Raw genomic sequence first — 72,089 nt, forward strand, 5'->3', positions numbered from 1 at the left:
ATGGGCATATCGGTAACACAGTGCCACACCTGATTATAATTTCTGGCATGGCAACTCACGCATTTGTGTCAGCAGCCACCTGCTATCATATGCTTTTTCTGGCAGATCTATCATGTCTGCCTCTATCAAGCAGGAAGGATCCATGGTGGTGTAAGGCTTCAATGATGACCTCATTCTCTGCATCACTGGATGGCGGCTTGCATGACAGTGAACAAGAGTCCACTGCCCAAGATGCAGCCTGCAAAATTTAACTTGGATTGCCATCATTAGTGTATTTTAAAGTGGCAGAAGCATGCTTTGAACAAATACTCTGAACAGCGGTAAGTGAAGAAACTCTACAACTCATCTAAATATGATGCAAATGCTGTGAGTTTAAAGAAACAAGACAAATGATACAGGATTTGAATCCAGCTTGCAGGTATTATTTATTTTAGCTTTATATAGAATAACTATAGATGAATAATACGTTGTACATGAAATGCATGTGCTAAAGTGCATGATAAATGCTCCATATCTTACCTGTAGTTCATGTGAGTTGAGGTTGCAAAGATGTTGCTGTTGTAGACTCACCTGTTGTCCTCAATAATAACATTAGCAAGGATGTTGCATCATATTACAGGCTTTACAGTATTATAACCAAAAGGAATAACATAAATACTGTTGACAGATGTATGACATATGCTGAATAATAAACTCTCACAATCATACCTCATCACAGTAAACAGTACTTCTTAATGGCGTACTTTGTGTCCTGACTAAATGTTTGCAGTCTCCCAAGCATGACCTCCTGTCATTGTCCGTATGTCCCCTTTCTGAGACATTGACATGGTATGGCATGCTGATGGTGTGTAAGTCACAGATGTGAAAATGTATCATGTCTTTAAAATTGTATAACTGTTGATGAATGGAAGAAAAAGCCATGTGTAGCCTTGTTTTGTATTTTTGAAAATTATTTTTTTTGTCTTTGCAATTTGTGTGCTGCTTGGCAAATATCACAGCTGAAGGAAAAAGAGAAAGAATAATTTCTGTAGTATTCATTAGCACAAACACTCCTGGAACTGTTGTGCTGTATTTATACGGAGTGAGTGAGTGATGTGACCCTGGCATATACCTCCTCTGTGACACAAGCTGTAAATCCCATGACTTTGGACCAATAACAGAGTTCAATGGGGCTCAAATGCATACTGCATGAAGGGGATGTTGAAATTATTTCTCAAGATTTAGGACTTACTTTCATCGCAACTTCATATGCTGTTTTTTCTGTTTCTTACCTTCTGTAGTTACTCACTGCTGAGTGTTGTGCAATCAAGCTTACCTGCTGAAAGATAAAAGTGAAAAATAGAATTTGGCCAGCCTTCTGTAGCACAAACAGGTTTAATGGAGATGAGCGGATGTCAGAAATTTTGACTGTACTGAGTGGAGAATATCCATTTGTCATGTGACTGTCTCTGTGGCACAAGGTGTAAGTACAATAAATTTAGAGACAAAACACAGGTGATCCAGAGTTCAAATCCAGTTAACACTTACTTTTAGAAAGGGTGTCAGAATGCAGTTTCCCATAACACTTTGATTAGGAAGGTAACACTATATACAAATGGATATTATTAGCAGGCTGATTGCAAGAAATGTATCAGTAATGCTTTTATACCTACACTTTTCTACATAGCATATCTTATTAATGACTTACTTATGAAACCCAGTTGATTTTGTGTAATTGATTAAGCATGGCAATTACAATAATTAATTAAAAATGCAATTACATATCTATATCTATGATGAGTACAATACTTTAGTTAACATCAACTTGACTCCTCACATAGCCCAACTATGTGTTTAAGACAGTATGTGTTGTGAGGTATGTATGTATCATACCCAAACCTGTATTATTCAGCTCATGAAAGTCTATCCATCTGAAATATATTTACAAACAGTAATACTGCATGTTACATGGCAATGCACTTCCCAGGACTTCTTAACATCACACACATACAGGCCTATTTGAAGTATAACTGCATTCATACTGAATGCGGTATATCTGAAACTATTATGGTTGCAAATCAGCTGTAACACTGAGGAGTAATAACCTCACTTGAATGTTATGTATTCTTTATTCCATAGGTTTGATTCCCACCTTGTATAAATTACTTTTTTACAGTGTGCAGGCCCCAACAAATTATGTCCCAGATCATCATATTTAACCTTCCAAAGACCAAGACTTACAAGTCTAGCCATTACGCATATCAGTGTTCATCAATTGAAAAAGTGTGAATAGTTTGAGCATCACACATGGCAATTCATACTGTCATGTTTCACACCTTCATTGTTAATTGTTGGAATCCCTGCCTCATCGTCTGGCAATGGATCTCTCTGTTTTCCATCATGCAAATGAAGATTCCATGGTTGTGCATCTCTGCACACTGGCTGTTAAATACGAGATTGGAATTTGGTGCCAATTCAAACATAAAGTTGTTGCTTGACTTCTGAAGACATTGCTGGTGTGGAAGATAATGGTGCTAAATTTAGAGCACAGAGGTGAGTTGTTGAGATGTCCAGAATTTTTGTGGCACTCCTTGTGAAGCACTATAGCCATAGGCTGGTGTAGGTGGACCATACTGGATCTCAGTATTAGGCTGAGGTTTGGAACTGCCTAGCCCAGGCTGTCACCAGTGCAACTGGTATCCCACTCACTGGGGAGAATTGTTGTCACCACTATAGTGGCCTGAAAAATGTGCAAGAAGGACCTCATTATTTGATGGGAGGATGAGTTTAAAACTTCTGACACTCCTCAGTTGTGTAATTATACTGACCCAACAGTATTTAATTACATAGATTGTAGTAGACATCCAAGACTAGTATTCATTATGCTTTCATGTCTCTTCCTCTCTTCTTCTCTATTGTACAGCTGCTGAAGACATTGCAGGGAATAGAATGGTTAAATCTCTTCAGAGATGTATGGGTTTGTATGCATCAGGTCTTACTATAAGCCTAATAAATATGCAATACAGTAATAGTGAAATAAATAGTTGTGTTTATGAGCAGTGCAATTGATTAATGGTACAACGGAGTAAGACCTTCTCATCATACCTGGATGTAGCAAAGGTGCATAGACTGGGTAATCATAAAAATGTATATGTATTTAAATTATATAGTTATGCGACATGCCATGGATCTAATTCTCTCTCTCGCTTTTTTGTCTCACACCACCCCTTCTCTCTCATTTTTTTATGTTTTATTTTTGAATATTTTATGTGACTTAAAATGCTCTGTTGTCATACATTTCTGCTTACAAAAATGACATGCAGAACAGAGAGATAGACCTGTCACTGCAGATAGGCCGACCATCCCTCCACAGGTTGCAGCACTGACACCCAATACTTCAGGATCTCAACCTGTTAGCATGGCCTCCACAACTCCTGCCCTACCTGCTCCATCAGCATCAGGTAGCTCTGCCCTGGCTACTGGTGCACTGGCACTATCCAGGAGTAGTAATAGTGGATGTGGCCATTTTGTCACTAGGAAAGAGTTGACAGGGCTGGTGGGGGATATCATAGAAAGAGGCCTTGGTGCCCAAATCAGCTATGTAGAAGAGGTGCTTTGTCATATTACAAAGAAGATACCATGTCAAGCACTGACACAGGAAAGTGAGACAGGAGACTGTGATAACAGTTCTGAGGTGATGACTAGATTATCACTGTTCTCAGGCTGATGTGGCTATGCCTCCAATGTCCCCTACCTATCCCCAATACTGGTGCCCCCCAACCTTTTGTGTCCATCACCATTGCTGTCTAGCTTGTAGGTCCTGTATGTCTGCACCTGCTTCTGCACCTACCCTACCTGACTCTCACATTCCTAAGCACCTTCTCCAACATTCCTCTCTTTTTGAAAGTAAAAAAAAAAATGGGCACCTGTCTCACAATAAAATAAAGACCCATACATAGCTCTCCACTTTACCTGTGTGTCTTCTTGACAGACTTGCCTTGGTACAATTGGCTCTACAACATTCTGTTGTTGTTATTTATACTAGGTGTGGACTTTTTGGCATGTTTTTCAAAAAAAACTGTGATTTCTGGGAAATTAGTGGCAAATCATTAAAGATTGACATTAGAAAATAATGACATGCATTTGAGTTTCAGACTTAATAACCTTAATAGAATTCATGCTAACACAAAACCTGTTATTCTATTAACTGTCTAAGTTTGGAAGAGATATATTGAAAAACTGTCCCTATTTTTAGGTTCATAGGTTCATAAGTAGGTACTAGGCTATTGACCCTAGGGCCTATATAAGCCTAGCCAAATGGTAACCTGGCTTTTGCCACCAAAGAAAATTATTTTCCTGTGCCCCTATCAGAGCCACAGAAGTGATCCCTGGGGTGAATTTCCTATCTCCCATCCAATCATCAAGATTTTTCTTGAAGAGTGCTAAAGAGGCGCTTTGTTTGATATAGATAGGTAGTTTGTGCCAGAGTATGGGAAGTCTCTGAGACAGGAATCTATCCCTCCAGCATGTTCTGTTTATTGTGGTGACAAGGATTAGGTCCCTAGAACGTGTAGCTCGGAGGGATCGGGATTTCTTTATGTGGAGTATGTCCAACAGTTCTGGGTTTGATGTAGCTTTGTATGTTAGGCAGAGATCGCCTCTGAGTAGGCGACATGTGACAGAGTAAAGCTGGAGTTTTTTGAGATGGTCTGCATAGGGCATCTGTTTGAGGCCAGTAATCCTCCTTGTGAGGTATCTCTGTGGCCTTTCCCATTGTTGTAGATGTCTTGTGAGGTACATACCAAAAGGGGCATCGTATTCTATAATGGGTCTAATGAGTGATGAGTAGAGGGGACCAATGACCTCTTTTTTCCTGGATGAGAAACCTTTTGTGATGGAGTGTGCCACATTGAAGGATTTCCTGACTACTGTGGTGATGTGATTATCAAAGGAGAGACTACTGTCCACCTGTGTCCTAAGGTCTCTTATCACACTTTTGGCGTTAAGTAGACTACCGCCTATGTGGTAGTTCATGGGAACAGAGTTTTTACCAAAAGGGATGACAATGCACTTTTTGGCATTGAGCTTAAGGCCATGGCTTTGGCACTAGGCATCTGTCTCAGTGAGGCCCTTTTGTAGGATGTCCACATCGTTAGGAATTTTGATTATGGCTCCTAGTTTGCAGTAATCCTCAAACTTTGTTAGCCAAAGATCTTCTGTGTTAGCCTGTACTTAAAAGAAGTAGATACCAAACAGGAGAGGACCTAGGACTGAACCCTGTGGTACTCCACTTGTCACTGGTCTGAAGTTGGATTTAGAGTCTGCTGCTTTCACAGTGTGGGTTCTGTCAGTGAGCTAGTTGGCAACCCATTTTGTGACATAGGGATTTATACCTAGTTTAGTGAGTTTGTCTAGAATTCTAGAGTGGGCGATGGTGTCAAAAGCCTTGGCAAGATCTAGATAGGCTGTGTGCACCACCTTACCCTCATCTACAGCTTTGTTGACTGCTTCAAAGAAGTCTATCAGGTTTAGGAGACATGATCTGCCTTTTACAAACCCGAACAGGGCAGGGTCCAGAGTTTGGAGATTACCAATGTCATTGTTTATAAATTCCATGATGATACTCTCCATAACCTTGCAGACCAGGCTTATCAGGCTAATGGGGTGGTAGTTCCCGGGGTCTGTGGTGGCTCCCCCTTTGTGGAGAGAGATAACCATTGCTGTGCACCATTCAGTGGGCACAAAGCATGAGGTGAGGCTATGATTGAACATGGTACTTAGGTAGGGTGCCAGTTCATTCTGTAGTTCATGTAGAACGCAGCCTGGGATGTTGTCAGGTCCCATGGATGCTGTCTTCTTGGCTTTGGAGATTGTGTGTTTTTTACCTATGCAGCCATGATTACAGGTACTTTGCATTCTTACGGTATAGAGATGGGCCCTTTAGGGGATGAGAGAGGGGTAATGTTACCATTGAACCTATCAGCCAGGATGTTGGCAATATCAGCTGGTTCTGTATATTTAGTGCCATTGTGCTGTAACGCAGAGCAGATCTGAGTGTTGCCATTGAGATTCTTGACATAGCTATAGAATGATTTGTGCTTGTTTTTAGAATCAGTGGCGATTTTGTTTTTGTAACTAGCTCTGGAGGATTTTATGAGGGATCTCAGCTTCTTATTGAGGCTGACCACAGAGGTCCTCCAGTCATGGGATTTTACTCTTTTTTGCATCAGTTTCTTTCTTCTGTTGTAGAGTATGTTTATAGCAGGGGACCACCAGACTGGCTTCCTTTTTTTGGAGGATACCATTTTGGTTCTGTTAGGGATTGCACGATCCATGCACTCGTGTAAGTGCTTATAAAGTGCAATAGTATAGGATTCAGCAGTTGTATCTCTATTGTCCGTCAGCATGGGTGTCGTGAAGTTTGCCACTTCTGTCTTAAGAAGCGTGAAGTTGGTTTTGGAGAATTTTTTTACGGTGGTTTCCCTAATGGGAGTTGGGGTTGGGATGTGGATGTCTAGGGTGATTTGCTTGTGGTCGGATCTGACCAATGAGGAATTGACCTCTTGTGTGAAACACCAGTTGCCCATGTTGGTAATGACCAGGTCTAGGATATTGCTGCCCCTGGTGGGGGTGTGGATAAGTTGATCCAAGGCATTGGAATTTATGAATTCTAGAAAACGTTGAGCACAAGAGTTGGTACATGAGTAGATTTCCCAGTTAATGGGGGGTAGTTGAAATCGCCCATTATTAGGGTGTTAGGTTGTACCCTAATATTTTCCAGTGTATCAAGAAATGAGGAGTAGGAATCTTGGGGCATGGTGTGGGATCTGTAGCAAGCTACAGTTTGCATTGCGGTCTTGCCCAGAGTTAGTTGCACTTGGATAATTTCAGATGCGTTATGCTGAGCAACTATCCTGGATGTGTGGATATCCTTAATGTGTATGGACATGCCTCTGCCTTTAGTGCTTTGGTCCAGGTTAGGTAGCCGAAAGGTGTGGTATGAATTATAGCCTGGTAATGCAGGGGTGCTCTCTGGAGCTTTGAACCAGGTCTCTGTCACTGCGCAGATGTCGATGTTCTCCATTTTAAGGAGTGCCTCTAGTAAGTGCATTTTGAGGTTTAGACTTCTAGCATTAAGTAGCATTACCCTCAGATTTTGCTTGCTTGTACCTATTACGGTGGTGAATTTGTCATTTGAATCTTGCCTAAAAATGCACTATAGGGGTGGCAAGAGCCTTAGCCAATATCCAGAATCCCAAGTGTGACAGGTGCAGGCCATCTCTGGCAAAGCATTCTGGTTTTTTGATCATGTCATCCCAGGCAGACAGATACTATATCCCCTTAGAATGACACCAGAAGCTTAGCCAATTGTTGAAGTCAATCATTTTGTCCTTGTACTGTGGTATCATTCTGGGTGATGGCAGGATGCTACTCAGGGCAAGGGTCATACCTGTCTGGGCTACAAGAGACGAAAGCTCCTCCATGTCTGTTTTCAATTAGTCCAGGGAGGTATATCTCAGGTCATTCACACCACATGGACAATGACAGAGTCATATTTGTACTTGCTGTGGAGTGACCTGAGTGCATGCATTATGTGGCAGATCCTGGCACCTGACAGACAGCTGACAGTAACTTTCTCCTTGTTTAGCCTGGTGAGGGGAACATCAGTGTGCCTGACTATAGAGTCACCTATGATTAGAGTGCTGGGTATGTTGTTATGCCTTATGGGCTGTGGATGAGTGGCACAATGAGTTTGTGGGCTATGTGTCATTTGGGTTGTATTTGGGGGAGGAGGTTGCTTGCATTTCTGCTTTGGAGGTCCCTGTTGCTTGGGTAGATTTTTTTGAGAGCCTCCACAAATGTAGGTGTGTGTTTTGTGTTTCTATGTGCGTGTTTTGATGGTGTAGGTTTTGAGGGACTATGTGATGAGTGTGGTGTGGTGCAAGTGTTTGCCTTCTCCTCTTGACTGTCTAGTCCAGTCTTGGTTGAAGAGAGCTTTGCTTCCAGTTTGGTTATATAAGTGCATCTCTCACAGGTTGTAGTGTTGGGTGGTAGGAGGAGAGGGTTGTCTGTGTACATGAGGCAATTGCTGCCTTACCCCAAGATGCCCAGATTCATCAGGGAGACTGGAGAAAATGCCGGGAGCTGACCCTTAGACATGCCTGGATAGGTGCTTATTTATTAAGTACTAAAAACTGTTTTCCTCTCGACAAGTGAGGAAAGTTGAGTGCTTTAGTAATTCATAGTTTATTTAGTGCTTACAATGAACAAGTGCTGAGCTCTAAGAAACAGATTTGAGTTCTGAAACTAGAAAACTGGCTAGTTCTAAGAAACAAAATTAAGCTATAAGGCTACCTTCCAACACAGACAGGCTTGGGGGCTCAGAAGCTTACAAAAGCTTAAAAACCTCAGCTATCTGCACTATTTTTTTAAAAAAAATACAGTATTTAAATTGATTTTAACTGTGTGTTGCAGGAATATTAACAGAACTGGAAGTTAGTCAGTGTTTGCTGAATTTTGTTATTTGCTAGTAATTACAGGTGTGGGGGTAGCCACATTCTTTGATTTCCTGTCCTTGCCTATTTAAGTGGTACAGTGTGAAATATTTTCTGCTTAAAAACCTCAGCTTTGGCCGGCTAAGAACTTGCTGTATTCAACTGGACGTATAAGAGAATTTAAGTACCTTTATCTGCACTTTTGTTTCAAAAAAATACAGTATTTAAATTGATTTTAACTGTGTGTTGCAGGAATATTAACTGAACTGGAAGTTAGTCAGTGTTTGCTGAATTTTGTTATTTGCTAGTAATTACAGGTGTGGGGGTAGCCACATTCTTTGATTTCCTGTCCTTGCTTATTTAAATGGTACAGTGTGAAATATTTTCTGCTTAAAAACCTCAGCTTTGGCCGGCTAAGAACTTGCTGTATTCAACTGGACGTATAAGAGAATTTAAGTACCTTTATCTGCACTTTTTTTTCAAAAAAATACAGTATTTAAATTGATTTTAACTGTGTGTTGCAGGAATATTAACTGAACTGGAAGTTTTGACTCTGCTCTTCAGTTAGTCCCACCCACCTTCCCTGTTTTTGTTTTGGTGTTAATCTTAGTGGCCTTGAAACTGCCCGCCCCTCTTGTAAATTTGTGTTTGGATACTCCTTCTGGGCCCATCTCATTTGCTCACTCAACTGAGTGCAGTGAGATCATATTCTGATTTTAAGCACTCCTACTGTGTACAAAGAGAGCATCTGGGAAACAGAAAAAAAAATTAAGCTTGTTTCCTGCCTTTTCTGTTAAGTGGTATAGACTATTTGTAGGCTTCTGAGCCCCCAAGCCCTTCTGTGTTGGAGAGAAGCCTCCTAGCTTAGTTTTTTTTTTCTTATAACTAGCCAGTTTTCTAGTTTCAGCACTCAAATCTGTTTCTTTGATCTCAGCACTTGTTCAGAAAAAAAAATTCATCTGCTTTTACTGTACTTGTGTTTCTACCTACTTTATTTTACTTTTGCATCATCTTAAAAGTACTCAATTGTATTTATTACTGCTTGGTGTAACTCATTCTAAGCCTTGGTTTAAACACTTGTGCTTTGGACCAGTTGTTTTGCACTGAGAGGGTTTGTGGTCTGCACTGTAGTGGCAGAACAGGTAGCTTACATCCTTCTAGGTTGGGAACTGCTGATTGAGGGCTCAGTGTCTGTTATTCTAAAAGTGTATTAATTCTGGTTTAAGCACTTGGGCTTTCAGGCCAGTTATTTTACATTAAGAAGGTTCGTGGTCTGCACTCTTGTGGGAGAAGAGGCTGGAATCTGCCGTTCTGAGCTGTGAATTTCTGGTTAAAGGTTTATAGTGCCTGAATATTTGAAATTTATCTTACTGAAATTGGTACACCTTGTTTGCTGTAGCATAGACTAGATCCAGGCCTGCTGAATCTAGCTTTGTTTATATGCTTGTTGTTTGTTTGCTTGTTATTTCCCTGGAACACTAATTCCACCTAATATGCGGCTTCTCAGTGCTTCTGTGGATCACTAGTGATATCTGCATTGCTTACTGTACTTATTTCCTTGTTTCACTTGAAAGAAAGTTACTGTTTGTCATTTTTGCATTTAAGTTACCTGTAACACATTGCACTTAAGTTACCTGGCACTTGCTCGCTAAAGCAATTATATAAGTCAGCACTAAAAATTAAAAGCACTACACCCTCACTCCCCACTGGCCCTTGTTTTCAATTATTAAGGAATTCCCAATATTATTCTAGCATGTCCAAAGGTCAGTTGTCAATCTCCTCTCCGGTCCAGCTGGTGAATCTGGGAATCTTGAGGCAATGTTACAACTGCCTGATGTACACAGACAACCCTCTCCTCCTCCCAACAAATTCCAACACATGTGAGAGATGCAACCATATAGCCAAACTGGAGGCTAAGCTCTCTCAACTCAGTACTGGCATAACCAGTCAGGAGGAGAAGGAAACCACACTCACTACAATTCCATTCTCACATAGACCTACCACGACAGCAAACCAAACACATAATCACACAAAAACATACTTGGAGGCTCTAAATAAAGATCTGCCTAAGCAGCAGAGACCTCCAAAGCAGACACCCTAGCAACCGCTACCCCAAAACAAAACACGTGCAACACATATCTCAGAAAGCCAGTGTGCCAAACAGTCACAGCCCTTAAGACTAAATAACACACCTGATACACTTGTAATAGGTGACTCTATCATCAGGCACACTGAAGTCCCGCTCACCAGGATGAACAAAGAGAGGGTCACAGTGAGCAGCCTGTCGGGCGCTAGGATCCGCCACATAACACAAGCACTCAGGTCACTCCAAGGCAAGTACAAATATGACTCAGTCATTGTCCATGCTGGTGTGAATGACCTGAGACGTACCTCCCTGGACTACATGAAAAGAGACATAAAGGAGCTCTCTGAGCATGCAGCCCAGGCCGGTATGACCCTGACCTTGAGTAGCATCTTACCCTCACCAAGAATGATGCCACAATATGAAGACAAGATGATCAATTTCAACAATTGGCTTAAGTACTGGTGTCATTCAAAGGGGATCCAATGCCTGTCAGCTTGGGATGATATGCTCGACAAGCCACGATGCTTCGCTAGGGACGGCTTGCACCTGTCACCCCTGGGCTTTCGGATATTGGCAAAGGCTCTTGCTACCCCCATAGTGCCTTTTTTAGGCAAGGCTCAAAAGACAAACCCACCTCCATAGGTATCACAAGGGATAAGAAACTAAGAGTAATGCTACTCAACGCCAGAAGTCTAAACCTCAAGGTGCATGCACTCGAAACTCTCCTTAGCATGGAGAACATTGATATCTGTGCAGTAACAGAAACCTGGTTCAGGGCTCCTGAGAGCACCTCAGCACTACCAGGTTATACCTCATACCATGCTTTTCAGCCCCAAAACTTGGACCGAACCACAAAAGGAGGGGAGTATCGATATTCATCAAAGATACCCACACCTCCAGGTTGGTGGCAAAGCACGAAGCATCAGAGACTATCCATGTGCAACTAACAGTGGGTAAAACTGCCTTCCAGTTTATAGCCTGCTACAGACCACCCTCCCAAATGCAGGAACCACACTCGGCCTTTCTGAGAACACTGGAAAATATGAAGGTCTCTCCAAACACCATTATATTGGGCGACTTCAACTACCCAAACATAGACTGGGAGCATTACTGTAGCTCCAACACCCTAGCCCAAAGGTTCCTATAATTTATAAACTCAAATGCTATGGAACAACTTGTTACCACTCACACAAGAGGGGAAAACATACTGGACCTGATCATCACCAACATGGGGACTCTATGCTCCAGACCAGAAGTATATCCCTCACTGGTAAGATCAGACCATAAACTAATCTCACTGGATATTCACATCCCGACCCCACCCCCTGCCCAGAAAACCACAGTGAAAAACTTCTCTAAAGTAAATTTCACACTCCTCAAAACCGAGGTGGAATCCTTCAAAGCCCCCGGGCCTGTGGAAAATACGGCCCAGACAGCAGAATCCTTTATAAACGCATTCTATGAACACCTTCAGGAATGCATGGACCATGCAATCCCAAATAAAACCAAGACCCAATCCTCCAAAGGCAGACGTCCTGTCTGGTGGACCCCAGCCATAAACAAACTATACAATAGAAGGAGGAAGCTACTAAATGAAAGAGCAAAATCCCAAAAAGGGAAGACATCACTGATCAGTATTAGCAAAAAACTACTGGCAGTCATAAAATTGTCTAAGGCCAGCTTCGAAAGAAAAATTGCACAGGACACTAAGGATAATCACAAGGCTTTCTTTAGTTATGTTAGGAACCTGGGTGGTAATTCCTAGATATGCTCAGAATTAGTCCAAAATGACAAAAAATACACTGAACCCACAGACATTGCCAACATCCTAGCTCACAGGTTCAGCGCAAACTCCGCCCCACCTCCCCACCAAAAGGGCAAATATCTATCCCAGCAGAGTGCTGCCCCCCTGACATCTCAGATACTCAGGTAAGAGCCGCCCTCTCCAAAGCAAAAAAACACAGCATCAATGGGACCAGACGGTGTCCCGGGCTGCGTCCTACATGAACTCCAAGAAGAGCTAAACCCAAACATAAAACTACTGTTCAATCTCAGTCTTACTACAGGATATGTGCCCAAAGAGTGGCGTACAGCAACAGTGGTCCCTCTCCATAAAGGTGGTGCCTCAACGGATCCTGGAAACTATCGCCGCATAAGCCTGACTAGCTTGGTCTGCAAAGCTATGGAAAGGATCATCATGGACCTCATAAATAAAGATATTGGGGACCTACAGACACTGGATCCTACCCAGTTCGGCTTTGTTAAGGGCAGATCCTGCCTCTTAAACCTGGTTGATTTCTTTGAAACAGTCACCAAGGCCATTGATGACAGGAAGGTGGTCCACACAGCCTATCTGGACCCCGCAAAAGCCTTCGATATAATATCCCACTCTGGAATTATAGATAAGCTCACCAACTTAAATATAAACCCCTATGCAACTAGATGGATTGCAAACTGGCTCAAGGACAGAACCCACATGGTTAGAATTGCTGGAGCCATGTCAGACTCCAAACCAGTTACAAGTGGTGTCCCACAAGGCTCAGTCCTGGGACCTCTCTTGTTTGGTATATATTTCCCGGAGGTACAGGCCAACATGGAAGGACTGTGGCTGACCAAGTTCACAGATGACTGCAAACTGGGTGCCATAATCGACTCTCCAGCCGACACAAACATCCCCCAAAAGGGCCTCATAGAAACAGACAACTGGTGCCAGAGCCATGGCCTCAAGCTAAATGCCAAAAAGTGTATAGCAATCCCCTTTGGCAAAAACAAAGTGCCCACAAATTACCACATAGGTGGTAATCCATTAAGTACAGAAGAAGTAATTAGGGACCTGGGGACCCAAGTTGATAGCAATCTCTCATTTGACAACCACATGGCCAAAGTGGTTAGAAAAACATTTTATATAGCCCACCTAATCATGAAGGGATTCATATCTAGATCAGGGGAGGTCATCGTGCCTCTTTACTCATCCCTCATCAGGCCCATAATTGAGTACAATGCCCCTTTTGGGATGTACCTTACCAGACACCTGCAGCAACTGGAAAGACCCCAAAAGTACCTCACCAAGAGGATCAAAGGGCTCAAACGGATGCCATATGCTGCCCGGTTAAAGAAACTCCAGCTCTACTCAGTGGCATACCGCCTGTTCAGAGGCGATCTGTGCCTGACGTATAAAGCCATGTCCAACCCGGAATTAATGGACATGCTGTACCGCAGAAAATCCAAATCCGATCGAGCTACGCGCTTGAGAGACTTGAACCTCGGTACTGAAATAAATAGGACATGCTGGAGAGACAGATTCATTACCCAGAGGCTCCCTTCACTCTGGAATAAAATCCCAGTCCAGGTTAGGCAGAGTCCCTCATTGACTCTCTTCAAGAGGAATCTTGATGAGTGGATGGGAGATCGTAGGTTTACCCCGGGTATCACTTCTGTGTCACTGTTAGACAGAGGCACAGTATACAAACCTCGAAAAAGGGCATAGCAAAATAAATTTAAAATGGGTGGCAAAAGCCAACACATTCTGGCTAGGCTTATAAATGCCCTAGGGCAGATAGCCTAGTATGAACCTATGAACCTATGAATAGTCTTGGATACAGCAAATCTGTACCTGGACTAGACAACTTATAGGAAAGGCAGGAAACAATCTTAAAAAAAAACAATTGTAATGTGGAAAGGGGAAAGGAGGAGCACAATCTAACTGGGTTGGCCTCAAATGTTCTCCTTGGAATAGGTAGAATGAGGTAGTGACACTAGACTGGGAGAAGTGTTCCAGATCAAATTTACAGTAGGGCCGGGCAACTGCAAAGCCACCAAGTATAAAAACAGGATACCAAGAGGGAGGAAGGGTAGGAAAAGAAAATCAGAACAAACAAACCCAACCAGGTGCTTAACAATTGTAGAAAATTCTACTTAATACCTCACACACAGTGAGTAAAATAAAAGTTCTATAAATAACTCAGAAATAAGCAAAAAACAGGATACTTAATGTTATATATCACAGATTTGTTAGTTCAGAGCCCTTCCTCCGATTAGCACAGTGTGAAATGGAAGAAACAGTTACAAGTTAACTTCTTCAGTAACAAAGTTGAAACCTGAAACAACTTTAAAAAAGGCTTGAAAGAACCAATGAGGTGCTTACTCCAAGGCCTAGTCCAGGCAACCCCAGTCAGCCAATGACCACAAACAATTCACTCTTACTGAAATGCTATACTGGCTTTGGCTAAGCTATGATGGCCTGGGACATGTGTTCAGACACACAGCCTCTACTACAAACAACTAGGCCCAAAATACAAGCCTGAATATCGACAATGTTACACTACCAAGACTACTTGGGTAGAAAAAACTGCAGAAATGTTTAAACAGATAAAGTTTCAAGGAGATTCTAGAGAATGCTTTTAAATGCAAACTGCAAAATGCAAGCAAGTTATATGATACACTCCTAACAGTAAATCAGAACAAACAAACCCAACCAGATGCTCAACAATTGTAGAAAATTCTAATTAATACTTCACATGCAGTGAGTAAAATAAAAGTGCTATAAGTAACTCAGAAATAAACAAAAAACAGGATACTTAATGTTATATATCACAGATTTATTAGCTCAGAGCCCTTCTTCCGACTTCCTCCGATTAGCTCAGTGTGAAATGGAAGAAACAGTCACAAGTTAACTTCTTAAGTAACAAAGTTGAAACTTTGTCCCACTTTTATTCATGGCTTTATCCAGATTTCTTGCTCTAGGAGGTTGAGAGATATGGGTAGGGTGACAGTCCAACTTCAGCAAATTTCTATCTGCAGTTCTACATTTATGTTTTGAAGAAGTAGATAGCTATGATTTTAGCTATGTTTCTCACCCACTGTCTTCCTGAAATTCCTCTATTCATTCCTCTGTGTCCTCCTCTCTGCTTGGCACCCCCCATTTCACCAGTTTCCTATCAAGGCCTTTTGTGCACATTTAATCTGGTCAAAAAAATAAATAAAATCACACACAACACACATGGCCAGAAATGGCCCATAAGAAAGCTGTCACTTTTTGTCTTCAGCATTTGGGCTGCGTTTGGCATCATGCACCAATGCCGTGTGATGGAGAATGAATTTTCATGCCCTGTGGCAAAACCTGATGAGTTGTTGCCATCATAGGATCATAGGAGATTACTAAGCTATTGACCTGGAGTTCATTTTAAGCCTAGCCATTTCAACCTAATATAATATCATAGAGGTGCAAGTCAATACCCAAGATTCTATTTAGTGATGACTGCCTATGTCCAGGAGGGTTATAGGTGCTATTCCTGGGAAAAATTTATGGTCCCCCATCCACTCATCTAGGTTCCTCTTGAACAGTGTCATAGAGGTGCTCTATTTCACATGAATTGGTAGCCTGTTCCAAAGATGTGGCAGTCGCTGGGAGATAAATCTGTCCCTTCAGCATGTCCTATTTAAGTCACAGGCCATATTTAATCCCCTGGAATGGGTAGCCCTAGACCCATTTGATTTATGGGTATGCAGTAAGTTCATTAGGTCTGGATTTTGGTTTCCTCTGTAGGCCAGGCATAAATCTCCCCTAAGAAGTCTATACAATACAGAGTATAGTGACAGATATTTTAGTCAGTCTATGTAAGGCACATGCTGGAGGCCACTGATCTTCATTTTTAGAAACCTCTGAGGTCTCTGTAATTACTGTAGATGATTATTACAGTACATACTGAATGGGGCGTTATACTTAGTTATGGGATGGATAAGTGCCAGGTATAGGGAGGAGATAGCTTCTTTTTCTCTCAAGGTGATGCCTTTATTAAGTGAGTTACATGGAAAGCTTTCCTTACAATGGTAGACATGTGGTGGTCGAAGTTAAGGTCGCAGTCAACCTGTGATCCCAGGTCCCTTACCACTTCATGAGTACGTAGGGTATTGTTATGAATTTGATAGTGTGACAGGACATTGTTTGTGCCAAAGGGAATGATGATGCATTTATTTTCATTCAGTTTGAGACTATAACTAATACACTAGTTGTTGGTCTATGTGAGTCCAACTTCAGCCTATGTATACCTGGAGTATACTGACATCATTTGGGGATTCAATAATTGCACCTAGTTTGCCTTTAGTTTTGACTTGAACGTCTGAGAAATGTATACCAAGTAGTAAGAGGCCCAGCACTGACCCCTGTAGCACACCACTGGTAACATGTCTGCTGGCTGATGTGGACTCAACTCATCTTACAACAAAGGGGTTTACATTGAAAGATATGTATGTAATATTCCAAATTATCAATAAAAACTGAGGCTGTTCTGTAATATACAGGTTAGTAAAAGCAGTTAAAATGGCAGTGAAAGGTTCATGCAACATTTCTGATTGTAGAAGAGTGAAGACATTTGGGTTTTGTCCTAAAATTCTTTGATATACATGCTGTAGTGATTGCCCCAGTTTAACGATCAACAATAGTGCCTCTGATGGGATACTATGGGTCCAAAAGAGAGCAGCTAATTGGTCCAGAGTGGAGGAGACCGGCGACCGAAGACATTTAAACCAAAAAATAAAAATACTCATAGTAGTCCTGTTATCTTTGAGAAAATGTGCTTAAACATGCTGCTATGTCAGAATATAGAGTAAAATCAGAATTAAGGCATTATTTGGCAACAGCTATTCTAACAGTTCCTTGACTACTGGCTGTAACGAAGCACAACTTCCTCTGTGGAGTGTTGACATAACTCACTTTTCTGTAGATTGCTCTTTGGCCATAGCATTAAGGGGTCAGTTCTAGGTGTATGTCAGATTATTTCCTACTGTGATACTCTACTTCTAAAATATGTTTCATGACCTTCATCTTGATGTTTATCCAGTTATGACCGTTAATGAACAGATTTTGAATACTGTTGCAAAAAAGCACTTGCAAACACATATCATCATCATCATCATCAGCCCCCTTTTTCCCATTTTTCTACATGGGGGCAGGGTATCGTATTAACTGTCGCCAACTCTCTTGATTCAGTGCCACACTCCCGCGTTCTTCAACACTCATGCCTGACTGTCGCAGATCTTCTTTCACACAATCCATCCACCTCTTTACTGGACATCCTCACTTCCTCTTACCTTCTTCCTGTCTGTCCCAAATCTTCCTCACCAGATTTCCTCTGCTTTTCTACATGTGCCCAAACCACTGTAATCTGTTCTTTTTGATCTTTCTTGCAATTGGAGCTACTTTGGCCTCTGCTGTTATGTCATCATTTCTTTGTCTGTCCCACAGAGTGCATCCTACCACCTTTCTCAGTCACTTCATTTCCATCACCTCTAGCTTCTTCATCTGCACTGCCTTTATTGCCCAGGTTTCTGTACCATACAGTAGTACTGGTCATACCACTGTCTTGTACACCTTACTTTTCAGCTTCTTTGGCATTCTTCTGTCAGAGACTACACCTGATACTCTATGCCAGTTGGCTGCATCCCCTCTGATTCTAGCTTTGACCTCTTCATTCAGACTACCCTTCTCCTCAACTAACCCTCCCAGATACTTGAAGCTGTTTACCTGTTCTACTATCTTCCCTTCTATCTCTGTTCTCAGCTTCTTCTGATTTCTGAAATTTGCTGCCATGACCACCATCTTATCTGTGCTTAGTTTCATCCCGTGTGCCTTCAGATTTGCATTCCATTCTCCTCTCCTTTGCTGAAGTTCTAGCTCAGAGTCTGCCTGTACTGCCACATCGTCTGCATACAACAGCGTTGTTGATCTGTCCTCTCCAACCTGTTTGCTAATGTAGTCCATCACCAGTATGAACAGCAGTGGGCTCAGAGCTGAACCCTGATGTACACTCACTCCCACTGGGAACCACTCTATGAGGCCGAACACTGTTCGTACTTGAGTCATTGGGCCCTTGTACATAGCCTGCACTAATTCTACCAATGTTTCTGGGACTTCAGACCACTGCAGTACTGCCCAGATCACCTTTCTTGGGACCTTGTCATAGGACCAAGTCTAGGAATCCCCAGTTGGACTTTCTCCTCATCTCTAGCTTCTTCTCAAGTATCTGTCTCAATGCAAACATCGGGTCAGTTGTGCTGCTACCTGATCTGAATCCAAGCTGCTCACCTCCCATCTTACATTCTGCTACTCTGCATATCCGTTTATCAATCACCCTCTCCAGAACTTTCATGCAATGTGATAGGAGTTTGATGCCAATGTACTGCCTACAGTTGTGGATGTCCCCTTTGTTCTTGTAGACTGCGGCGAGTATGCCTTTCTCTCTACACTGCTATTAGTACCCTCAGGAGCCATTTATCCCCTATCTCACCCAACATCTTTATCATATCTGCTGTGACCTCATCTGAGCCTGCTGCTTTCCCTGACTTCATCTTCGTCTGTGCTGTTCTTAATTCTTCTAGGGTGGGCTCCTCTTCTTCTCTCATTGTAGGCTGTTTTTGGGGCAGAACAGCTTCTGTGGGGTTTTCTTCATTCAGAAGCTGCTGGAAATACTCCTTCCATTTGCCTTTGATGTCCTCTGGACTGGTGAGCACGTTGTTCCTGGCATCCCTTATGAAGGGTGTCTGACTATATTCTTTATCTTTCTTTCTTTGCCTTGCAACCTGATATAGTTTCTTTGTGCCCTTTACTGAGTCACTTTCCAGAAGTTGGTACAGTGCCTCTGATGCCCTATTCTTTGCTATTGCAACTTATTTCTTAGCTTCTTTGTTAGCCAACCAGTAGTCCTTCCTAGCCTGGCTAGTCTTTTCTGTCTCTCACTTCTTCCTGCACTCCTCCTTTCTTTTGATGACTTCTTGGACTTCTGCATTCCACCACCAGCTTTCCTTATGTACCTTATTTCCATACCTGGCTCAACCACATATCTTTTCTGTAGTCCTAACACATGCTGTTTTCAGTTGCTACCATTCTTCTTCAACTCCACCTATTTCCTCCTTGTCTTGGGGTGCTAAAGGCCTGAGTAATTCCTTAAACTGTTGTACTTTCTCTCCTGTCAACTTCCAGGTCTTCAGCCTGGTCTCTGTTGACCTTAGAGCCTTCTCTGACCACTGCTTGCAACTGATTGTGGCAACTAGTGGTTTATGCTGTGGGCCGACTGTTTCACTGGGGATAACTTTGCAATCATGGATTCTACCCTGGTGCCTTTTCCTTACTAGGAGGAAGTCTACCTGAGTTGCATGTTGACTACTCTTGTATGTGATCTTGTGACTGTCTCTTTTTCTGAACCATGTGTTGGCTACTATCAAGCCATTTGCCAGACAGAAGTCTAGAATGGCTTCTCCTTCTTTATTTCTGTTGTCCCACCCATGTGGGCCTAGGCAGTCCTCATAGCCTATTCTGTCTGTCTTGATATCTGCATTCAAATCACCCATTATCAACACCAATTCATGTTGTCCTGCTTTATCTAGTAGGTCCTGCAACTGCTGTCTGAATGCACTCTTTTCCTCACTATCACAACCCTGCTGTGGAGCATAAGTTGAGATTATGAATACTGCTCTATCATTACATTGGAGTTTGACTGCCATGAGTCTGTCATTAATTCTGATGATATGCCTTATTGCCTTCTGAAGCCTCTCTCTCACCACAATTCCAACACCAATTCTAGCCTGCCCTCCACCTGAGTAGTAGACTCTGGATCCCAAGCCAAGTGGCTTTGCTGCACTGCCCTTCCATTTTATCTCGTGGATACATAGGATGTCCAGCCTCCTCCATATCATTATGTCATCCACTTCCAAGCTGCATCCTGTCAGTGAATCTACATTAAGTGTAGCAATTCTCAGTTCATGTTTGTCAGGTTGTTTGGTTTTACATTCAGCTTTCGCTCAACAGAACTATCCCAGGTAACCCAGATTGGGCAACTAGACACTGGCCAGCCAGTACCTTATTGACGCAGGGCTGCTGGGCTTTATGGTGGGCAAACACTGGCCAATAGGGGCACATATACCTTTCCCACCATTGGCATGGGTCCCTGGCATGGGTCAGACTAGGCCGGGTCCTCAACCCACTTATCACTGGTAACTACCCTTGCCCATTTTTGGTGACATTAGTCAACATGACCGAATGACCTAGAGCCATATTTTACACCAAGTGGCTAGTCCTGCCACTGCGCACAGTCTGTGATCCATGTTCTCCTATCTTGAGCATACTGCGCACCACAGTAGATGCCCAAGGCAGTTGGTCTGTACAACTCTTCTCCCTATAGGGCACCATGTGGAGTCTGTGCTGCTGCCCACAGCTCCATTCATTGGTGAGTTTGAGATGGAAACACTCAGCATGATATTCAGACATGAGAGAAATCCCACGGAGAAACAGGTATAACATGCAAACTCCAAACAGACATTGGTTAGAGGTCATCAGGATCGAATCTTGTACCTTGTGCATGGGAGGCAAAGACCTTAACCGCTAAGCCATCCATGCCCATAATGAACAATTATAAAACCACACTTATTCTACTCATGTCTTAATTTTGTTTTGCCTTGATTCCCAGATGCATCAGTTAATGATACAAATTATGACAGATGAAAATGAGGACACACCATAAAGATGTGCATTAGTGATGCATAACACCAACCTTTGATATGTTTCTGTCCATCTGTCTCTAACTCCACCCCTTCCCTTTCACACCCCTGATGCATGTGTGAAAGGGAAGGGGTGGATGCATGTAAATTTCATCTGTTGTCATGTTTGTACTATTACTTTGTTGAAAACTAATACCTACATCTTTCATTGGCTGAATAGGTTATCACTGTTCCTTCAATTGTGTGATTTTGAGGTGTGTGAAGTAGGATTCCTTTGTGCTGTGTTGAGATAATGATCAAGTCTATAAACTTAATTTTGCATCTTGACAAGGATTCTAATCCAGTGGTAGATGAAATTCTTACTGCCTATGTTTATAAGAATCTTTCATGTGTATGTGTTGCCTGTATATCTGTATACACCCATTCTGTTTTTATTAGTTCTAATTTTCAGCATTTGCATGAGGTCTGCCAACAAGCAGGTGTATTATGTGATGAAAACTTTTGTGAGTTTTGCCTTAGTCCACATTACCACCACTAGCTTAGCACAAATAACAATGCCCACTGCTCCATAATAAATCAGACTCAGGGTAATACACTCTGATACAGTTACTCTTCCATATGTAGCAGGTTGCTGGATATTATGCAAAGTGGAAGGGAGGCTACAGCTGAAATAAGAGTAATGAATACTGCTGCCTACTTAAAGCTTTTATTGAACATGTTGTGAGTGCCTCTTACAATGTGTGATTGAAAGTTATTACAGGATGAGCTCCTCTGAGGTGACCTAAGGTAATCAACCTGTCTGTAAATTTTGATTTCTACTGCCAGAGATTTGAATCCTGACTATGTTATACAATAATGTCATTTTTCTCCATGTTAGTAGTACTTGTGTAACTGTGTGCTATACCTGTTAACAAAAAATACCATCCTCATGTCAACATTGTTTCCAATTTTGTACACCTTTTTCAATCAGATGTATGTGGTTGTATTGGTTATTGTCACTCCGGCACCTACTTTATCCCTGTATCAATCACTTAATGGTACAGAGCAGGACACATTCTGAATGTAGAAACAAATAATTCAAACACACCAGACAGGTGTTCATAAATGTGCTATAACACAAACTGTGTGTCTTTCCATCTCTGTGTCCCTCATCACCCCTCTTGTCCATTCACATCATACTGTAACATATTTAGTGGGCTGATGTGTGACATGCTCATCCTACATCATTTGGCTACTGTCCTTGCTGCAAGGAAGCATAATGCCCACACATCACAAGACATACTGCCTTACACATGTAGGATATGTGCTGAGTCATAATAATTATTTCAAAACACATACTACCCTTGTCATGTTTAGCAAATTGCACAGCCAATTTAATTGTGATTTCCCTTGAATCATAACTAATATTTAGTAAGTATAAAAGTTTATTTCAGTGGTATTACTGAGCAATCAACATGTTTAGGATACTCAATTCTGTGTAGTTTTGCAGTCAATAACAAAATTACATATAATAATTGCATTGTGACAGCCTTTTAAAGGTTATCTGCATACTAGATTTGAATGCCACTTCATCTCTGCTTTTTCATTTTGCTCACTGAGCTTATACCTTGTGCCACAGAGCAAGTTAGGTGACAGGTGGATTTTCTCCACTCAGTACTGTCCACAGTGTTTATCGCCACACGTTGTCACTAAGCCTCTTTGCGCTACAGAAGGCTAACCAAATTAAAGTTTTCATTTCTTTCAGCAGTCATCGCTGTTTGCTCACTGCCTAACATTGCGCAAACAGGGAAGGCAAGCACAACAATTCATTTTTTAATTAGGCTTTGACCCTAACTTGTTAAAGGTAGAGTTCAAGATGCCAGGCACAGAGCAAGTACTGCATGACAAATGTTAACATCGTGACATGTTAAACCTTAACATAAAACAAATCAGTTCTATAGTTAATCACAATCAGACCATTTTCCATCTGTTACTTATTTGCGCAAAGATTGGCAGGGAGCACCACTGAGCACTGCTACTTCACATTCCAAGTTCAACACCTCAAAGTAGAATCAAGCATATTTTAATACTTTACCAACATTCACACAGGTGTGTTTATCACCAATGCACTTTAGGAAGATATTTTGAACAAAGGTAAGTATTGTTATTGGATAGTATTACTCCATTATATGGAAAGGGCTTACATTACTCAAGTGAACTGCAGTGAACTGTGCGGTTGACTAAGCACTTCATTCTGGACAGTTAGGTCTACATTGCAGCACTTACACTTGCAAATAATACACAACCACGTAGGACCTTTGTACACATACTTCATCATTATTTAGCCCTAATGATATACAACCACATAGAGTCTTGACACACATACTTCATCTCCTTAGCCCTAATGATATACAACCACATAGAGTCTTGGCACACATACTTCATCATTATTTAGCCTTAATAATATACAACCACTTAGGGCATTGGCACACATATTTCATCATTACTTAGCCCTAATGATATACAACCACATAGAGCCTTGGCACACATACTTCATCATTACTTAGCACTAATGATATACAACCACATAGAGCCTTGGCATACATACTTCATCATTACTTATCACTAATGATATACAACCACATAGAGCCTTGGCATACATACTTTACCATTACTTAGCACTACTGCACTGGAACATGAAGGACTATTTTATATTGGCAGTGCACATTGCCCATGTATGAGCAGACACCAATGCTAATGAAACCTGAACAACTTAGAGAATAATTTTCTAGTGAGAGGCTATGAAAGTCAGATGTTAAAAAACATCCTGGAACCCATTATAGAACTGAAAAGGACTGAAGCACCTTCACTCAACCTCCCCAGTAGAAAAATGTTAAGTAATCCCACAGAGAATAACAAATGCAAAAATAGCTGCATCCTGACATACACTTTGGATTATCACAGTATCAAAAATATTATTGAAGAAAACTGGGACATTGTCACAGAGAACCCTTTTCTGATTAACATCTTAGGTGAAGCCCCATCATTTGTTTATAGGAAGGCCAGGAATATTAGATGTTTTGCTGAATTTAAACCTAGACCATGTGAGAAAAGCACTAAAAGATGTGAAACTAATTGTACATTTTGTATATTTATACAGCAAGGTGATAGTTTTTATTGCCCTTATTTAAAGAAGATCATTAAAACTAGTGCAGGGGTGACTATAACACTAAAAACGTAATTTACAGGGCACAGTGCAATGAATGTGATGCATTCTATGTGGGCAAGACTGTAAATAAACTCAAGCGAAGGATTTCATGTCATCTGTCAGAAATCCGCTCTGGATGTAAAAATAATGCACTAGCCAAACACCTTTCTCTTCATAAAAGACACACAGGTTTTAAGTTCCAGATCCTGGATCGCATAGACATGGGAGATCTTGAAGGAGATATCCCAAATATTCTGGAGAAACATGAACTCATGTGGCAATTAAAGCTGAACTCTTTTAGAAAGCTTGGACTAAACTACTACTGTTCAATTAAAAGTGCACTGGAACTTAGAAAATTGCCACATTGTTTACATGACTAATTGTATTTTATTTTTTTCTACAAATTGGTTTTAAATACCATTTTAAATCATTTGAAATTTAAGTGTGTATTTTGTTTCCATCATCATACATAATTTTTTTTTATTTTTATTTTTTTTCTGGTTCTCTTTTTTCCACTTTATTCAAAATGATGGTAATAACAATACTAACTAATTATACAATTATATAGGTTTTTAGGGTTCTTGTACACAGACATGAAGAAGTCTAGAAGGACGAAAGCGATCTTTGTTAACAATAGGTTATGAAAATAGAAACTGATTTTTACATACAAAATGTATATGTATATATTTATATATAATTTTTGATCGCAAAATGAACTAAGGTTGATATATTTACAGCCATGTAGTATATTGCCTTGTATAAAATCACAGACTTAATAATCTACTTAATAATTTGGTTAAATAAGATGTACCATTAAAGTACATTAGGGCTATATATTATTATGACAGCTACTAGGTAGGGCAGGACCAGCTCGAATGTCACACTGATGGGGGAAGGGATGTGAATTTAACATGTGTACCAATAACACTTTGTTTTACAGCACAATAAACCACTCCCATGCCTGATAAAAAGTATACATATATTTAGAAAGCTTGTGAGGAAATTATTACTCTATTTTTGTTTGACTTGGATCGCTTGTCTGTGTACTTAATAAAGGATTTTTGACTGGAAACAGACTGCCTGCCATGCTTGGATTACTTTTGAATACTTAGTAATGCTGTAGAATTATATATTTTCTATTATTACTTTTTGAGTTAACGAGTTTACGTTCGCTACTTCTACTACTATTGTCTGATCTGATTAATATACAGTGATTAACTAGAAATATATGGACTGAAAATCTTCCACACAGAGAAGTTTCTTACACTGTTTTAGCATTCATTAAGGCTTACATACCATCATCATAACTTGATGAGTCATGAATGCTTCATTGTCCATCCTGCATTTGACAGGTATGTATTTCTCAACTACACAACATCATATAAAACAGGTACAAGTCAAACTTAGTACTGCAATATATATTAACAACAGCATAGCTGATCAAAGTCAGCAGTATGTATTTATTATTAATCAGAAGATTTCACTTACTCCTTCGTATCAACAAATATGGCTTTGCACAAAAACTTCAACAGCACAGTATCGTCTCTGACACAGAATGATAAACTAATCCTATATACATTGCACTGTCACAGTGTAGAAGGCAGATTTCTTTGGTGTCACTTCAGTTAAGTATTGTGTCCTCTAGATTGTGTAATTAGATAAGTAGGTGGTTATAATCTCACAGCAGTCAAATTGTTTGTGTGTGTGTATGTGTGTTGTGTTAACTCACAGCAGTGGAATTGTGTGTATGTGTGTATTGTACAGAATCATGTAAATATGACCTTATCTATTGATTGCCTTTCTGAACTCACAGTCTAGAGAAACTTTTACGCTGCAGGGAGAGTCTACATCAGTGTCAGACCCTTCTCCCAACATCATCTTCTTTGCAACAAAATACTGATGCCATCCTCTATAAAGTGCATTCTCATACCCCTTGCATTAAGTATGCTATCCTCTAGATTGTGTAATTAGATTGTTAGAGGGGTTTAATCTTACAAGAGTTGACTCGTGTTTATGATTGTGGGGCCATAGTGTCATTGGAGGATTAATTCAATAACTGTGCTCATTTGACTCCCACTCGTGAAAAACATTTACATGGTCAGATGCATCCCACATACCATTTTTCTTCTATCCTCAAACACGTACTGTTTGCAACACACTGATGAAGTTATCTTTCAAAAATGCACTCTCACACCAATAAAGTCCAACATCTCCTGTGGTATGTGCATATAACACACTTGCATATAGATTGTGTCAGTAGATAGGTAGGTAGTTTCAATGTAGCAGTGACAGCCTCCTGACTGTCTGTGTATGAATATAAATGGATGCAGGAGTGTCTTACATCTCTTAGTAATGACATTTAGAACACTACAGGCTGTAGAAGTAATTTTTGCACACACACATCTTTGCATAACACAGTTGATGTCATTTGTTCAAAGATGCAGTGTGGCTCATAAGCAGTCAGACTTCTTCTGTGGCGTGTGCCTATAATACATTTGCATGTAGACTGCATCAGTAGATAGGTAGGGAGTTTGAATACATATCAGGGTTGACTGTCTTCTGTGAGTGTCTGTTTCTTTTTGCTGTGCAGATCAGGCTGCAAATACATATATAAGGTATAGTTATACTGTGTGCTTGTGCTGTGCGACAACTTTTTAGTAGAAACATTGATATAATACACAGTGTTGATGCCATCCACTGAAATGTGCAGTGTCGCAGTTCTAAAACAAATATCGAGTGTCACTTGTGTTTCAGCAAACCTTCATTAGCTTGTGATGTTAGGTATACAGTTCAAATCCTGACATCACTGTTTCCAATTAATGTACATGTTTTTAACAGTGCTGTCACCCACATGTGCTATGTTCATGTGTAGATATTTCCTCTTACAATAGTTTATTCTAATTTTCATTTTGAAATGCTTTATTGAAGACTGATACTGTCATTTGATTAGATTGTCCTTCTATACCAGTTGTAACAAAATGCCTGCTGCCTAAGTAAGCATGTGTTCTAATATGGGATTATATCCACATTATACATAATTGTTGTTCTATGAACAAAAAATGTAGAACACAGCACCACAGCAAATCAATACAAAGCAGATGGCAAAGAGCAGTGTAAAATCCAAATAGACTTTTATTCGAACACAGGTGAGCGCGTTCGCGATAAAATCGCTTCTTCAGACTATACAAAAAATCAGCAGCATCTCAAATATTTAAAATGCAATCAATTAAATGTCTACTAATAAAAAAACATTCAACTACGACAGCCATAAAAATTTAAAGGCACAGTTTTCATTTAAGACAGAAACCATAAAAGGCTATTGCCATAAAAACATACATAGCAGTGTACGTATTTAAGAAGCTTTCTTTCTTTCAGAAATGGCTTAAGAGGTACTGATTCATTCAAACCTGCACTTCTATGTGCTGATAATTTAAGAATCCAACTTAATTCTTTCCTTTCTGTAATATTAGTTATATCACCCAACCTAAAACTTTCATAAGTTGCTTCTTCTGCCATAAATTTGACGAATGGTTAGTGCCTTTCTCTAGTATATGTTTAGCTAAGGCAATATAACTATGGTCCTTATTGGCACAATAATAATGGTCTCTAATTCATTCTTTAAGTCGCCTATTAGTTTTTTCTATATAAAATTTTTAACAAGTCACAGACTGTGCTAAATAAACTAAGATTTTAGTGTCACAATTAGCTTTAACTTTAAAAACATAATGATTGCCATTGTCTGGTTGTATAAATGTATTGGATACATCAATGTATTTACAAAAAGTACATTTACCACAGATAGCTGTAGCTGTTAGTTGTTCTAATACGAGGGTGCTTTAGTTTGCTTGTATTAGGGAAACAAAGCTGTCTTTTCAACAACTGTTTTATTTTTATAAACAAAATTTGGAGCTGCACTAACAAACTCATGTAGAATAGGGTCAGAAGACAAAATATGCCAATTTTTTGCAATTATATTTTTTATACCTATGCTGTCAGTCCTAAAAGTCATGTAATAAGCTACATTGCTATAACAATTATTATGGGCAGTCTTTCTTATGTTTTCTTTACGTGAAAAAAATGGGTGTCCACTACTTTGTCTGTCTAACGTAACCTTTTCACATGCTTTACTAACTTCAAAAGGTTTATAACCACGTTCTATAAATTCCATACTAGTGGAACACATAGTTGTTTCAAATTCTTGTTCCTGGTCATGGAGCCTAGAAACTCTTAAAAGTTGACCTCTTACCACATTTTCAGAAATATGTGGTGGATGCATACTATTACGTTCAAGATAACTATGTGTATAACATGGTTTTCTATATCTCTTAGTGTGCAGCTTTCCATCTATGCGCCTATACAGGGTAACATCAAAGAAATCTGTATAAGTGCAAGAATGTTTAAAAGTAAACTTAAGGGAGGGTGTACTTGAATTAATAGCACTTAGAAAATTATTTAAACTTTCAAGGTCTCCTTTTTAAAAAAATATATAAGTCATCAACAAAACCCCAACAGAATTTTACATGCACATTAAATTCTTCAACATTTAAGAAGGGTACATTTTCCCAGTGTGCCATGACCATATTGGCGTAGCTATTGGTACAGGACGTGCCCATAGCTATGCCAGAGGTCTGCAAGTAATATTGCTTCTCAAATAGAAAAACATTATATTCTAGTACCAGCTCTATAAGGTAGCAAATAAACTCTATTTTTTCCATCAGTGAGAGAGCCTTCTTCTTTAAGAAAAATTTTTACATAGGAAAGACCTATTTGGTTAGTTATAAACGTAAAGAGACGTAACATCTAATATTACCATAATCTCTGTACCAGTTTCAGCATAACTCTCAAGAAAAGAGTAAAAATCACTTGAAATGTTCTGTATCATGCAAAACAATAGCATACTTGTCTAAAATAGGTCTTAAATGTCTTTCTACGTATAAAGACGCTAGTTTGGTTAGCCATCTACCTCCAGCTACTATAGGTCTAAAAGCTGGAGTTACAAGATTTTTATGCATTTTCGACAAACCATTCAATGTAGGTGCAACAGGATGTTCTACTATAAGATACTGGAACAGTTCTTTACAAATAACTGTTTCTTCAAAGCAGTTAAGAAGAATCTTAGTGAACCTTTCAATTGACTTTTGTACAGAATAATGTTCTATGCTGGTATATGTATTGTCATCTCTAAGCATAGTATTCATAGTAGTAACATAATACTCTTTATCTAACGCAACAAAGGAATTGCCTTTATTGGCTGGTCGTATTACAATGTCACTATATCTCTGTAAATTTTCAAGTGCTTGTCTCTCATTTTTATTTAAGTTATAAAACTTATTTCGTTTGTACTCACTATTAGTTTCAAAAAGATTATAAATCTGTTGTTCACATACATTTGAAAAAACTTCCAGAGTGGAAGACAATGTTGGACAGAAAGCACTTGTTTTTTATAGTTACATACACTTTCATGTGACACAGAAAAACCAAACTGCTCTTTAAGAGTTATTTTTCATACAAACAATTTCAGCTCTATAATAGTGTCAGGTAAATCAGCCCTTTGAGAAGGAATAAAAGACATACCTTTTTTAAGTAAAGAAAGTTCAGCTTTTGTTAACTGTCTCTGCGATAAATTCCATACCAGTTGTTTTGTTATATTCCACATTTTCTTGAGAGTTTGTGGTTCTCGATCCTGGAAGGAGTTCTTTCTCTTGAATTTCTTTCCTTTGATGTTCACATCTTTGTATTCCTTGCATTGGAATTTGCAAGGTAAAGGGAGACCCAAAAAAACAGAGTCACCAGAAATATTCAATGTTTTAGGCCATACTACCTGTTCTGGAGAAAGAGCAGTTCTTCTAAGTTGCTGCTCATTTGGGGGAGGGACCACCAAAGGTGTGCTGTATGTAGAGGTATTAGCATTAGGTGAAGAAACAGCACATTCCTGCACCACTGTTGAAGCATTAACATTACCATTATTTTGAGTAATAGAGGAAACTTCCTCTGAGTTAATAGCCTTAGAAATTTTAGGTTGTACTGGCTCTTTATGCTGCTCTTTCGGCCAAGCAAACATATTTTGTTGTTGGAAATCAACAATGTCTCTCTGAAGTTGTTTTTCTTTTTTTGAGCTAATAGCTTAGTTTCATACAGGTGTAATTGTTGAATTAACTCACTCATGTGAAGATCAACTTGTGCATCAATATTAAGGCTATACAGTTCTTTTTGTAATTTGTTGATATCTTCACAAATTTGTTGCTCTACAGGCACAAAAAAGTCATTGAGCAACTTAATATAAGAAGAACTTGTCTCTAAATTAGTTCTTTGCCATTTTGCTAAAAGTTCCGGGTAAGTTGTTCCATATGAGGGCATATTCAACACCCTCAGCCCCCTAGGAACAGCTTTCAGAACACAGCAGGCTTCAAAATGCAGTCTCTGACATTGAAGTCTCTTTAACTTATATAGCTGAGTTTCCAAGTGTTTAAACAAATCTTTCATGCGTGCACTTTCATTATGCTCAGTTATTAAACTGTGTGCAGAAACATCCATATTCTCGGTTAACAAAGGATTACCTTGTATATTTATGAAACTTTGTAGTTGCCTCCCTTGACTAGAGTTGCCAATAGAATCAGCCTGTGGCACGGCTTCTGCATTTCCAGTGATACTTTCAGCCATGTCAGTCAGCAACAACACAAGACAGCAAAGAAATATGGTAAAACAAGTCCTGCTGACTGTAAAGCTTCTTCAGACCATACAAAAAATCAGCAGCATCTCAATAATTGTTGTTCTGTAGTCACAGTGACAAAAGCAGGAGGCCATAGGTGTGTTTGGGTATACCTAGCATCAAGCAACGTTTTCTGACACAGTAAAATTAGTTCCTTGTGAAAAGTCGCCCCTTGAAAACCTTTAGTACAGGTCACAGGTGTGCCATATGTGGGAGTCATGGAAACTGGCTGTATAACCTGCAGACACATTATAGATGACGCCTTGTGCATCACAGACCAAGTGACAGTTGATGGAATGATAGACTTTCCTGTTCACATACCTCCTTTTCAGTTCAGCAGACAGGACTTTTACTTTAATATAGATGCAGTACCTCAGGGAAATGTGTTATGGCATAGAACGTTTGCATAGTGATAACTCTTTCCTCTGGTGTATATAGAAACCAGATATGGTCCCCCACATGTTGAAAACTTTCACTGAGGAACTTGTGGAGTATTTTCAAGAAAGAGGCCTGTGAAACCCCTACTGTGCCCCTGTAAATGTCCCTGTAGCTAGTTTATGTAAAGCTACACATCCACTAGGATGGATTCTCCACCTTTCCCATGGAGTTTCAGGTGAGTACAGAAGATGTCCACTATTTACTATATAGAATCCCTGTCCACTCTGTAGCACTCTAGTATTTCAATTATGTATAGTCCATGGTAGGGCAAACATGATGTGAACACCCTACACCTGTCAGGCTGAGGTCTGGCAACAGCAGCAACTTGTGTGAGAGCCTGTTGCACATAGATTTATAATGGCTGCAGCAACCTCTAACATTTTATTTTTAAAGTTCTCCTGTGGCTGTATTCCAGCCTGTGTTGGAATCTGGAGCTATAGTGAGTGTGACATGCTTGCACGCTTGTACATTTCTGAATCCCTCTACAGTGACGTTTTGCTTCTTTAGCATACAGCATTGCTGATTATATGGTGATTAGCATATTCAGCTGCTAACCCTTGTTTTGAAGCCAGCTGTGATATTTACCATTTCCTGAATAACAAATTCTTTAATCATCACTGCTTGTTGCACACACAAACTTAATCCTGGGGATTCAGGAAGAACCCCACCACTGGAGGTAGGAGCTACAGTTAACTCATTCCCTCCAGTGCAGCTCTTTTGAGTGTGCACCTTTAACTCCAAGTGGTTGTGGCTTGAGTCTTTAAAAAATGAAGTTATCACTTTACATTTCTAACAAATACTCATTGACAGAGGACAAATATCAATACAATTGTGTTTGATATCATGTATGCTTCAAAATAAAATATTCTAATACTTTGTATGTAGCATGGTTTTGAAATTATTAATGCAAATAAGAATAAGCAATATATGACACCTAGAGGGAGGCGCAGTAGGAGATAACTGCAGAAACACTTGGAGGCACACTCGGCTGTAATTAAAAATAATAATTTCCACAGTGTGGGGAAATACAATTCAGAGGCATGTTAGCTGAAATGAGGAAAGACTTCAGTATCAGCTAATGTACATGTCTTTGGGTCACCGTTAACTTCCATGAATACAAATCAGTACTTACCAGTAGTAGTTTCCATGGGTGGCCCATGCATCTCTTTGGCACAGGCAACTCCCCATTCACTATCCCAAAACACATGTACATATTAAAACACACACACACACACACACACACACACACACACACACACACACACACACACACACACACACACGCGCGCACACACACACACACACACACACACACACACACACACACACACACACACACACACCTTTTACCTGTCCCCAAGCTGACAGAATGGTCCAGATGTCTTCTCTTATTTTTTTGTCCCTCGTCAGTTATGGCTCTTTATAGTCAGTCAGTAATGCAGACATTAGAGTTTCATTCTTCTTATTCACTGTAAAGGATATCATGAGGCTACAACTGTTGTTCTATTACCTGTTTTGTTAAATGAGTCAGAATAATAGTTTACACATTCTTCCTTCTGTCAAATAGTGTTCCTTCTGGCTTTATTCAGAAGCCTCTTTCCACACAGACATCCACATTGCTCTCAAGTGTCCATAATTTAAATCCTGCTGTTGCCTCTTATACATATCCTGCTCCTCATAACTCATGGACATGTAGGGGTTCATACTTATTATTATTATTATTATTATTATTATTATTATTATTATGTAAAAAATACCCTTGTGCTCATAACTCTTCAGATAATGTAGACAGTTAATACTCCTCTTCTCTCTTTCAAGGGAGCAGAGCTTTTCCCACCTTTTACTTTAACATTTTATTTAAAGACTTAAGTTATATGTAAGGAATGTCCCTGTTGTCTACTGGTAATGCAAGTTGACTCTGCTAAAACAGCTTTCTGTGAATGTCATAATTAGAGGGTTTGAATTTTTGCAAGTGTTATTAAAGCATGACATAAGGAGTATCCCTGGTGTCTACTGATCTCCCTATCACTTTCATGCTGGAAAATGTTCTTTTATTCTCTTTGTACATACTTTTAAGGTAGCACCAGTGTTAGGAAACTTCATCCTCAAGCTTTAGGTTTGAATCTCTCATTCTTCACCTCAGAAATGGCTCAAGAAGGACAATACTTTTATTATGTCAGATAAAAAGGGTAACATTTTGGAACAGTGGATGTGTTACTCATTCATAAAACTACCACCTGTCATTCAACTGCGACTTTCAGTTACTGCTCAGAAATTCATTACTTGGCCTTTGTTGGTGTGCTGTTCATGCAACAATGCAAAAAGTGCACATGTTTAGGCAGGATGAGATATCTTCAGTGGCCAGCACAACATAAAACAGAGGATAATAACTATAAGAAGAGGAACGCTGCAGGAAAGAGCTGGGAAAATACGTTGCTCGTCGGAATCAATAACAGGACTGCTAGTAATGAATCAGAGGAGGTCTTCATTTATTCAGTAAAATCCAAAATACGATGAAAACAGTAAAAACCGTATACAATAAAAGAACACTGAATAACTTTTCACATGTATATACTGAGTTAGATCCAACAACCAGTCTTCCTCAGAACTAAAAACATTTAAAAATAAAGTGCTTAAATACTCTTAAAATCAGCGGTTGAAATATAATTTGAGTACATTTCAACCATATTTAAAGAGACAGTTACTTATTGCTGTTAGAAATCAAAGCAGTTGTTGTCCTAAAGAAATTCCGCTGTCTTGGACTCACAGGCAAACATTTCAATTAAGGTGGTAACCAATCTATCCACCAAATATATCCGTGTCTGCATGTTGGCCCTACATACAGTAGCCACAACTAAGGGGCTATCAACTTGTCAAATGCATATAATAAATTCATATAGTTGATAGATGTTGTGAGAAATGTCTAGATGTTGTGGGAGATGTCCGGATGTTACGAAAAATGACCATTACCCTCGATACTTCTATCAACACTAATGTATAAATGTATACTATGAATGTTGTAATTAATATAATACTACTAATAATAATAATACTATTTGTTACTGAAACACCATAACCTGATCTATATATATATGTGTAAAAAAGTTGATGCTAACTTAAATATTAATAATTTGAAAATTTGAAACATAAAATGGTCAAGATCTATATACCATTATCTATACTTATTCGCTACTATGAACTAGACTATGTATCAAATAATCAAAAATAAACAAAAATAAGCTGAAAAAAACTATATAATATAAAATAACTTAATGTAATATTCAAGTTATCTATTGCCTATTAATACATAAAATATAAGTACATATAAATCTGTATGTATTGTGATGGTATTAAGTAATATAAAACATTTTATTAAATATATTATTAATATTACTTATTATTTCTTTGCAAAAATATGGTTATATAATAATTGACATAATTAACATAATTAACATAATATTAAATATAATATTAAATAGTGACCTCAATATTCCCTCGCAAACATGTGACCTGTACAATCTTTATATTTTGAACATAATGTGAACATAATGTGAAAATAATGTACTGTCCAACTTCTAATTCCCCTTTGATTTGTAACCCTATGTATGGCATTTAATCTTACAATATATATTTATTTATTAATAAGAAAGGGCTTTAAGCTGATAAAATCATTCAGACCAGGACTTCTTGTTGCATCAGTCTTAATTTGCCATACACTTTCTTTCAAAGCCAGTGAGTTTTTCCAATTACCCTCCATGTTGTCTATTCGATCAATAATGGCAAAAATAAAACTGTGTCCTGCACCTTTATCTAAGATGTGTCTAAAAAGAGCATTTTTTGTGTCTTTTCTACGTATTTTATACATATGTTCGTATATTCTCTTCTTAATGGTCCTTTCTGTCTTTCCTATATAAAACATACCACATGTTTTACACTTAGCAACATAAACCACTTGTTTGCTGTTGCAATTGCCATTCAAACATCTAATAACTGTATGGTTGATGTTCTCCAATATAATTTTGTCTGCTTCATTGATATAACAGCAATATCGACATGTTCCGCATTTTCTGCTACCTCCCCTTTGTTTAGTGGCTTTAACATAATTTCTATCTGAGTATTCCAGCAAACGTTTAATGTTGGGTGCCACTTTATAGACAATTTTTGGTGCTGTACCTATCTTGCCATCTAAATTATTAGAGGTAATGACATCCCAATGTCTATGTAATATAGTTTTCACATAATGTACATAGGGCGTGTAAGTAAGTACACATACTCTATTTGACTTCTGATCGAAATTACTAATGTTGTCGCTTCTTCCAAGCCCTTGGGTACCTAATAAAGGTTTGTACTTATTGTCCCATTGAGATGTGACATATTGTGCGATACGTTTGACCATAATTTTGGGATAATCTCTTTCTCCAAACATTTTGCATAGTGTTTTCATGTCGTCCTTCACAATGTCTAGTCTGGATGACATTCTCGCTACTCTAATACATTGTCCTTTGACAATATTTTTAAATGTATAAGGAGGGTGGTTACTACTAAAGGAAATGTAGTCATTAGAATAGGAAGGTTTTCTGTAGATCCTGGATGCAAACCCTGTATCTGTGTGCCAAACATAGGTGTCCAGATAGGCTATACCTTTACAGTCATAGTTGTATGTGAATTTTAAAAATTCAGTGGAACTATTAAGAAAATTAATAAACTCACTTATTTCTCTTTCTGGACCCTTCCATAACACAAACAGGTCATCCAGGTATCTAACGTATAACTCAATCTGGTTATAATATTTACTTTTAAATAGATGTTCAGTTTCCCATTCGCCCCATTGCCACTCCTGATTGCTGTCTAAAATATTCACCCTCAAATGTTATGTAATTATGGTCAAGAACCAAGGACATAAGTTCTGTGACTACACATGTCTTGTCCCAACTAAAGCCCGAATATTTCCTAAGGCTGTTGGTAAAATATTCCAATCCTATTTTTTTGGGGATGCATGTGAATAAGTCTATCACATCTATGGTGATAAAGATGTAATCCTTATTCCATTTATCTGCACTAAGAGAGCTCAAAAAGCTCCAAGAATCCTTCATAATGTGCGGTACGTTGTTGTATATATGTTTGGTCCAAGTATCAATGAGAACACCAATGTTGTATGTTTTGGATCTAGAGCCTGATACAATCGGTCTATAAGGTGGATCTATAACTGATTTGTGAGTTTTCGGTATTCCAATAATCTTTGCAAGTACTGGATGGTCTGTCCTAATAAATGCATATATATCATTGCTAATCCTACTGTCAATCATATATTCCTCAATGATGAGGTCTATTCTTCTATGGCCAATATTTACTTCGTTTAATGAAATCGCCTCATAGTTGCCCGATTCATATAGCCAGTTGTACATTTTAGACTTATAGTCAGTAGTGTAGCAAACCACTATGCCTCCACCTTTATCGGGCTTCATAATGCGTATATCCTTGTTCCCTATGAGTTGTTCCAAACACTTCCTTTCTTTAACAGATAGGTTATCTTGTACTATATTTTCACTTAGTGGTCCTTTCCTTATATCATTTTTAAGCCAATAAACATCCTTGCTGACCATTTGTTCGAAGCAATTAATGTGAGGATGTTGGGGCGGGATGAAGGTACTTTTCTTTCTTAACCGGTTATTTGTAGCTGCAGAGGTGTCAAGCACTTCATCATTGAAATGTAGGGCCAAATTAAGCCTTCTGCAGTACAATTTAATTTCTTTTATGGTATCTGTTACATTAAAACCAGTAGTAGGTATAAATTTCATACCTTTACTCATCAGGCTAATAAACTCATTCTCTATAGGAAAATCAGTGTAATTGTAAACTCTAAATCCATTATGTGTAGTCATAATCTGGTCAGTTTTGTCAGTGTAGGTGTCCGTATCTTGTCCCTTATCCTGCAGTTCTCCATCTGCTAAACCTTTGTTTTCAATAACATCATTGCTACTCAGTGCACTCTTGCTCAATTCCTTAGAATTATTCTCCTGCCTAGTTACAATATTCCCTATGTTTTCTCCTGTATTCTCAATTATCTCCATCTGTTGTAATTGTTCCTTTGCTTGGGGGCTGGAAAAAATCTGTTTCCCCGAAAATTTTCTTCGAATCTAGCACTTCTAGGTCTATCGTTTAAACTAAATATACGGTCCCTTGTCCGTTCCCTGGTTTCAGACTTCCTATCCATGGGCCATATATATGCATGATCATATTCATAGGCATCTAGGTCCCTCTGTATTTTCTTAGTTTTTCTTTCGTGAATGCCCTTTACTTTCTCTTGTACATCACTAAACTGTTTGTAATACAAATCTTTCCATTTAGTAAAATCAGGGTGTTGGACAATAGTGTTGTTCATATCCTCAAGCTCCTTTGTTAAGACACTCATTTTTTCATCATGATATTTGATTAATACATTTATATATGCATAGCCAAAGTTATCAAACAGTTGAGTGAATTCTTTTTTCAATTCTTTGCTATAATTTAGCCCCAAGGGTAGTTTAAAAAATCTAATACCTTTGGGAACCACCTTCAATTCTAAACATCTAGACAAGTAAGAAATGTCAATTTTAGTATTTTTATATGATAATAGCTTCTTTCCAAAATTATAAATCATATCCCTCACTGTACTCTGTCTATAATTGGTTACAGATATATTATCATTTGGTCCCCCATTAGTATTTTGAAAGAATTCATAATTGTCACATAAGAATTTCTCCATTAAGCAGTCAGTAGCATCATGATTCAAACTATTTATACTTGTTTTATTTCTTTGCTTAGCAGGTCTGTCCGCTTTGTCAACCTCAGTTCTACATCGTGGGCTAGACATATGGGGTAAAAGTGTAACAGTACCTTTGCGTTGCTCATAGCATTGTCTTTTAATTGATGCAGTCTTAGCCCTAGCTCCCAACTTGTCCCGGGGGTTGTTATGAAGGCTGAAATCAAACATTGGTTCATTTCCGACTGTGTCACTCTCTTGTTCATGTTGGAAAGAATGTCCATCGCGTCCTAAGAAAGATCGCAAGTTGTCATGAATATTTCTACAGTGCAGATTAGGCATATTGGGCATTTCATTGTCTGTGTTTGTACGTTCCACTACTGAATCCTGTAGTATAGCGGGAAAAACCCGCTCAGGTGTGTCTTGAAAAGAGGCTTCGGTAATAATCTCTTGTACTAATATACAATCAGGGTTTTGCAGGAATTCAGTGCATTGTGCGCCGTCAAGCTTAGTTGTTAACAAACGTGACTTTGAGTGTTTGTCTATTTTGCATCCACCCACAAAAGTGCGGGTGGCTTGGACAGGATGATTCTCACCATCCACTTGTTCATTTTTACGTTCAGACAACAGTTGCATAACCATAGTAGTCAAATAAGAAATATCTTTCTGTAGAGCCGTAACATCAGCCCTTAAATTACCCAAAACTTTGTCCGACTCTAAAACTTCATGAACAGTGTCCGACAATAAAGCAGGTGTATCTCCCGCACTGCCTGCCATGGCGTTACGAAGAACAAGAACACGAACACAAATCCAAACTGCTGTATATCCACCAAAAGGAACGCTGCAGGAAAGAGCTGGGAAAATACGTTGCTCGTCGGAATCAATAACAGGACTGCTAGTAATGAATCAGAGGAGGTCTTCTCGTAAACACGATTTATTCAGTAAAATCCAAAATACGATGAAAACAGTAAAAAAACCGTATACAATAAAAAGAACACTGAATAACTTTTCACATGTATATACTGAGTTAAGCGCTTTCGACTGGATCCAACAACCAGTCTTCCTCAGAACTAAAAAACATTTAAAAATAAAGTGCTTAAATACTCTTAAAATCAGCGGTTGAAAAACCGCGCCAAACTATAATTTGAGTACATTTCAACCATATTTAAAGAGACAGTTACTTATTGCTGTTAGAAATCAAAGCAGTTGTTGTCCTAAAGAAATTCGCTGTCTTGACTCACAGGCAAACATTTCAATTAAGGTGGTAACCAATCTATCCACCAAATATATCCGTGTCTGCATGTTGGCCCTACATACAGTAGCCACAACTAAGGGGCTATCAACTTGTCAAATGCATATAATAAATTCATATAGTTGATAGATGTTGTGAGAAATGTCTAGATGTTGTGGGAGATGTCCGGATGTTACGAAAAATGACCATTACCCTCGATACCCTCGATATATTCGGGCTTTAGTTGGGACAAGACATGTGTAGTCACAGAACTTATGTCCTTGGTTCTTGACCATAATTACATAACATTTGAGGGTGAATATTTTAGACAGCAATCAGGAGTGGCAATTAGTCATGCTCGAATGGGAAACTGAACATCTATTTAAAAGTAAATATTATAACCAGATTGAGTTATACGTTAGATACCTGGATGACCTGTTTGTGTTATGGAAGGGTCCAGAAAGAGAAATAAGTGAGTTTATTAATTTTCTTAATAGTTCCACTGAATTTTTAAAATTCACATACAACTATGACTGTAAAGGTATAGCCTATCTGGACACCTATGTTTGGCACACAGATACAGGGTTTGCATCCAGGATCTACAGAAAACCTTCCTATTCTAATGACTACATTTCCTTTAGTAGTAACCACCCTCCTTATACATTTAAAAATATTGTCAAAGGACAATGTATTAGAGTAGCGAGAATGTCATCCAGACTAGACATTGTGAAGGACGACACAGTTTTATTTTTGCCATTATTGATCGAATAGACAACATGGAGGGTAATTGGAAAAACTCACTGGCTTTGAAAGAAAGTGTATGGCAAATTAAGACTGATGCAACAAGAAGTCCTGGTCTGAATGATTTTATCAGCTTAAAGCCCTTTCTTATTAATAAATAAATATATATTGTAAGATTAAATGCCATACATAGGGTTACAAATCAAAGGGGAATTAGAAGTTGGACAGTACATTATTTTCACATTATGTTCACATTATGTTCAAAATATAAAGATTGTACAGGTCACATGTTTGCGAGGGAATATTGAGGTCACTATTTAATATTATATTTAATATTATGTTAATTATGTTAATTATGTCAATTATTATATAACCATATTTTTGCAAAGAAATACGAATAAGTAATATTAATAATATATTTAATAAAATGTTTTATATTACTTAATACCATCACAATACATACAGATTTATATGTACTTATATTTTATGTATTAATAGGCAATAGATAACTTGAATATTACATTAAGTTATTTTATATTATATAGTTTTTTTCAGCTTATTTTTGTTTATTTTTGATTATTTGATACATAGTCTAGTTCATAGTAGCGAATAAGTATAGATAATGGTATATAGATCTTGACCATTTTATGTTTCAAATTTTCAAATTATTAATATTTAAGTTAGCATCAACTTTTTTACATATATATATAGATCAGGTTATGGTGTTTCAGTAACAAATAGTATTATTATTATTAGTAGTATTATATTAATTACAACATTCATAGTATACATTTATACATTAGTGTTGATAGAAGTATCGAGGGTAATGGTCATTTTTCGTAACATCCGGACATCTCCCACAACATCTAGACATTTCTCACAACATCTATCAACTATATGAATTTATTATATGCATTTGACAAGTTGATAGCCCCTTAGTTGTGGCTACTGTATGTAGGGCCAACATGCAGACACGGATATATTTGGTGGATAGATTGGTTACCACCTTAATTGAAATGTTTGCCTGTGAGTCCGCAGGAAGACAGCGGAATTTCTTTAGGACAACAACTGCTTTGATTTCTAACAGCAATAAGTAACTGTCTCTTTAAATATGGTTGAAATGTACTCAAATTATAGTTTGGCGCGGTTTTTCAACCGCTGATTTTAAGAGTATTTAAGCACTTTATTTTTAAATGTTTTTTAGTTCTGAGGAAGACTGGTTGTTGGATCCAGTCGAAAGCGCTTAACTCAGTATATACATGTGAAAAGTTATTCAGTGTTCTTTTTATTGTATACGGTTTTTTTACTGTTTTCATCGTATTTTGGATTTTACTGTATAAATCGTGTTTACGAGAAGACCTCCTCTGATTCATTACTAGCAGTCCTGTTATTGATTCCGACGAGCAACGTATTTTCCCAGCTCTTTCCTGCAGCGTTCCTTTTGGTGGATATACAGCAGTTTGGATTTGTGTTCGTGTTCTTGTTCTTCGTAACTATAAGAAGAGGAGCACAAATAACACACACATACACCAGTGACACAAAATTGTTATACAGAGTACTGGTTTAGAAATGGGGATGTCAGCACAGCTAAAGTTAGTTCACTTGTGAGTTGCAGAGTATCATTTGCTCAACAAATTTAAGGTTTAAGCAAGCAATGCATTAAATATGTGAGTGCATTATTTGTAATGAGTGAAACTCTTTGTAACTTGAGAGTCATTGGCCAATATTTTTCCATACTTTTCCCCTCCGATCTGCTGGCCACCAAGCCTTCAGCCAATTAGACTTGATCCCTTTTGCTCACTCTGTGCTCCACATTCCAGTCAGGAGGTGAGACACATTTGGAATGACCACTACCACAGTAGTTAGTAGGTATTTGTTTATCTGCTTATATACCTGTCAATCAACAGGCTTGCTGTAACAGGGGATCTCATTGTCCAGGCCAATCTGGCTCACTCATCCAGATGCACACTATGATGACCACAACAGATCCTTGGGCATGGCACTACATAGCACAACCCATCCCTGTCAGCAGGTTGCATCATACTGTGTACATGCTATGGTTGCATTTTTCCATTATGGCCTAATCCTTCTCCCTAGTTGCCAATGTGGGCACAAGTCTCCAATATCATAGAACATTTGTACAGCTTGTCCAAAGCCCACTTTTACTACCTTGATATGTCTGGGGGCACTCCGCCATGATCCTACTACAGCCTGCAGGATGATCTTAGCATGTTGCATGCTTCAAAAATGCTGTGAATGAAACAGTATGTGTAACCTCAGAATACTGTTAATTATCAGATTATGCACACATATGACCAGAAGGGAAGGTGCATTGCCACCACTGTCCAGCAAGAGTGAGGTGAAACAGCAGCAACTGACAGCTGCTGATGCTCTCCAAGGCGGTAATGGGCACAATATCTGGCAGCTCAGGTGAAGCAGCAATATCTAGTCCAGAACCATGGGCCTTGACAAACACATTGAGACAGTGCAGTACCCAAAAATAAACATAAAGCAGGCAGTGTTAATATTAGGCCACACTGTGCATCAGGCATTTCTATACATACTGCACATGAGGGACTGTGGAGTGAATCACAACTGTTATCATGGGACACAATGGTACATGGCAGCTCCCAAACACTAGATGAGGGAGCATGTTACAGGAGGTAGACATGATGGGTACTTGGTGTTATGACCTTCTCTAACTGGATGAGGATGCCACTAAATGAATTTGAGTTGAGGACTCTTTACTGACTTGTACTAGGACTGGGGATCTTCCAGCACTGATAGTGTGTGACTTTAGGATTATGACCTCATGACCTGAATGGAATCCACTGGTTAGGTATCCTGCCAATGAAGTTCAGTGGCACTGTCACCCATAAGGAGGAATGGCAGAGTGTCATACATTTACAGATGCAGGTGAAAACTGTATACCCTGTGATAGTTGCCTACACCGTTACCCTGTATATCTATCTTAACTGAACCAAAGACAACACTGTCACTAGGGGCAGCGATCATGGTACTGATAATCCTCCTCATTTGGATGGAGGTGCAGACAGTGTGTGCCATCACAGACCTTGTAAGATCAGTCCTTATTGTATCCCTGAACTCCATGTCATCATGGAGTTACTGACAGAGCTGGTTGGCATCCTAACAAATCTCATGCAATATAGTAAGCAGCTCCATGCTGTACTGAGCTGCAGCAGATGGTGTCGATGATAGTCAGGTACATCTGCAGACTGATCTTTAGTGCTAACATCTTATCAGGGGGAAAATGTGATGTGCAACATCATCAGACATTCCTGCAAAGCTGTGTTGTGGTAGGTACATCCATGTCAGATGCGCTGTGCTTATCTCATGCGTCAGTTGCAGAGGAAGCATCATTAGTTTTTGGAGTCACAATGACCCCTGCAATTTGGGACTATGAGTACTTACACTATGCAACCTCAGATATGATTGTGGGTGGGGTCATGCTTTTACCCCATACTATATGTAGATGCCCATGCAGGATGAAGACATATGGTGCCATATGGCCATATGATTGTGACTCAGTTTCTTTGTTTCATGATGATTGTCTGCACCTACAAGGGTTCCAACATCAGACTGTTGTCCAGCCTCGTTCCTGGCCAGTGTCTTTTGTAGTAGTAACCTACCCTGCAAATATACAATCAAAGGCTCACTGGAGTATGATGGATTACCTGTGCTGTTGCAAGTATGTTTCTGTGGCGTGTAAGCTAAGGCTGTTCAAGCAAGGCATTTCATATAATCTCAACCAGCTTCAGTTGCCATTCTGATGTTCCTGGCTACCTGATGTTCTTCAAACAAAACACAATCAACATATGCTATAGTTAGCCTACAGTCTATATGAGCAGTTCTGTTGTACAGAAATTTGCTGAATAAGATGATAACCTGGTGCATCATCCATCAAGACACATGGAAGGTAGGCTGACTACATGTATAGATCTGCAGTCATGGGACTGCATACATATTTGCTGAGCTCATCAAATCCAAACATAGTCAACATTTTAAATCATAAAGAGAAGTCTAAGAAGATATCCTTGCTTAAATGAGCAGAAGCATTTTGAAAAAAAAAAGAAGGAATGGAAATCAAACCAGAAGTAGATAAAAATCAGGCAGCAAAAGAAAATATATAAAGTAAAGGATCAGATGAGATAGAAAAAAATTGGAAAGTCCACAAATATAGTGGCAAGTATAGAGATCCTTTGTAACAACCTCATATTGACCAATATGTGACACCAGAATGACTAAGAAGGGGTTAATTGAAATCAAAAGATGAAAGACTAATAATAGTGGACTGCATACATGCTGGTTGACAGAGTCCATAGAGCAAATGAAAGAAACAAACAGATGTAGGATCTACAAAATGCAAACTGGAAATAGTTGCACACCTCATTGCTAGTTATGATGCACTCATGCCTGAGGGTCTATATACTGAAAGACACAATACCATGGCAAGATTGTTGCATTGGAGAGTGTGTAAACACTACAATATGGAATTAGCTGAGAAACATTGGAAACATAAACCACAAAGCATTGCAGAGAATGATGAAGTTCATATTGTGGGATCACCCACTACCAACATTTCAAAGAATAGCTGCAAGAAAACCATATATAGTAGTTCAGGGGAAAAATGACAGAGACTGAAGTGTCTTATGTGCAGAGAGATACAAAGTCATAAAATACCAGGATTCCAAGCATAAATGGCAGCAATGTGTAAAAGATACCCGGACAGTCCCGATAGTAAAAGGAGTGATGGGACTAATCACAAATAATTCACAGTTATGATTAAGTATGCGACCAATACAAGTAAACACATATTTATTTATGTATGTATGTATGTATGTATGTATGTATGCATGTATGTATGCATGCATGTATGTATGTATGTATGCATGTATGTATACATGTATGCATGCATGTATGTATGTATTTATTTAAACTATTTGTTAATTGAGCATTCATCCCAGTGGACTAGTTTCAGCCTCAGCCCAGAATCTGAACGCACATCAAGTAGAAAAAAATATAAAAATAATTTATACAATAAAGCAGCACACTCAGAATAAAGGCATATTTAATATACACTAAAATGATTTTAAAAGCTAGTCAACAGAAACCACTATGTACAGTATTTATGTGAGTTAAAGTTGTGTCATTTTAGGAGTGCGAGAAGAGATGTTATAGTGAAAATGAAAGGCAGTATGCATTGGAGAGTAGGAAGGCTACATTATGTGACCCGAAATAGAGCATTTACAAGAGGCTTGTTCTGTGAAATGTTCTTCAAGTCGTGCCTGAAAAGAGGAGTAAGATTTGAAGGAAGATCTTCCCAGAGCTCTGCTCCAATGATAAAAGAGAGTAGTTAGAGCACCACAGTCTGGTTTTAAGTGTTTGTAAGAGAGGCCCTGAGTGCCTATGAGATCTAAGGTTATATGAATGAGGCTGTCTTAGTAAGCTAGAGGAAAGAGAAGGGCAGGAGTTTTCTATCAGGAGCTGGAAAAAGCTGGGAGTCAAGGAGTAGATTGGCTCATTGCTGAACTGACAGCCAGTTCGATTTGTCTATGTAAGGCAGTGGTGTCCATGCTTTGGGGAAAGGGTAATGAAGTAGCAGATGGAGTCTGAGATTGTTTGGATGGGGGCACAGTTTCTTTTGGAGGCAGATGTTGCAAGTGGTAGGCAGCACTCAAGCTGAGCTAGAAGAATCACTTTGCCAATAGCATTTCTTGTTGGATGGGAGAAGAAACAAGAGATTTTGTTCACACAGAAGAATAGAGAGTTTGTCTTGTTTTTTTTTTGCGTTTTTGAGATGATGGTGGAAGTTAAGTGAGGGATCAAACCAGACTTCTAGATATTTGAAGGTATTAACCTGCTCAATGGTATTAATAAAGTGGTCAAAAATAAAAAGTGAGTTGGGGTTCTTTTGCCTTTTACTGGAGGTTCTGAAGAACATAGTTTTAGATTTTGAGGAATTAAATAATAGCTTTTTGCTGTTGAGCCATTTAACAAGGAAGAGAAAATTGTTTTCTAGATCATGTTGAACTGAGTGGGTTGTGTGCTTGGAGCAGAAGACAATCATGTCATCAACATATAGTAAGACTGGAAGTTGGGAAAGGCCGAATGTAAGCTTATTTATAAAATGGAGTAAAGAATAAAAGCCAGTATGGAGCTATGAGGGAGACCTTTTTGTAAAGGAATGGTTGCTGATATATTATTGTTAAAATTTACTGAGAAATGGCAGTCAAATAGGTAATTCTTGAACGAGGGGATAGCGTCAGGGCTAATTCCAGTGTTAATGAGGTGGTTAAATAGGACTGGGTAGTCAACCAGTCAAAGGCTCTGGTAAGTCTATAATTATGGCTCCAGTAAGGAGGCCTTTGTCCATAGCTAAAGGGTGAGGATTAGTGAATGTCCAAAGTGCAGTGTAAGTGCTGTGGTCAGACCACAAAACATGTTGTTTGGAAGAGAAAAGACAACATTGACTTATATAGTTTGAGATTTGATTATAGGCAATTTTTTCTAAGATTTTCCCAAGGGTTGGATATATGGAGACTGGGTGGTAATCACTGAGTAGCTTGGAGTTGCAATTTTTTCCTTTCTGGGAGATGTATGATTTTTGCTGTTTTCCATATATTGTGCATACAGTTTTGAGTTAAGCAAATGTTGTAGATATGTAGAAGAGGATTAACCCTACATTGGAATATGAACTAGAAAGAGAGGGTGTCTGTCCCAACAGGTCAGTCAAGTTTTAGGTTTAAAAATCTTTGGTTATGATCTTTTTAAAGTAGAAGAGGGGAGTAAAAGGGGGAGTTGAAGGAAAGGTTGAGTGAAGTATGTGGTTGAGAGAGTGAAGTATGTGAGCTGATGGAGGGATGGGTGGAGAAGTGAGTACTAAAGTCTGAGGATGAGCGAGAAAATGAGGAAGAGTGAGATTTGGGAGGAGCTTTATGACCTGCTAACCAGCTGACCTGTGCCCAGAATTGTTTAGGGGAGTTATAAAGGTTTGATTATTGTGTTCTCATATGATGGCTGCTACGATATCTAATTGCTTGTCTGGACAGGAGGGTGTAGTGTTGTCTGATAGCAGGAGCTGGATCAGACTTCCAGGACTACCATGCTGTGTCTCTGAGAGACAGGAGGGATTTGAGATCATAAGTGAGCCATGTGATTTTCTTGGGCTTGTACAGTTTTGTGACTATAGGGAAGAAGAATGTGTCTTGTAGATTACAGAGAAATTGTGTGAAGAGCTGGGACACATTGTTAAGGTCTGAGGAGGAGGGAAATATAGGGTTTAAAACTGAGAATGATATATATGTTTTTAGTTTGGTTATCTTTACTTGCAATTTATATTGGAATGCAATGGGTTTTGGAGGAGACTTTTTGCAATCATGGCTTATAAGACAATAATTATGAAGGTTGGGAGGGTGGAAAGGGATATGAGAAATTAAGTGAGGGATTGTCTGTGATTATTAGATCAAGCAGTGAGTGATGTGATGAGGAAGAATTGGGACCGGCAGATTCAGAGACATGTTATATGTTTAAATACAATGGGAAGTTCAAGTATGCAGTTTTGTGAGAGGCCAAAGAGGTTGAGGTTAACGTCACCAAGAAGAATAACATTTTTCATCCGCTGAACAGAGGAAGTTAATTACTTAAGTAGGTTATCAAACTTTCATATTGAAGCAGGAAGAGTGATCTAGACAGCAACTAAAGGACTTGGAGAGCTAAATGGAGAGTGAATTTGTGTTAGTAACTAATTTGGAAGGGAATCTGAGGAGACATTACTTTAAATAAGATGCTGTATGTTGATGTCTGACATGAAAAGAAAGAAAGTACATTCAACTTGTTTTAATCCTGGCCTGGCATCAAGCAAATAATCATAGCCTGGAAAAAGTGTTGTGCTGATGGATTTTATGTTTTAAGCCAGCATTCTGTGAATATGAATGCAGATGAAGGCTATTTTGGGTATATTGTGAGTGCTGAGAAGAACGCTCTTAGCGAATATCAAAGACTGAAACAATACAGATTTTATGAACTTTAATCATACTGGGATCTGTTTCCACCAGTGCATGTAAAAAACTAAGAATTTGGATAAATTAAACTGAGAGAGGTGGGTTCATCATGGTGTCACCAGTGTCCACGTTTCCTCTTATTCTGATCCCACCAACTTTTCCCCCCACTGAAGGGACACCAAAATCTCATCTGGTTGTGTTATGTACTACTCTCATGTGCCCACCCCCTTGTATAATCCCTCCATTGCTAAGAAATTCACATTTGCCTTTGCCTTCACATGGCATAGCAATATGGTAACCAACTTATGGCATTGATGTAAAATGAGATTGTCTCACCAATGACATTTATGGCATAGACCATTGCCTGCCACACCTAGTCCTGCCAAGGCCAGTCAGCATTCCATTTCCTCCTGTAGGTAACATCCATGTCTCCTGAGTGCTTGTAGCAGGGAGTCATATTCTGGTGGGTGAAATTGGCCAGGCTCTGCTGGCCACCTTGTTCTTCAGACATGTAGACATCTTTGAGCACTTTTCACAAAGCTATTGTCTGTATATTAGTGGGAATGATAGAATGACAGATACAGACAAAGGAGTAACCTAGTAATAGCATACTATACTTGAAGGGAAGCTATGATGGTATACAATTATATATATATATATATATATATATATATATATATATATATATATATATATATATATAGACAGATCCAGGAATGCATACAGGATGTATACTTGCCATATTGGTGCATTTTCACTTCCCAAACACATTATGAAATACAACAATGTACAGGCTAAGGCAAACATTCCAGCTACCAGCATTAGGGGGTACCTTGTGAAATGGAAGTGACATAGCTCTACTCTATTGTCTCTGTAGCTATGAGCCACAAGGATCCCTCTCCAACCTAGGAGGGTGGGGATTTACACTACACAGCCTCAGATTTGGCTGTTGGAGATGTCATGCTTTCATTTTATACAATGTTTGCAAATGTCCATGCTGGTTGGAGACATACAGTTCTCCTGTGTCATATGACTACAGTCTCTTTCCTTCATCATTATTGTAAGCCCCTGTAATGGCATGAGTACATGTGCAGGCATACAGGTGACATACACAATACTGCAGGACACTCTTATAGATTACATAGGGAATAATCACACCATAAATAGTGACAGACATGTAGGAAAGGGTTTTCTTGATATCATGGACCAGAGCCATAGCTGAGTTATCTGTCACACAGTGCTGATCCCCAAAACTGTCACATCCTTACCCTTGAAGTTGAGGGGCAAAATAAAATGCTGTTCTCCACGCTTGTAGTTTTGCTGCTGCACACTTACCTCACACTAAGTGCTTTGACACTTCAACTGAACCATAAATGCAGTACTGGCATTTGTTTATGTAGTCCTGATATGCATGTTGCTTCATAAATCACTATTGGTGCAGCACTCCTACACCACTGCCACTTGCAGATCATGCTCCCTGGTGGCTTGCTCACTAGGTAGGTGACCCATTTGCCCCACCTTTGGTACACTCCTGTTGTGAACTACCTTGTTGCCAATACACTCTGTCTACAATATACACTTGCAGGTGCACATATTCATATTGCTAACCTTTTGTAATGTGAATTCCTATTCAAGGGTGTACCTCCTGAGGAAGGTAACAAAAATCAGCTTAACACACAGTTACAGAGTACTGAGTATCTCCACAGATCTGTCTAGAGGTCTAGAAAGAAGTACACATTTTCCTCCAAATACTGTTGCTTTCACATCCAATATAGCTTCCAAATTCTGTGTGAATTAGCATACAAAATAGAGGCAAGCCTCTACACAATGCAATTTTATAACTGTGTGACTCAAAGACAAATTAGGCCCAGCTGTTTGAATGTCTATGAATTTCTTTGTCTTACTGTTGAACAACATTGACTTAAAGCACAGATTGTTGCCTGCCAGATCATGTTTGCAAATTCATGCTACACACCTACTTGGGAACATGTCTCATTAATCTGCAGCTGCAAGCTGCAAAACGTACCAATCAGAAATCCCATTATAAACATGTTTTATGGTCTACAATTTTATTGTCTACGAATGAGATACCAAGATCTGAGGAGATCTACAAGACTATGACAGCTTCTTGTAGTGCCCACTGGCAAGCACATGCATAGTGTGAGAATGATAGCAAAATTATGTTCTATACCTTTCCTGTCAATGTCAGGGAGTACCTATAGGATCTCTGTAATGGTCTGCTCATGAAAGTCAGTGCCTGGTATGATGACCTGTCTGAGGTATAGGCGTTGCACAATACTTGGTCTATCCCTGTGGGTAACAAGGGCATAGTTTTGTGTAAGCATGTTGTCCTATGCAAAAGAGGCACACACCTGCCTACGGCCATTATCTACATGAAAACAGCAAGCAGATTAGTCTAATGGGACATAGGCGTGAGACTTTGACTTGCATCTGTGGGCTGACATCTTATATTACATCTGCTGCATTTCTCTTCTCTTTCACCAAGAATTGAATGTGATAAGCAATCATGTTACCTACTGCAGAAGGCAGGCTTGACTAGCAGTCAACGAGAATTGTTCTATTTACATCTACTGGCACATTTTAAATATATTCATTCCATTGTCAAGATAAACTCACTTAATGTAAACTTCCCATTATGCCTTCTCACTGCAGGTCTAGATGAAACATTTGCTTAGCAAGCATCACCATCATGGCCTACCCTGCTGAGAGTGCAGTTGAGGAGGATAAGGGTGATGAAACTGGGAGTGTCTTGACCACTCGCTGGCAGGTGGCCTGGCACCGTTGCCTCAGATGGCTCAGCAGTAGCTGGAGCAGGTAGTGGAGGCTTTAGTGGAGATAACAGTAAGCAGACACACCACCTGGATGGAAAGTTTCCTGAAGCAAACAGAAAATTCATTAGCCTCATCAGCCCCAGCAATCAGGGTAGTAGTAGAAGGTGTTTGACCCATATAACCTGCCAGTCTGATCTAACAAATGGTGATAGTTTATAGGGATCTCTCTCTCTCTTTTGGCCAAGGTGGGAGACTGCATGCTTTACTTATATCCTACTCTATTCTCATCCAGTTGTGCACCCCTTTTCTTATGTCAAACGCAATAACCTTTTCATTGTACATTTCTCCAAATCACTATTTTTCTTTGCTGCCTATTTGTCTCTTTTCATCCCATTTTAGGACAAGAAAATGTCCCTCAGTGGAAATAGAGGTAATTCCCAGAGATGAAATAAGAAATCCAAACCAATGCGTAGCTAGACAAAATGATCCTTTAATAACACATAAAAAATCAACATGCACAAAGCACCTCAGACTGAGCACTTTCACTTGCTAACAGTCAGGCATCATCAGTCATATTGGTCCAGTTGAAAATGCATTTAAATAATGAACCAAATACTGACATCATATCCTGCTAGTTTAGCATATTAAAAAAGACTTAATATTTAAATTCTTAGCATAGAAATGTTTTTTTATATAAAAATGCTAACTGTTAAAATACACATAAAAATACTTTGAATAAAGAAAATTAGCTACTATTTCTATATACACAAATATAATACCCTAAAACCACAATTCTTACTACTGAGACACTTGTGAATTAAAATGCATTTTTCAGCTGATGTTGAAATACATAGCATGTATCATATACATATTTCAAAAACATTTTTTGATGTATTTCAAATATTTTGCAAACACTTTAAGCATGCTAAAACACACTTCTTATACACACATACACATTGGGCCCTCATTTTTAATACCCCAGCCATGGAAATGGACTCATTATACACACACACATATATATCTATATCTATCTATATATATATATATATATATATCTATATCTATATCTATATCTATATATATATATATATATATATATATATATATGTATGTATATCTTTGTGATGGACATGTGAACATGCACAGCATAGCCTTGATGTGTACTACTTCAACTTTATTTTTCAGATGTATTGGTCAGTGAGTTTAAATTTTCAGGTCTTACCAGATCTGCTCAATGGAGCATGAGGCAGCTGTATGAATGTTGTGTTGTCCTTCTGTGCATGTGTTTCAATGCATGGATATGACTGCTTACATAGTTGCTGCTCATTTCACGTATTACCCAAGAGCACAGCTACCTGCCTGGAAGTCACGCCCATCTGACTTTGTTTGACTTTAGTTACTTTCTTTGTTCCCTGTGGTATGTCAGCGAGCATCACATACTTTGTGCAGAAGTGCAGTGTAACTTTGTGAATCCCAGCCATAATCTCATGCAGATAAATATAAATAAGTCAATGTGTCTTCCAGATATTTACATTAAATGTTCCATACTCATGACTGTAGCATAGGTTGGCATTTTATTTTTATTTCTTAACCAGGGTAGAGAACTGATCTTCATGGACCTTATTCAGATTCTTCCAAAAGCACTCTCTGATTAAACTTCCTGGGAGCCACATAGTTAGGAAACTGGAGGCTCAGAGAAACAAACCCTGGATCACAGGCAGAGGTTCATTACCAGCTTATAGCCTTAATCTTCTGTGCTAATTGAACAATTTTTATGCCAGTGGTTCTTCTGCTGTTTCATTACATTATAATGGTTGCTTCTCTGTTAATATAAAAAGAGGTAATAATCTTCCAAAAAATTATCTTCTCTCCTTAACCCTTGCCTTTCAATTTGATATCACAGTTTCTCAAAATAATACTTATTTAAGGAAAGTATTAATTGCACTTGAAAAAAATGTGTAAGATTCAAAGAAAGTGAAGACATATATCAAAGGGCTATAAAGGCAAGAAGAGCCATCCCTTATATAATGATAGATATAATTAATGTTGATACAAGTATATTAAAATCTCAGTTTTCTTGGGATCATATAACATCCTTAGTTGTTTCTTGTGCAGAATCAAGAAAAGTCAAACTATGCTTCTATTAATCAAATTTAAGAAAATGTTAACAAGAGGTTATGTCCTTGACCTATAATGACAGGCTATGGTGGGACCAATTCACAAAGCAGGGGAAGTGGCAACAGTCCCATCAGTCCGACCAGTAATCTTTGTAAAATCACTGACAATTAAATGGAGTCAGGCAAAATGATACCACAGGTCTATTTATGTTTGACATGGAACAGTGAGTTTGGTGGGGGATCACAAGCACCCTGTTCTACATGAAGGAGTAATTTGTACTATTCTACAACAGAGAATACTGAACACATCAAAAACATTTAATGCTTATCCATACATAATTTGATGAGTGAATCACTGGTTAAATAATAGACCACAACAAGTCAAGTGGTGTTTACTTGTCTATCCTGCTGGGTTTCTAGTGGTGTCCTACTGGACTCTCTCCTGGGGTCATTTCTTTTTAGACCAGTCTTCTCAGGCATGTAAGTGGAAAATGGGTTATAGATAATGAAATATGCTGATTTTTGTAAAGCAGGTAAGATAATTACTGAATGCTCACCAAGACATGAACTTATTCTTAACGTCAGTAATACAGCATCATGAAGTTTGGTAAATATGGCAAATTATATTCACAAAATAAATGGCCAAATCATAAATCAAAATGATGCAATTATTAAAGGCCAAGTAACAGTGGTAGACAGACAATTTCAATATGAAACAATCCCCCGGATTTACTAATCTTCTGTGCAGGACTAGTCTAGCCCTGCATGGAAGTGGCCGCTTAGGAGCAGGACAGCAGTGCACCATGCATAGTAATGAAGGCACGCTGCCCAAGCTCCCAGGCTTACACGGAGCGTGTACGAGTGCAAGGGGCATGTCTGAAAGCTGAGCTCTCAGAATAAACATGCCTCTGCAATGTTGAACAGCAGAAAGTGGAAATAAAAGAGCGAGACCACTCATAGGTGTCCACATATCCCCACCAACAGTCCCCCATGTGTACAACAGCAACAAGACATAAAAATCAAAAGAAGAAACCTCTTTATTGTTGTCTAAAACTCCAAGTATGGCTAACCATAGGTGTGCAGGTGTGCCCATTGCTTATCTACAGTGAAAGCAGCCTAAAAGGCTGAAGAGGATAACAAGGATGATATATGCAAATGTACCATCTCAGCAATAGTGTAGTGGGCAGAGCGTTCGCCTAACGAGCAGGCATTCCCAGTTCGAGTCCCAGTGTAGCACAATCTATTTTACACAGCAAAGCATGGTATAAGCAATATTTGTAATGCAAAACCCACTAAATAACATACATTTTTATGAACTAGAGTACTGCAGGAAATGCACATGTGAAGAGTCAGTATCATAACGAATAAGGCAGCAGTAAGCAGGTGTAAGCACAGATAAGCAGTAGTAAGCATATGTAAGCACTAGTAAGCGTGTGCAAGTGCGTTTAAGCAGGGTTAAGCACTGCCGACACAGATTAAGGAAAGGAGAAGCTAAGTGGGTGTAAGAAATTGTGACCGGAAGTTAACAGTGCTTACCTCTGTGCAAATCCGCTTACAACTGCTTTAAAGTGCCTTAATCACACTGTATCCAATGGCTTGTGTTCTGCCCAACGACAAAACAAACAGCTTTTGCAAAGCTGGAACCCAGAACCATGCACACCATACACAAAATGTTTTACCACTAAGCCGTGCCAGATATGCATAAATTGTATATTGTCACTTGTCAGAAATATAACCTCAGCCCAGTCATGCAACAATACAGACAATGCATACCTACAGCTAGATGGACGTGTGCTTGAAACTATATAACTATCTAAACAGAAACAACATATCTATAGAAGTAGTTATATATATATATATATATATATATATATATATATATATATATATATATATATATATATATATACATATATATATATATATATATATATATATATATATATATATATATATATATTTATATGAATATCCAGAAATATATACATATATATATATATATATATATATATATATATATATATATATATATATACAAATATATGAACAGATATACATGCAAATGCCGACATCTACACATATATATATGTCAACATCTATATGCCCACATATATACAGCAAGTTACATATATGTACGCAGATATATGTCTCCGTAGGTATATACGGGCATAGTTAGAAATATGTAAGCAAATATATATACCCAGAGAGGTGTATATGGCCAGATATCTGTAGATAGCAATGGTAGATTAACAGAAACATATATGTCCACATGCACTGTTAATGGGCTTGAGAGGCCCCAAACAATATATGTCTCGTACAAATTCGCATACCCCCCACCCAACCAAACACGTCCGCCCTGCAATACACTACCAAGCTCATTGTATTGTATGTGTATCATTTAAACAGGGATTTAAATTAGCCCTCTGTTATGTTTCACATGTTGACATCACATTCCCCTCTCCCCCACCCACTAGGCAGGTCGAGCAGTACAGACTCATCCAACCCAGGCCATCCTTGACCCATACATTCATTACCCATATTTCCACTTCCCCCCACCTGCTGCACACAAGCAGCCATCATCCCTACCCTGGTTACCGGCCCGTAGCTACCACACCACCACACATTGCCCTCCCACCCACCCCCATGGGACCTATCCCGTATGTTGTCCCGACCCAAGTATCCTAGGTCTGGCACACCCCATAGTCCATGCACATAGCCATGGGTACCTTTGTAACTCCGGGTGTAGACGAAAGTTGAATACCCAATGTCTGGGTTGTCCTGCATGGGATGAATGTTCTCCTGGTACTACCAATAGATTTCACGTGTGACTCTGTGTACACTAACGGATTTAGTTGTAGGTATCGCAAAGCATACATGGCACACAAGGTTGACCGGTATGCACACAAAACACAGTATCCAGCAATAACAGTCTACATTACAGGATATGTAGCTAAATATGTAGAGGTATGTGTGTGTATATATACCCATAACTAGATATATACCTCTCCCTCTCTGTAGTACAAATGTATACATACATAGACAGACATATATATAAATACCCACATATAGATATATACATATGCAGACACCCATACATCCACATCGTTAGATATATATATACAGCAATATATATATATATATATTTATATATATATATATATACATATATATATATATATATATATATATATATATATATATATATATATATATATATATACACACAGATATATAGCTATGATATGATACAGCACTTAAGAATGACATATGTTCACAGGCTGTGCCAATGGTGGTGAGGGGCCCAATCAACAAATGTGTAACACATAGCATTACCCCCCCCCCAGCCAGACAGGGGAAACATACAAACACACAAACAATGTAAACAATCCACTGTTCCCCAAACCACAGGCAGGATACAACCGGGGGGTACTATGGACCAGCTAAGTCTAATCTTGGAACAGAGACAGGAGTGTCCCTTACAGGACACCCCAAAAATTGTCTTGTGATTGGAGGCCGTCCGTGCAATGATGCTTCAAGGCGGGGTGTGTATGTACCCGGACTACAAGGGTGGGAAAGCCTGATGACCCATGGGTTGAGACAACATACGAGATGCGTCCCGAGAAGTGGAGAGTGGGCAGTGTGTAATGGTGTGTTTAGACCCGACCTACACCCAGAGTAAGGTTGAGTGCTGTAGAGGAGGTGTGGGGGGGGGCTATGGGTATGAACTTATGGACCGAGGCATGCAGGTGTTGGCTGGATTGGTTTTATTCGGACCACCCTGGGGATGTAAGCAATGGTGTGCTTTGGGCAGAGCTGCTGCCTAACAAGCAGCCACTCCCTGTATGAGTCCCAGTGCAGCACAGTCTATTTTACACGGTAAAGTACAGTATGACCAGATGTGTTGTTGCAAATCCCACTTAATAACACCAAAGAACACATGGTCACAACACCCCACTGTAAGCATGTAAGCTGAACTAATTGGCATCGCAAGGTATTATTGTTGTCCTTACCCCCACCCAAGGGTGTGAGTGTCCAAACCTACCTTTAAATGTTGTGTATATACACAGCTGTTGCTGTAGAAGAAATGGCCAGCTGTGGATCTTCCCGTCAGCCTTTCTGCACATCCCTGGATATTTCCCCTATCGGTCCCTCTGTATGCCCCATTAACACTACTTACCTATCAACCCCTGTTTCATTACTGTTAATGTTCACAGTCACAAGTAGGTGACACCCTCTTTCCCAACTATATTGGCAGAATCTGGAACCCCTACCACGTGTATTACCTCAGCTGTCCCACACAACACATGTAAATAACACATGAAGGAACACCTCAAGCACACTTGGATCAGCACATGCTCACCACCTGGTGAATCCCCCCCCAACTTACACTCTATACCCCTACACCAACTAGTAAAACTGACACCTCCTGTCCTGCTTCACATACAAATCCCAACATCCTGCAAACCTTCCCTATTGCTCCCCTACCACTCATTCAAACCACCTACTATACAGTTACAATGTCCCCCCCCTCTACCTACCTACCTACACCTTCACTATTCTCTTCTACTCTAACACACAGGTATGGCATAACCAAACCTAACCCAAATACCTGAGTGTAACCTATCCAGAACTGTTAAACTGGAATCTCACTTCACCTTAAACTGACCTTTGTCAACAGTCATTCCTGACATGTAAACCTGACCTAAGCATGTATAATACTGACATGTTAATGTAAATTAAGCATGAAGAATGTGGTACGTAGCTACGGTAAGTCTGTTACTCTCTATGAATGTGTACACCTCAGTATTACTTGTAATGTGTCGCTGGGGTTTTCTGTGGAGTTCCACTCCCCGGGCCACCGCTGACAATGGAGAAGCATCCAGTCGGCTTGTCCTGGTCAACAAATGTGAACTAAATACATGAAGTAGCATGGGGGTAAGCAGCAGCAAGTGGGGTTAAGCCTGTTTGGGCAGTGGTAAGTAATGCCCACATCGGTTAAGCAATTTGGAGGCCAACTCAGTGTAAGGTGCTGTAACCAGAGGTCAGCAATGCTGAGCCTCACGCAAACCAGTGCATACCTGCCTACACTTCCTCTACAGTGCCTTAGGCACTCTGTAGCCAACAGCTCTCATCATGCGCATTAACAAAATAATCTGCACTCCCAGGTTCCAACCCCCTGATCATGCACACTGTAGTCTAAGTGAGTTAACACTAAGGCATGGCAGGTACACATTCAGCTGCTGTTATCACAAACATATCATCCAGCACAGTCATTCAACAGTTTAGGAAATGTATGTAAGTATGTAGATTAATACCAGCAAACATGTGTACATTGCTCAATCACAGTATTCTGAGCAATCTATGTGTATCAATGAACAGTGCCTGTCCAAACATAATGTGAGAACAGTAGTCTTGCATAATACTGAAAAGAAGAATGAAAAGTGGTGCAAGCCGTGGGGGCATGTGGGCATGCTTCATGCACAGAATGTCACACCTGGGGTGTTGGTTCCGTGGAACCGGCAGATGAGGCTGGCCCAGTGTGTGAGCAAACCGCTGCTTCTCAAACCCATGGCAGGATGCTACCAATGGGAGAAACAGTGTAGACCAGAAAAGTCTACTCGTGACACAACAACAGGTCCATCCCTAGTGGGACGAACCAAACTTTGTGAATCACATAGCTGTTTCCACCAGTATTGGATGAGGATCAAGGGAAGGTTTGTACATACATGGACTAAACGGATGAAGAGCCTGCAGAAGCTTGGGTCAAGACTGTATAATGGAAGAGTACCAACACGTGCAAAGAGGGAAATGTGTGGAGGTATGGTATGGCTGGACTAGCAACTGGAGAATGGATGGATGCTGTGTACGTGGAGCTCGGGGGCCGGGGAAAGGAAACATGGGTATTACATTACGGTAGAAATATGCAAATGAAGCATAACAGCAATAGTGTAGTAGGTAGAGCATCTGACCATTGAGCAGGCATTCCCGGTCCAAGTCCCACTGTAGCACAGTCTATTTTATGTGGCAAAGAACATTATAACCAATATTTTTGTTGCAAAACCCAATAAATAGCTAATATATATGAACTGGAGTACCACAAGAAATGCACATGTGATGTATCAGTGTCAGACAGAATAAGGCACTAGTAAGCAGGTAAAAGCACAAATAGGCAATAGTAGACATATGTACGCACTAGTAAGCAAGTGTAAGGCCTTACAACTGCTGTAGAGTGCCTTAATCACTCTGTATCCAATGGGCCTTTGTCAGCCCGGCAACAAAATAAACAGCCATGCAGGTCATGAACCCAGGACCCTATACACCATAGTACCAGTAGCTATCCACCAAGCCATAACAGATGTACAGATGAATGGGGTAGTAGTAAACATGTCCTCACCATAGTATAACCCAACTGAACCTGTGAAAGGCATCAGTATACAGTCATATGTGCCATAACTGACTAAAGAACATACATATGTGAACTGGAGTGCAGCAATAAGTCCAGATGTGAATTGTTAATGTAATAAGGTGTAAAAGTTCCCAGAACCCAATACAGTGTACGTACACATGTTTCAAGGATACATGACACATATATAACAAGTGGTAAAGGCGAAATCAATGCCAAAAGGCAAATATCATGCAAATATAATAATGCGCACCGCTAAGCATAGCACAGCACTGGCTCCCCGACTACTGGCAAGATACTACCAGTGGGAGAAACAGTGTCAAACTGCTAAGTCTACTGTTAAACAAAAGCACATCTGTCCCTGAAGGGACGACCCCAGACATCTTCCAAAAAGAGTCCTCTGGGTAATATACCATGCCTCAAAGGTAAGCAAAGATGGTAACGTATGCTCTTAGACTAAATGTGTGGGAAGCCTGAAGATCCATGGGTTCAGACAACATGCACGAAGGGTCCTGAGAAGTGGAGAGTGGGAAATGTGTAGTGGTGTGGTTAGATTAGGTTGGAACCTGTAGGAAGGATGACTGATGTAGAGGGGGAACATGGGGGGGGGGTGATGGGCATGACATTATGGACTGAGGCGTGCTGGGGTTGGATGAACCCGTTCTAATGGGACCGGCCTGTGGATGTTAACGAAAAAGGAGGAGCGGACACAGGGAAGGTACTGGGACATACCATTTCCCATGGCAAACCACGTTATGTGTAATATGTATATTGCATAACCCACGGAATAACATATATACATGAACTGGAGTACTGCGGCTATGACATAGCACACACACACACACATATATATATATATATATATATATATATATATATATATATATATATAAACAGGAGTACCGTAGGAAATGCACATGTGTGGTGTCAGTATCATAATGCATGCAGCAGTAGTTAGGCTAAGCAGCAATAAGCTGTTGTAAGCATATGTCAGCACTAGTAAGCGAGTCTACGTTTACAGGCTCAGCAAATCTGATGCAAACTATCTGTAGGCATATGTAACCAGAGGTCTGTGTTTGCATGATGGTGAGCACTGCATACACAAAGTAAGCAATGCTGACGTTAACCTGATATAATTGGCTGTTACCTGCAGTTGGCGATGCTTACCATCGTGCAAACATGCTCACAACTGCTTACAAGTGCCTTAAGCACCTTGCATCCCACCATCCTTTTTTAACCCTGCAACATATTTGACAGCCACTGCGTGGCCCAAACCCAGGACCCTGCATACCACAATCATAGTGAATTAACACTACACCATGTCGGATATACATACATCCCATGTATTCCCAGATATATCATGCAGCACAGTCAATCTGCATTAGGGGAATTGTACTAATATCACAGTACTCAACCTCTTATTGTAAACATTGTGGACACAGTGTGACAAAAGTGTGGTACATATTTGGACAAATGTGAAATATTGTTCATATACATGTAAAACGTTGCTAGTTAAACAGTGATCTGTTGTAATACATATAATCTGAACAACATAATGTCTGCAACTGTAATGTATCAGCATTCCTGACTGACCACATGCCTGACATCATCCACGTCACTTGGCCAGATGAATGTGGGACAGGCCAATATTGTGAGCCAATCATACATGGACATATGGACAGTTATAGATCTGTAAATGTAGAGAGGTACTCAGGTACATATAAATGTATGACTCACACATACATCATATCACATCAATGGTATATAGGTGGATGGATAAATATGCCCACATATATATATATATATATATATATATATATATATATATATATATATATATAGATATGTGAATTGCAACACCAGATAGGAATAACAACCAGAACCCCCACCACAAAATAACTATCCATATGCACAGTTGATGGGGGTGCGGGCTCAAATGAGGGGTACCTGATGATGACTGGTATGTTCCCCCCACCACAGTCATAACAGATATGCTGTGCAATGCAATATCCAATATATGTAGTTCTTGACCCCAGGCCCCTCCGTAAACAATGGTCTAACAGTAAGCCACTACAACTGTATAAAGTCAGGGCAATATCTGACACATATCATTCAGTCCAGTCATGCAGCTGTACAGAGAATGTATACCATCATCTAGATGTATCTGTGTGTAAATATATTAATATCTACACTGCTACAACATATCTGTATATGTATATATATATATATATATATATATATATATATATATATATATATATATATATATATATATCTTTCTAACACTATATACATATATATTACTATATATGAACATATATACATGCTAATGGCTACATCAACACATATATGTGTCTACACCTATGTCTATATATACACAGCACTTTACATATGTGTATGCAGATATACAACTATGTAGATATATACGGACATAGTCTCATATATGTCAGCAGATATATATATATATATATATATTGGTACATATGGCCATACATCTGTAGAAAGCAATGGCAGATTAATAAACACACATATGTCCACATGCACCGTTACTGGGGTTGAGAGTCCCCATACACTATACACCTTGTACAACTAGGCCCCCCCTCACAGCCAAACACATCCACCCTGCAATGCACTACCAGGTAATGCAGATCCCATAACCAGGAGCTGACACGACATGGGCACAGGAAGTTAAAAGTACAACATCCCACCTGTATGATGTCAGGCTGGTATTGTTTACATATCATGCGGTACAGTCTAACTCCCACAGGTAATGTAAACTGTGGTAGCCATCAACATCCCCAGGATACAGATACACAGACAGATATGCAGATACATATATACATATGTACATATATATATATATATATATATATATATCTATGGATATGCATGTGACTACACATACACACGCAGATATATGTACAGTAGGATACATATGTAGTCGGTGCACACGGTATGGAACAACCACTAGGCCTACAGCTAACCCCTGAACAACTGGACACTGTTTGGGCCACCCATACAAATGACGATCGTTGCCTGCAACATATACCCACAGAGAGATAATTGGGAAAACTCCACATACAGGTTTGCAGAAATGGAATACCTTTTATTCTGTGCTATTACAGTTCTACATGCCATGTCATATAGCTGTTCAGACACTGACATCCATATAAACAGAGGAATGCAGCTGTGAAACAGTTATATTAATACAGTAGTCTGGAAAGGTTCACAACTGTCACTGTCCAGGCCAAGCCCTTAGATTTGTACAGTATTGAGGACTGACTGGGCCACAGGATACCAAACGATCAACAGTATGCAATGCAGGTATATAGTTCAGCAGCCTCTATCTACACTCTGTACAACAGCAGTGGGTGATAAAGACATCATGTGACCACATGGGTTGTAACTGTGACATAACAAGGCATAACTGACACCATCACATGCACACTGACAAACAGAACAGTCTGTCTGGCAGGAGGCAGTAGGCTTGCAGTAACCGAATATATGTAAGTGATGTAAATATAGGTGAAGTATATGGCACTTTACATCCAGATACCTTATGGCAGCTCACCCCTGATACCCCCACATATTTAACAGCCTAGGTCATTTATGGTTCTCCTCCCCAGACTCAATAATACCAGGGCCATATACCACTGTTACATACACTGGCCTTTGGACTGCATAAGAGTACACATGTATTGTGTAGGTGCCGCCCACACATATATGGCCCCAGCCCCACCATATGTGTGGGGGATACAACAGACGTGGAGTGATGGCAGCAATGACAGTGTGATATATTCACAGCCCACTATGGATATATGCAAAGCTTGATATGTAGGTCATGTACTGATAGCACTCAACACACACACTGCCAGTGGAATATCAGACACAGGACCTGTGTGGTGGATGGATAACACATGTTAGGCACACCTCTGGCCACCGAGGGCTATGCAGACAGACTGCATTCCAAAGTAAAGTAGTATGTACACACACACCCTGTAACACTAGTACTATACAAAGCATAACACGCTCTACTCACACTCTGTCTGTAGTTCCTGAACCTCCTACAAATATGTAGCTGCCCTGAGTGTGCCAGTTCTCCTGTAGAAGCTTTTGCTACCTGCAGTCTGTAACACTGATGCCAACACACACGTAGGACTGTACAAACACCCATAGAATGTCCAGGCTATGTCATAAAATATAACCCCTATTGTACATAATATGTGGGACGGTCTGATATCTCACTGGTTTGTTAGTGGATATGATGACACTAATTATGGTGTACAGCACATATGCACCACGCCATGCACGACATATGTACACAGGTTGGCAGAGTTGTGGCTGGTAGCACAAACACAGGGCCAATAATGACATGTTGCTGTGATAACCTCATACATTTACTGTTGTAACAGGCTTTGTGGCAACATATGTCCTATGAGGGACAAGACGCCAGTAACTGTCACGGCTTTCACCATCTACAGACTGAAATCCTCACACTGCTATCTGCAATCCAGAGATAGATGCTCCATTGGTAACACATGAAACCAAAGGCACAACACACTGCCCAGTCTGCAGATGGCCCTGCAGATGGGGATTCCACATAAACATGGAACTGACATGGCAGGTATGGAGACATGTAGGAAAGACATATCCACACACCCACTGTCAAACCAACAGTACGCCATGCAGAATAGCAGCACTTACAGTCTGTAGGCAGGTCAGGCACATCCCACTCCTTTGTGTTGCCCTGTTTCCACAGTGTATGTTGTTAGAGGTAAATTCCCAATCCATCGCAGATGCTGGTTGCCAGCCTACAGATCTAGTTCCTGCTCACAGTGAATGACAAGGGCCAACACCAAAATGATGTTCCTAGATATCGGAGTGTGTTTCCATGCAATTGGCTATGGGAATATTACCACAGCTGTTCCACATGCAATCATCTAGGGGAGGGCTTTGATTCATGCAGAGGCCATCAGCTGATCATGAGCATCACTTACACTACACATGCTGCTGCCTAAGCAAAGCTGGTGTAGGTCTCCACATCCACCAAAGAGGGAGTGGGAGAGGCAGACAGAGGCAAAGACATGCCAGGGAGTGGTGGGAGAGTAAAACTGCAGCTTGTTTGTGTCACACACCTACCAGCACAGGGTATCAAACCCCTGACAACTATGTACTGTTTTCACAGTTTGATGCAGTCATTGGATGTGTCACATAGGTTACCTGTTGTGGAGTCCTCAGAACATATCTGTGATGGTGCGTGACATCTCCAACAGGGATACGGTAGCTATAAGGTAGGTGATGTACACATGCCTGCCAGCATGAACAGGTGCCAGCATCAATGCAGCCACACTCTCACAGGGACACACACACATTGAGACACTTGGCAGGGCCAGGGGTACAACTCATCAGTAGCAGGATTGCCACAACACATCACTGTACAGATACCACATGCACCACACGTGTCATATGGAGGGTGTATGGGCAAAGGGTATGAGGAGGTGTCTGACATCAGACATCATGCTTCTGTATACCCATGGGGGTTGTAGTGAGTGTGGCTGTGAACATACGCAGCATACAACACACAGACAAACACACAGGGTGCCAGTACTGACATGCATGGGTGCATGTCTGCACGGGTGTGTGGTGGCTGACTGTGGCAGCAGGCTATACAACGGTAGGTGATGGGTATACCTTGGCACCAGGCCACATGACAATGGTCTGCATTGTGTCTCAGGGCTGGAGTTTCTGCACTTGCCCATGCAGGTGGGTATTGTATCCCTCATCCAGTCACCTGGGTGACTATTGTGTGTGGCCAATGCTGTGCATCGCTTGCCATGTATGTGTTCCTTACTCCATGACATGGATGGTGTCTGGGATGTGCACACCTCCCACATGCATGTACAGTGACATGTGGAACTGTACCTGGGGTGTCTGGCCCATGTTGTGAACACAGATTACCATCATATGTGCCAGTCTTGCCCACCTGTGGCAGGAACCGGTAATGGGCACCAGGTTTACTCTGCACCTACATTGATAGCATTTTGACATCATTCCCTGGTGTCAGTGGCATCTGACCATACAGGGCATGTTGTCAGGCATGGTATGTCCATTGTGCGACACATGTGATGGCAACACAGGTGGTGCAGATGTCCATTGGGGAACATGGGGGAGGTGCACTGTCAGCATGTACATGCATATTGGACAGATGGAAAGGGGACATGCCCTCTGTAGCCCACTGCTATCACTCCATAGTTACTAGCAGTGGCCAATATGCAGTGTACTACCCACATATTGGCTGTTGCCTAGGCATGTGTGTGCATATGAGACATGGGTTGAGAGTGTGCTCTGGGTAATACTGGGGTTGCTAAATGTGATTACCTGGCCTTGATGTCACATGTATGGTTATGGCTTTGCACTCCAGCCTCTCAGCTATTTCACATATGTTATCCCTGTATGGTGGACATTGTGGTATATAGTAGGGCCACCATATAAGACATATGCAAATCCCACTCCACATTGGCCACAGGTGTCACAACCACCTCTACATAGAATACGAACACACACACACACACACACACACACACACACACACACACACACACACACACACAACCACACCTGTCATGTCTGGGAGTAGAACCTCTACCTAACTAGTTTATTACACCTCAGCACTATGCAGTTATAGTATGTGCCATGCACATTACTGAAGTACTCCTTCCCCAAGGATGTATTTCACAATGAATGACATCAGCTGGATTGCCAAAGCTGGTCATGTGAAATGTACTGTGTGTGACTAGCCTACCATGCATTGCTCTGCATACAGACATGAACAAACATCCAGAACTTCCATGGATGGGGGTAGAACCCTGCTACATTTCTAAATCACAATCCAGTGGTATGCAGTTACAGGACGTGCTACAGAGATTACTGGGCTATTACATTCCCAGAGGTGTATTTCTAGGTGGGTGACATCAGCAGCCTTGCCAAAGTCGAGTATAGGAAGTGTAAGGAGTGTGACTACCTTAAAAAGCATTGCTGCCTACATAGTCAGAGAAAGACAGACATGCACACTAACACACAGTTGCCATGTCTAGGGTTAGAACACCTAGCTAGCTAGTTTATCACTCTACAGTAGTATGCTGTTACAGGATGCCCTACAGAGATTAATAGGCTACAGCCTTTCCAGAGGTGTATTTCTAGGTGGGTGACATCAGCAGCCTTGCCAAAGTCGGGTATAGGAATTATAAGGAGTGTGGCTACCCTAAAAAGCATTGCTCTCTATACAGACAGAGAAGCACACTAACACACAGTTGCCACATCTGGGTTTAGAACACCTACCTAGCTACTTTATCACATTACAGCAGTACGCAGTTACGGGATGCGCTATGGAGATTACTGGGCTACAACCTTCCCAGAGGTGCATTTCTAGGTGGGTGACATCAGCAGCCTTGCCAAAGTTGAGTATGGGAATTGTAAGGACTGTGGCTACCCTAAAAGGCATTGCTCTCTAGACAGACAGACACACACACACACACAGTTGCCACATCTGGGATTAGAACACCTATCTAGCTACTTTATCACACTACAGCAGTACGCAGTTACAGGATGTGCTACAGACATTACTAGGATGTAACCTTCCCAGAGATGTATTTCTAGGTGGGTGATATCAGCAGACTTGCCAAAGTTGAGTATGGGAATTATAAAGAGTGTGGCTACATTAAAAAGCATTGCTCTCTACACAGACAGACACACACACTAACACACACACTTGCCACGTCTGGCATTAGAATGCATGCCTAGCTATTTTATCACACTTCAGCAGTACACAGTTACGGGATGTGCTACAGAAATTACTGGGCTACAACCTTCCGAGAGGTGTATTTCTAGGTGGGTCACATCAGCAGCCTTGCTAAAGTCGAGTATGGGAATTGTAAGGAGTGTGGCTACCCTAAAAAGCATTTCTCTCTAGACAGACAGACACGCACACTAACACGCACACGCACACCCACAGTTGCCACGTCTGGAGTTAGATCACCTTCCTACCTACTTACCTACCTACCTTATCACACTACAGCAGTACGCTGTTACAGGACGCGCTACGGAGATTACTGGACTATACTTTTCCCAAGGGTGTATTTCAAAGTGGATGACCTCAGCAGGTTTGTCATAGTAGGGCTATGGGGGGACAGTGTGTGTGCATGGGCCATAACCCATTCATCTAGGGGTTGACACACCTCATGCGGGCACACGCAGGGTTATATTCCACAGGTACGTGTATACAGCTGCTAGATGACTACTTCCTTGTACAGTCATGTTGCACAGCTAGCACTTGCACCACATAGTCCGTAATGCTGACAGATACCAGTGGCTAATGTCTACAGTGAGTGAAATCTGAGCATCATGTAGTTGTAGTCATTTGGTTGTGTGCTGGGTGGGACAAGCCTCATAATGGTTGGCTCCTTGTCACAGTCACTCTCTTCAACGCATCTATGTACATGTACATTTGGCTTATTATAGTGCATTGAATTTTGGATATATGCCTGTATTCCTATCCACTGTCTGTGCAAAGCATGAGTGGTACATACTGAGGAATGTCTGCACTAACATTTGCGACTGCCAGATATGCCTGGTCCACTGTTGTTTGCAGACATGGGCTTCATTTGATTACATGTGTGAGCATGCCCAGTATGCTCTTCTGTACAAAATGTGTGGATCAATTCCAGGTAGTTTGTACTCCAGTGCAGACCTTTGTGTTGTACACCTACAGGTAGCAAAGTGTTTCTGCAGGGTATCCGTTGATCATTTGGCAACATGGGGACAAACTGTGCAGGGGATAGTGTGTACTGTAGGTGATTGTGTCTGTGCTGCTTTAGCTGCATGGTATTCCTGTTAGAGATATTCAGGCATGTGTACTGTTATACAGTGATGTTATCTGTCTTCATGTACTGCCAGGTGGACATTCTTGCTCACAGTGCTGTCTTGGGGGACAAGGGTGACTGCAGCCGTGTCCGGTATTGTGGGCAGACACCTACGTATTCATGGTAAGTTATGCCATTCTGGAAGGGGAGCTGTAGACACTTGCTGCTGGGTCTGTGTATCCAGTTGCACCTTGGTAGAGTGCTGGCAGGGGATCCCATACTTGTACACCCATTGACATGACAGTATGGGCTTATCTTGCTGTGGCAATCTCTCACAGCTGTACAGATTCGCACAGGTTGCCCAGAGGCAGGGGGCATAGGTCAGGACATTAACCCTATTGTGGTGTATGGGCAGGTGTGTAGCCACCCATTTATGTGTTTGCAGCAAGGGGTAGTGTGGGCACACAGCTTGGTGTCAGGCCCTGCACATTCCATGCTGCCCATGCTCCCAGCCCCTCTGTTATTCTAACCTCTTCCATTCATTATACATACATTCTCTGTTACTTTCCCTATGGGTATCACCCCATCACAGGTGTGTGTTAGCGTTGGTCCACCGTTCATTCAGTGGGACATGGTGGACATGTTACTGTGGTTTGTCCACATAGCCTTGCATATGGCTTATGTGGAGTGTGTTATGTTGTTATTTGAGTGTCCATGACTTAACATGCATTGGCTGTACATGTGAGACACAGGCCTTTGGCAGAGGCCTGTGGGGCATCAGGTGTTGCTGCAGGCCATATGTGGCAGGCCATTGCATTCTGTCAGGCTTACAGTCACAGGCCACCGTACAATATATTCCTCTGGCGTGACAGGGTAGGTGTGATAGGTGTTCATGCAAATACCCTCTATCAGTCTTGATCAGGTGGTGTGGATGCTGGCAGGGTTCTACGTACAGCTAGGGACACACGTGCATGGGACACCTGCACTGCATGCTGCATTCTTCCACTTTTGTCATATACAGGTGGGGTCATACTGTACCCATTCCCCATAGCAGAGATATGGCCAGAGAGGTACCTGTGGGTGGTGTTTGCATGAGCTGGGTGCATGTGTGCTATGGATACTACTTGCATCTGACACACGGATATGCATAGGGCATTCCAGGTATGCTGGCATGTGCAGGTACATCAGCTGTTTCCCAATACATCAATCCTACCTCCTTTGTGATCTGCAGGTGTTCGGGCAGACATCACCGGTATCCCCTACTACAGGACCAGTTGCTGTGATGCATACCTGTATGTACAATTCCAAGGGTGTTTCCATTTCACAGTGATACAATATATACTGTACTTTCCCCTATGTACTGCTTGTATATCTAGTCCAACAGCCATGCCATGTCAGTCTTTCAGATGATGACACGTATTACCACCATACACACCAGTGTACTACAGATCGTGGCTTTGGTTGCCCTACATATTATTGTTTGACATCCTACCCTTCAGAACTGACATCCCACTGCTTGCCCTGCTGTGGTCTGTCTGTGTAGGCCTGGGGGTGGGGTTAATGATAGCTATCATTCTGGGGCCATGGCACAGGCCCTGTTTGGGTTTCTGTCCACCTGTCCTGCTGGTTGCAACTGTTGTTGGGTATGTGAACCATACTGACTGGCATGTGAGGGTCATATGGACACACATTTCACTCAACACATTTCTTGCAGTGATTTTTGTCACCCTGTGTAGTACTGGCTACTATGGTGACTCCAGTATGTGTTACACATGTCAGGGTGCCACTATGGGTGTCTACTGTCTGCTTCCATAACATTCAGCCACCCAATTCCCTTGCATGCTCACATCCATACCATAGCTACAAGTGACAACAAATTCTCCTCCATTTGGCAATTGGTAGGTTGATTGACTTACCTTGTGGGTGTGCCAGACTTGCGGATGGTGCTGGAGGGCTGCCTATGTTGGACGCACATAGTACACTCCCTATACATGGTTGAGCACAGGTGGTGTCATGTTTTACATCCCTTTTACTGTATGTGTGAGTTGAAGAAAGGTTTCATTCCCTGGGAGCCTACTGTGTCAGTGCATGTGCTATGTGTTGCCTCTTTGCCAAGGCCAGGGCATACTGGGCATGCCTCTTTCTGCCTATTGGGGCAGGCTCAGGTTCTTCCTCCTTTGGGCCACTCTGGGCCTGTGCAGGCCTTGGCATTGGTGGGGGGCTGTGTGGCCCTGCCCCATGCTGTTCCTGCTGCAGCTGTTTCCACAGGATCATATTGTGTAGCATAGCACATACCATAACAATTTGGTTCATGTAGCTGGTGAATACTGCAAGGCTCCACCGGATGTGTCCAGACAATGGAACCATGACCTGAGCATCCCAACCACATACTCTATTATGTGTCAGGCCTGTGTGTGTGCCTCATTATGGCGATGTTGTTCAGGTGTGTGTGCATTTATGATGGGTGCCATCAGCCACCGCTCCAGTGTGTACCCAGCATCACCCACTAGGTGACCGTAGGGGATGTCCCCATTGTCAAATCTCTGATACAGCTGCATCAGATGCCATATGTGTGACTCATCATAGCTTCCAGGGCACCAAGCACACGCATTCATTATAATGCCTTGGGCATCACATACAATCTGGCAGTTGATGGAGGGGATGCCCTGCGATTGATGTAGTCCCTACCCTGCTCACTAAGTGGTGCTTTGATGCATATGTGCATGCAGTCTATAGCACCCACTACCCCAGGGTATTCTGCTGTTTGGTGGAAGAGATGCATATTGCTGGTCAACACCTCACGGTGTTGAGGAAATATACATGCTTACTGGCATGTGCTGACATGGCATCCAGGAACAGGTGGAATACTCTGGATGCTGATGCCTGTGAGATCCCCATGTTATCTCCAGTTGTGCTTTGAGCGGTACCTGTGGCTAGTATACCTAGGCCTACACATACCTTGGTATCCACTGGGATGGGTTCCCCTTGGTCAGTTTGGTGTGTCAAGTGTGGACGGCACAGCTCAACTACTTGCTGTAGGAGGTGTCTGTCCACCCTATAGTGCTTCACTATCTCCAGCTCATGTAGCCCCTGGTAGTTTACCCTGGGCCTGTACACTCTTTGTCTCCTCACTGTGGGTTGTTCGGCAGCATTCACATCCTCACCTCCCTCAGCCTCTTGCACATGTTGTACATTGTTACCTGCTGCAGCCCTTCTTATTTTGTAGGTTTGTTTGTTAAAATTTCCCCGCTTGTATACACCGGTGGTGTACAGTGTGAGAAAACCAGTGGGGAAGGTGTTTGCTTACTTTATAGTAGTGTTCTGGGCTGGACTACTGCCTGTGTAATTGGCTGCTTCTGATACATTTCACCTGCCAGATATGCTAGTTCTCCTTGATTACCTTCCTACTGCTGTTTTCCCTTCTCATTGCCCTTATGTTTGGGCCCGTAGCCACGCCACGCAAACAGAGTACTCGGTTGTGCACACTGCTGCTGTTTCCTGGTTTAACTTATTTTTTCTTCCTGTAAAACTTGGTGCGCAGCACGCACACCCTCTTACACTTTGTAAAGAGTGCTAGGCAGGTTTAGACACACCTCCTAGCTTAGCTGTGCTAAGCTAGGAGCATACCCGAGCCACAGGGCTCCAATCCGCTTACAGTATGCCTGACACACCCATCCATGATGTCACCTACCTCCTAGTCTTGCACTCAGCTATTCATAGTCTTACACTGTTGGGACCTTCCTCACTGGCTGGGGAAAACTGGGATTCACTATCCTTCCCCTTATTTGCATAGGATTGC

The sequence above is a fragment of the Protopterus annectens genome, chromosome 1.part2, assembly GCF_019279795.1.
Source record: "Protopterus annectens isolate FY-2018-M chromosome 1.part2, PAN1.0, whole genome shotgun sequence".
NCBI lineage: Eukaryota > Metazoa > Chordata > Ceratodontiformes > Protopteridae > Protopterus > Protopterus annectens.